The 72,089-nt window shown below is 35.3% G+C and overlaps 2 protein-coding genes and 1 non-coding gene across 3 annotated transcripts; 1 reads left to right on the top strand and 2 right to left on the bottom strand.

The window, feature by feature from the left end:
* The first annotated feature begins 4,268 nt into the window (after window positions 1-4,268).
* On the top strand, window positions 4,269-4,375 carry LOC133833529 (small nucleolar RNA R71). The gene has a single exon (XR_009892905.1). It is a non-coding gene; the product is annotated as a small nucleolar RNA R71 (small nucleolar RNA).
* A 56,363-nt stretch (window positions 4,376-60,738) lies between these two features.
* Window positions 60,739-61,434, bottom strand: LOC133832452 (protein FAR1-RELATED SEQUENCE 9-like). Its single transcript, XM_062262793.1, has one exon. The coding sequence runs from the start codon at window positions 61,432-61,434 to the stop codon at window positions 60,739-60,741; it is 696 nt and encodes a 231-aa protein (XP_062118777.1).
* Window positions 61,435-61,776: 342 nt separating this feature from the next.
* LOC133832451 (protein FAR-RED IMPAIRED RESPONSE 1-like) lies at window positions 61,777-62,664 on the bottom strand. Its single transcript, XM_062262792.1, has one exon. It carries the CDS (start codon window positions 62,662-62,664, stop codon window positions 61,777-61,779), a length of 888 nt encoding a protein of 295 aa, XP_062118776.1.
* Window positions 62,665-72,089: the final 9,425 nt, after the last annotated feature.

Below are 72,089 nucleotides of genomic sequence, written 5' to 3'. Positions count from 1 at the left end.
CAACCGATATGGTGACATACCAATCAGAGTCTTAAAAGTTGTGCGATATGCCCACAATGAATCATCAAGCTTTTTCGAAAAATCTTTCCTTGATGTGTTTACAGTTTTTTCTAAAATACTATTAATTTCCCGCTTTGACACTTCAGCTTGAACATTAGCAAGAGGATGATAAAATAGGGCCCTTCGGTGATGAACTCCATAATGAGCGCATAGAGCTATGAATGATTTATTATATAAATGACTGCCTCTGTCACTAATAATGGCTGAAATGACTGCCTTTGTCACTAATAATGGCTCTTGGAGTACCAAATCGAGTGAGAATATTCTTATGAAGAAATTTAAGTACCTCTTTACCATCACAAGTAGGAGTTGCCGTAGCTTCCACCCATTTAGAAACATAATCTACTGCCTGCAAAATGTACTTATTATTATAGGATGGTGGGAAAGGTCCCATAAAATCTATTCCCCACACATCAAACAGCTCAACTTCCAAAATTCTAGTCATTGGCATTTGATCTCTTCTGGATATGTTACCGGTCCTTTGGCAACGATCACAACTCTTAACAAAGGCATTAAAATCTTAAAATAGCATAGGTCAATAAAACCCACATTGTAAAACTTTTGCTGTTGTCCTTGTTCCCCCAAAGTGACCACCACAATGTAAAGTATGGCAGTGAGTAAGTATGGAAATCATTCCTTTTTTGGGACACATCTTCTGATCACTTGATTAGCACAATGACGAAAAAGAATGAACTCATGCCAATAATAATGCTTAACTTCTAAATAGAACTTTTTTAGTTGCTGTCTTGACATATCCGGCGGCACAACTTTAGCTACCTAATAGTTGACATAATCTGTAAACCATGGTAGCTTCTCTTCACATTCAATCGAAAATAATTGTTCATCCAGAAAATTATCATCGATTGGCTCCTCTTTTGCATTATGCTCTTCTTCTTTTCTAATCTAGATAAATGATCTGCAACTAGATTTTTTGTCCCCTTCTTATCACAAATTTCCATATCAAACTCTTTCAATAATAAGGCCCATCGAATCATGCGAGGTTTAGCATCCTTCTTGGTCATAAGGTACTTAATAGCTGAATGATCTGTGTAAACAATCACCTTATTACCAATTAAATATGGCCTGAACTTATCAAATGCAAAGACTATTGCAAGTAATTCCTTCTCAGTAGTTGCATAGTTTAATTGAGCATCATTCAAAGTTCGACTAGCATAATAAATCATTCAGAATACCTTGTCAACTCGCTGTCCAAGAGCCGCTCCTACTGCATAATCACTAGCATCACACATTAATTCAAAAGGAATTTCCCAATTCGGTGATACAACAATTGGATCGGATACCAATTTCTCCTTCATTGTGTTAAATTCCCTTAAACAATCAGAATCAAAGTTGAATACCATACCATTCATAAGTAAAGTAGATAAGGGCTTCAAATTTTTTGAAAAGTCCTTTATGAACCTCCTATAAAATCCAGCATGGCCCAAAAAACTACGAACCCCTTTAACAAACACTGGAGGAGGTAAATTTTCTATTGTCAATATCTTGGCAAAGTCTACCTCAATTCCATGGCGTGAAATCTTGTGGCCCAAGACTATTCCTTCTGTCACCATAAAGTGACATTTCTCCTAGTTTAATATTAAATTTGACTCCTCACATCTTTTCAGAACCCTTTCCAAATTAGCTAAACATCCATCAAAAGAGGGTCCAAAGACTGAAAAGTCATCCATAAAAATTTCAATACCTTTTTCCACCATGTCTGAAAAGATTGACATCATACAACTTTGAAAGGTGGCCGGAGCATTACATAACCCAAATGGCATCCTCCAAAAGGCAAATGTTCCATAAAGGCATGTGAAGGTAGTCTTTTCTTGATCGTCTAGTGCTATAGGAATATGGATGGCCTGCCAATCTATCTAGCATCTGATCTACAAAAGGTAAAGGGAAATGGTCTTTCTTGGTGGCCTTATTGAGCTTATGGTAATCAATACAAATTCTCCACCCCGTTACCGTACGAGTTGGAATAAGTTCATTATTATTATTTTTAACCACTGTCATGCCACCCTTCTTTGGAAATACCTGGATAGGACTAACCCAAGCATTGTCCGATATTGGGTAAATTACCCCTGCATCCAACCATTTAAAGATTTCTTTCCTTACCACTTCTTTGATTGAAGGATTGAGCCTTCTTTGAGCATCAATACTAGGCTTACTATCCTCCTTCATTAATATACGGTGCATCACTATTGAAGGACTAATACTCTTAATATCTGCCAAAGTCCATCCAATTGCTAGTTTGTGAGCCCTTAATACCCTAAGAAGCTTCTCTTCTTCAGTCACAGACAAAGAAGCTTAAATAATAACTGGGAGAGTGTCCTTCTTACCCAAATAAGCATACTTAAGATGATCAGGTATGGTTTTTAACTCAAGAGATGGTGGCTTCTCAATCGATGGGAGAGGTCTCTCAGGCACTTGCCCCAATTCCTCATATTTCTTTTTATAAATTTACCCTGATGAATTCAACCACTTAACATACTCACTGGCTTCTGTACCAGCACACTCTTTAGGACTTGCAATTAAACTCAACTCTAGTGGATCCTTAATAGACTGGACCCCTTTACTTGGTTCCTCCAAAACACTAACATAAAAACAATTGTCACTAGCTGAAGGATTTTTCAAAGCTTTGAAAACATTAAAAACAACCTCATCACCTTGTACTCTAAGCCTTAACTCTCCCTTCTGAACGTCTATCAACGCTTGCCCCGTGGCCAAAAATGGTTGTCCCAATATAATGGGTACGTCCTCATCTTCCTCCATATCTAATACAATGAAATTTGCTGGGAAAATGAACTTATCTACCTTTACTAGAACGTCCTCTATAATACCTCTGGGGTGTGTTAATGAACAATCAGTCAGTTGAAGAGTAACAGTAGTGGATCTAGCTTCCCCCAAACCAAGCCTTTTAAATACAGACAGTGGCATTAAATTTATGCTTGCACCCAAATCACATAAAGCTCTCTCACAATGAAAGTTCCCAATGGTGCAAAGTAAAACTGCCCGAATCTCTTAACTTTTGAGGAAGCTTCTTTTGAATAATTGCACTACATTCTTCAGTTAATGCAACAGTTTCATAATCCTCCATTTTTCTCTTATTACACAATATCTCTTTCATAAACTTCACATAACTAGGCATTTGTTCTAGAGCCTCAGCAAAATGAATGTTAATGTGAAGTTTCTTAAATACCTCAAGAAATTTGGAGAATTGTTTGTCAAGATTAGTCTTCTGAAACCGTTGAGGATATGGAATACTTGGTGTAGGCTTGGTGTATTTTTGTTTTTCTGTCTTTGGAAGGTCTTCAGTAACCTCCTCTTGTATTGGACTAGTAACATGTTGATCCTCTGTCTTCTTCCCCTTGTCATCCACTGTAGGTCCATAATACTTAATCCCGCTCCTCAAAGTGACAGCTTGACATTGCTCTTTAGGATTTACCTCTGTGGAACTAGGCAAATTCCCTTGTTGTCTATTAGAAAACATTTATGCCAATTGACCTATTTGTGTCTCCAAACTCCTGATTAAAGACCTTGTCTCTATCATGAATTGATTTAATTGGTCTGGCTGAATTGTTGGTGGGTTCATTTGAGGATGTGATGGTGGATGAGATGGGTGTGGGTTTGGATCATAATACGGTCTAGTATGTAGTTCATAAGTCACTTGATTAAGGGGTTGTTGAGGTGGATACTGTGGTTGTAACCCCTGATTATTTTCCCAAGACAAATTACGGTGATTTTTTCAAGCAAGAGTATAGGAATTGGAGTAAGTGTAGGGTGCAGGTCTTGAAAAGTTACCAATAACCTATGCCTATTCGAAAGGCATATTATTCACATCTGTTAAGCAACTAGTTGTGCTCGGGCATTGTTCATACGAATGTGGTCCCCCACAAATGTCATAATTCATGACATTCTGTACTTGCATTGCTTGTGCGACAAGATTAGTTTGCTGCCATTGCTTTGTTAGAGATGCCACTTAAGCGGTCAATAGTGCAATTGGATCAACTTCTAAGACTCCTGCTACTTTCTTATTCTCACGCTTAGTAGACCAATTATAGTTATTCATGGCCATCTCTTCCAATAATTCATATGCTTCATTAGCTCTTTTTCTCATAAACACTCCTCCTGATGCTGCATCTATTATTGTCCTTGTAGTGCCCCCCAAACCATTGAAAAATGTATGAACTAGTAGCCAGTTCTCTATTCCATGATGTGAGCATTTCCTTTACAACTCTTTAAATCGTTCCCATGCATCATATAAAGACTCCCCATCCAGCTGATGGAAATTAATTATCTATCCTCTTATTCTGGCTGACTTGGCAGGAGGAAAATATTTACCAAGGAATTTCTGAGCCAAATCTTCCCAAGTAACTATAGATTTGGCTTGTAATGAATTCAACCAACTCTTAGCTCTGTCCCTCATTGAAAATGGGTATAATCTCAATCTTACAGCATCGTTACTCTCCCCATTCATTTTGAATGTCGCACATAGCTCTTAAAAGTTTGTGATATGGAGATTTGGATCCTCATTTGGTAACCCCCCAAATTGTACACAATTTTGTGCCATCTGAATAATTGAGGGTTTTATCTCAAAATTATTTTCCTCAACAGTTAGAGGAGGAATGCTTGAATATATCCCCATAATAGTAGGGAGTACATAGTTTCTTAATGGTAGATCGACTTCAACTGCATTACCCATATTTGCATTGTTGTTGACAACGTTATTTGTGTTCTCAGCCATGACAAAGTCCAGACTTTTCTTTATCTTGCGATTTTCTCTGCACGTTCTCTCAATTTCAAGAACTATTGGTATGCGTGCCTTTTGTCTACTTCCCCGCATATACCAATAATTACTGAAACAAAAAACAACCTCGATCCAAATAAGTGTAAAACCATAAAAAAAAACAAATTAGAACAAACAACAATTAACTTTGATATTGGAAATTAAGTCCCTTGCAACGGTGCCAAAAACTTGATCATGAAAATATATACACTACAACATTTTTGACCAAATATCACATTGATATATGACAGATTTTAAGAAGCGTCATTAATACTTTATGGAAATAAAAAAAAGGCCCACATATTTTTGAGCAAATGAATTAATAGCGCCAAATACTTTCTTATTTTATTATTTCATTAATCTCATTCTCTAAAGTAACCTATCTCATTTTCTCTCTCAACTCTCTTCTCTCATCGCCGTACCCTTTTTCTTCTCAACGCTCTATCTCCCTCACATCTATTTAATTTCTAACCTCTCAACTCCATTTTTTCACATCCTCTCTTGCAGGTGGCTGGTGTGGGAAACTCGACGGAGGTGGTGACGGGGGCTTGACCGCACAGGAGCTTGACAATTTCTATCTCTGCTATAGTCATTTAATGTTCGCCAGTGTGCGGGGTCGAGCGTGGGACTAGGTTCGTTGGTGGAGAGCGAGACAGAGGAGGGAGACAAACAAAGAGAATGGAAATGTGAAGCAGAGATCGGCTTTGGAGGAAAAAGAAGCTCTAAGAGTAGAAGTCACAAATCATGGAACTAGAAAATGGAAGGATATTCAGAGACCCCAAATTCAATCCCTATCTTGTCAATTTTTCCAATATTGATCTCAAGGTCTGCATTTTTTTTTTCTTTTGCCTTTTCTTTTTGGGCATTGAATCCTTGACTATGATCTTGGAATTTATATACTCTGTAATTTTCATAATAGCTTTTGAGAAAGTCACTTTCGACTTAATTCTCTTTGAATTGGGAGAGGCATTTGGCATGAAGTTTGAGTTTCATTTAGGTTTTTCTTCTATTAAAATTTCTCTTTTGGTTGTGTACAAGTATTTTGAAAATGATGCGAGTTTGCAATAATATTAGTGCTATTTTGGTTGTGTACAGAAATATTCCAAGAGTCCAAGATTTTCGGTTTATGAAAGACAAAAAGCAAGAGGCATTCTCATCTTTCATGCACTGCAACTCTTATCTTTCATGCAAGGCACATAACCTCATGACACCAGGTCTTCATGGCAGCTCACCTCATTAGTCATGGCACCAATTCGAAAGGACACCTCAAAGCTTCACAAAAGCCAGATGGCAGCAAGCAGTAGGCACAACACCTCAGTATCTCACGGCATCAGGTCTTCATTTATTAAGATTTTTTTTAACAAATTTCTGAAGTCAACTCTATATTTGCTCAGGTATATACATGTAATACTGTCTATGAGATATACTTTTATATGTATAATATTTGCAAGATTTGATCTAAGATCTAGACAATATTCACTCTACAGAAGACACCAGGTGGGTCACGTGCCCCATCTGTTGTCTCATTCGCTTAAGAGTTTTATATATTTTCACTAAATGGCTTCTTAGAATAAATGGCTCGTTTGTTCAAACAAAATAATGGAAAATAGAAAGTGATTAGCAATTATATATGCAATTCACTAGTTGACAAAGGTGTCAATTTTCAGCTCCGCTTCACTTCATTCCTTGAATTGAGGATCACTTCATAAATTAAAATTTGTGGTCTTTTATTTAATCCTATTGTGTATTATGTTTATCCAATAGCATGGTAATTATATATAAATAAGTGCTAACACACTCTCTTTTCCGAAAAAAATAAAAATAAAAAATAAATGAAAGCTGGCACTCTTATATTATTATTGAGCCGTCGAAGATTAATATATCAAGTTATTGGGCACTTTTGTTGCTTTTTCTCAATTTCCTCCTCTTGCCCTTTCCATTGCTTTATTGTTTATTGATTGAATTTGTGGACTAGTCATGGTGTCTTTAAGTAATTGTTTCTTCACATCATAACTATAAAACCATTGTCATTGGTACAAGGGTACTCTAGTGATTACTTGCTTTCCCCAATTGAGTATATTAGGCCAATTCTATTGGCACTGGGTTCTATTTTTCATTTTTCATTTAGCATTAAATGCATATACAATACAAGAACTTTTTCATGTATGATTTTCAAGTGGTGGAGCTATTGTTTCTCTTTGATGTTTTTGATGTTTCCCTTCAACTCAGTGGCATTTTATCCTTTTGAGCTCTTGTATCTTTCATTTCATATGAGCATGCTTTTTTGGTAAAAAAATTTGTGAATGTTTAGACATATTACAACAATTTTGAGTCATCAGACCATTGATGGTTGAAGGATGATCACTTGAAGCACACCACGACACCCTTCCTTTTTCTTTCTCTCTGCCTCAGCCCTCAGGCGCCAAGCAAGAACAAGGGCCCATATGTGGTTCTCTCTTTTTCTCTATCTTCCTCTCCATGTGTGTCGCATTCTCAGGATGAGTTTTATTTTTATTTTTATATATATAAATTCGTTTGAATATACTGTGTATACATATGTTCGTTTGACTAATTAACCTTAGTTTTTGAACATAAATTTCAATGTTAAGGTCTACCGATTGAATGATGATGGAAAATGGGATGATCAAGGTTGGGCATGTCACTCTTGACAATTTGGAGGATTTTTCTTTTCCTTGATCCATCCTTATGCACATTTAGTGTTAAAGAATTTTACAAACCCTTTCAAATAAAATTTTTTGGTGGTTGCTATATATTGTTTGTATTATGACTGAATGTGAATATCATTTAGTCATTATTACACAACAAATAGAAGAGCTTGGTTTATTTGTTTGTGATGGCATAACTTTTGCATTGTATTAGTGTAGATGGCATTTTTTGAAAGCAAGAAGGTATTTGTGTGCTGGTCAGTGTGTTTTTTCTTCCTCTGTGATAACTTCCATTGCGCCAACATGAATTTGTATTTAATTATATGTTTGTTTCTCTTTTGTTTGGAAGATACAATCATCTCATGATGAGATCTAGAAATTTCTTCAGAGTTAGCACTTAGCTTTCAGAAGACAACTCACAACAAGCTACACTTACACATGGTAGCTATAATTCTTTGTTATTTTATCATTATTCTATACAGATTTTTTCCTTTGTTATCTTTTGTTTATTCTACTTTCTAATTTAATGCATATATATAAATATATAATATAGGTATATGTTATATATAAAGGTGTATGCTGGTTCTGTAGTTCCTGAATGGTTCTTGATTAAACTAAAAAATAAAACGATTGATAAAACTTTTTTTCCTAATTTCTTTACTTTAAAATGTGGTTTTATTTTATGAATAACATTGAACCTAGTAGCCATTGCTTGATTGTTCTATTGCTGTATATAATTATTGCTGCTTGTTGTGGAAGCACCACTCATATATTAAGTGATATTATGCAATAAGCACCACTCAGAAGCTTTGATCATGTTTTTTTATTTATTTTTATTTGTCATATGTCTACCAAGTTTTTTCCACTATTGATATATGTACAAGTGTACAAATTTGTAGAGTCCAAGAACTTTACTTAGCTAATTGTTTAGTAGTATTATAGTATGTTTAGTGTTATCATTGTTACTTTAGATTTTTGGTTCAGACCGGGAGTTATTTGGACACTCATAGTAGTACTTATAGATTTTCTAAGTTTAACCTATAGTTTAAGAATATTAAGTATAACCTAAGGTTTGATTAATGTGACTGATATTAAGGATTATATTATTATATTATAAGGTTTAGACATCAACCAATAGGATTTTAAGCACATGTTTTGAATGGTAATTAAGGATTAAGTATTTTTTAGGATTAAATTAAATAAGGGTAAAAGTTTGAATGTATAGGGTCAGTCAGCAGCTTTGAGCACGTTGAGGGCTTAGTCAAGGCTGTTTACTCCATTCAAACTCAGCTAAAAATGTGTAAATTCGTGTTTAAATATTCAGCGTATGCCGATATATCACAGCTATAGGGGGCGATATATCGCAGCACGTAGATACGGAAAACACGAATCGATGCACGGTCGCCTCGGGAACAAAGGTCCAGGCGATATATCGCCTATAGGGGGCGATATATCGCCTCCACCAGCAAGAATTCAAATACTTTTGAATTCTTTTCCCTTCAGCCATTCAAACTCCTTCAACAGTCCAGCATCTTCTGAACGAGTCTTCAGCCTCTGCTGAACGATTATTCAAATGATTTTCACTTAAAAAGCCATTATTTTTATTCAAGTAAAATCAAGATATTTTCATTCCCAAACTCTATAAATAGGACCTAGTACCCAGCCATTATTCACCATTTGCTCTAAGTTCAGAGGCTGCTAGTGTTAAGTGAGTGTGAGAGTGTAAACACTTGGTTTGGGGAAAAACTATAAGCTTAAACATCATAAGCTTATCAAACACTTGGGAAGTGAGTTCTATAGTATTTCGGTGGAGGTTAGATTGATCTTGCAATCTTTGAGGTAAACCCAAAACTCTAGTTCTTTTCTGTATTTTTATGTTATTTCCTTTCTCAAAACCTTCTACTCAGTCCCCTAACCTTATTCTTATTTTGGTTAGGGAATCCAAACTTTTAAGCATATAAGTCGGTAAGTATGTTTTCTATGGTTTAGTCTTTCCATCTCTTTCATTTCATCTCCTTTCTTTAGACTTACTCTTTCTTATGGTTTTAGGAGTGTTCCAACAATCCCAACTCAGTCCATAATCTCGGTAACTTTGGTAAGGAAATAGGCTAGAATCAACATGTTATGTGCTTATGTTATCTATATGTTTTATGTTATTAAAAGTGTTATGATATGTATATGTGTATGTTTGTAGGCTTGGGCATATGACCCATATGACTAACAAGACCCCAAATGGGTTATGGGCATATGACCTACTTAGCTAGTAGGACCCCACTAATCCCATGGGCATATGCTTGTTTAGTCTATGGGACCCCAAGTAATAATGGCCATTATAATAAGTGTATGTTATATGTATTATGTTAAGTCTTTATGTTTTCTTATGAAATTATGTATGTGACTTTGTGTTAGATTTTCCTTACTGGGCATTAGGCTCACTCCTTTCTGTTTATGTGCAGGAAAATAAGTTTAGAGGCGGAAAGATTCGTGACGCTTGGAGAATGTGTATCGATGATGAATGGAGTCAAGGGGCCGAGCGTTATTCGATTCGAGGATATAGTCTCCTTTTATGTTTTTATGGTTTTTATGTGTATTTTCCGCATTATTATGTAATGTCTTTTATTTTAAATCTTGTTTTGTTTTAAAGACAATGGGATCCCAAAATCCTTCTTAGTATTCTGTTTATGTGTAAATAACTCTTATTTTCAAGTTACTTAATAAATTATGGTATTTTTGTAAAAATGTAAGTTTTATGTATAGTTTCGATAATGGTCCAATTAGTCTAGATTAGTGGGTCATTACAGTTGGTATCAGAGACAAACGGTTCCTTCGCATGAAGTTCTCCTCGATACACATGCTCAAAGCTCCGAATCGGACCGCCAAGTAAGTGTTTAAGTTACAAGTTACAAGTTACTTTGTCTATGTGTATAGCTAACAACTTTAGTGTTTATGTTTCAGTTAAAAATGAATGGAGCTTTAACCTACCAAGATATCCGAGCCATTAAGGCCTTAAAAAGAATAAGGGAGCCAAGAAACACCGTAGGAGCCCTAGAAAGGATTACTCGAAGGTTGCTTTTGTTTCACCAAGCAATAGGTGGCCTTCAAGAGGCTAAACAAATAATGCTAAGATCAACGGAACAATATGTATTAGTGATTAGGTTGTTTAAAGATTTCCATCCTGTAATAGCAGCCTTAGAAGAAATATGGGAAGAAATGAATGATGAGGATGAATCACCATTAGCAATGAGATACTATTTCCTCTTAGTTAGGTTCACCGCAAAATTTGAATTTCAATTCACCAAGGAGCAAAAGAATAGGATTCTCACAAACCTTCCTAGAGGGCATTTTGATGCTCATGATAATGATGACTATGAGGCTATAGATGATGATATGTTAGATGACGGATCGGATGTAGAAGATCCCGATTTTTAGATTAGTAGTTTTTATTTGTTTTATTTACTTTTATGTTATGATTGTAATAAGTGAAATTGTTTTCCAAATGAATAAACATGCTATTTGAATATCATGTGTGAGTTTGAATTTTTTTTCACAATCATAATAAATACTAAATAAAATGAATAATGACTGAGTTCGGTGAGGGTGGATACAAATCAATGAACCTGGTTTCCTTATTGAGAGTTAGGGGGCCTTAGTAGTGGGAACGATTTTACTGATCCCAGCCCTCCCTCAATATGGTTAACTTTGGAACAAAGATAAGTTTCGAGCCTGAGAATTAAGTCATATAGGATGATTAGAAACACACTTAGAAAATAAAGATGACTTGTTTTTCTAAGTATAGAAACCCACTCTAATAATAAATAAAGACCTATATAATTTTTCATAAAAAGTCATAATAAATAGGTCCGAGATATGTTTGTTTTAGAATAAGTTTTTGCCTTAGAGCCTATTAGGAAAAAGTTCTAACATGTTTCTTTTAACTGTTAGAACTCTGCTACGATGTCTCTCTGAAGATCTGCTCGCACTAACGGGAACGCTTCCAACGATGTTCCAGCGACCAATGCGGTCCCTACCGTTCACCGAAGGGGAGTGCGTGCTACTGCTCGCCGCAATGCGCCGGCACAGCCAGCTGACAACACTGCAGAGATTGCCAGACTGCGACAACAAGTTGAGGAACTTCTGCAGCAACAACGCCAACAGGCTCAATCTCAGCCTCAGCCTCCTCCACAGCCGCAGTCGCAGCCGCAGCCACAGCCAATGGCCCCAGCACCCCAACAAGTTGGTCCGTATGCGGGATGGCCTATGACGAACTACGCTCCTTATCCTGTTCAGCACATGGAGCCAGTGTACGAAAGGTTCCGCAAGCAGCACGCTCCGAACTTCGAAGGGACTACGGACCCCTTTGAAGCAGAAGAATGGTTAAGGAATGTGGAGCCGATCCTAGCCCACATGAACCTTAATAATGCTGACCGCATATCCTGCGTCTCATCTTTACTCAAGAAAGATGCCAGGATATGGTGGGATTTGGTCCAGCAATCCCACGATGCTGCCACTATGACGTGGACCCGATTTGTGGAGCTCTTCCACAAGAAGTACTACAATTCAGCAGTGCTTGCTACGAGAGTTGAGGAGTTCACCAATCTGAAGCAAGAGAACTTAACAGTGGCGGAATATGCTCGTCAGTTCGATCGCTTAGCGAAGTTCGCAGTAGAGTTGGTTCCAACCGACTATCTAAGGGTGAACAAGTTTGTTAGAGGACTTCGCCCGAAGATCGAGATGGGGGTTAAACTAGCAAACCCGGGAAACACTTCATATGCCGACGTTCTTGAGACGGCAATTGAAGTAGAAAGGTTGCAAGCCAACGTGAGCAAAGAAGAAGCCAGCAAGCCGGAACCTAGGCAGCAGAGCCAACCTCAGGCCAGTCGGAACAACAATCAGTCCAGCAACAGTCAGTCCAACAACAACGGTAACGGACAGAAGAGAAGGCATCCTGACAACAAGCAAGCCGACAACAATAAAAGGGCACGACCAAGTAATGGGGGAAATAGGTCGGGCTACGTGGAATACCCGCCATGTGCCAAATGTCAGAAGAAGCACCCCGGAGAATGCCGTGCCAACACCAAGGAGTGTTTCAACTGTGGTCAAGAAGGGCATCGTAAAAGAGACTATCCTCAGCAAAAGCCGGAAGGAAAGAAGGACGAAAAGATGGTTCCTGCTCGGGTTTTTGCTTTAACCCAAGGAGAGGCGGATGCTAGCAACAAGGTGGTCACAGGTCAGGTTTCCATCCTCAATAAATTATGTCATGTATTATTTGATTCGGGAGCCACCCATTCGTATATTTCGTTAGGAATGATAGATAAACTAGACAAACCTAGTGAAAGATTTAAAACTAGGTTTGCAACCGAGTTGCCTTCGGGCAAAGTAGTTCTATCATCACGAATTGTACGAGGCGTACCAATCAAGATTGAGGACAAGGAACTAGAAGGAGACCTGATAGAGCTGGTGATCAAAGACTTCGACGTCATACTAGGCATGGATTGGCTAGCACGGCATGGCGCAACGATCGACTGCAGACGCAAGAAGGTGACATTCGATACTCCTGACGGCCAGAAACTGTGCTTCATGGGACAAGCTTCAGGACTACGCACACCGTTAGTATCATCTCTCAAAGCTCAGAGAATGATGGAGAAAGGATGTCAAGCATTCTTAGCCAACATCACGAATGTGGAGAAGGAGACATCACTCAAAGTTGGAGATGTTCGAGTCATACAAGAATTTCCAGAAGTATTTCCCGATGACTTGCCAGGATTGCCGCCAACTAGAGAAATAGACTTCACGATAGAATTAGTACCGGGCACTGAGCCTATCTCTAAGGAACCATACCAGATGGCACCTACGGAACTCAAGGAGTTAAAGACGCAGCTACAAGAACTCCTAGACTTGGGTTTCATTAGGCCAAGCCATTCACCATGGGGAGCTCCGGTACTATTCGTGAAAAAGAAGGACGGAAGTATGCGCATGTGCATAGACTACCGTGAGCTGAATAAAGTAACGATTAAGAACAAATACCCGCTACCTCGGATTGATGATTTGTTTGATCAACTCCGAGGCGCGACTGTATTCTCTAAGATCGATTTACGGTCCGGGTATCATCAGCTCAAGGTAAAGGGGGAAGATATTCCTAAGACAGCCTTTAGGACTCGTTATGGACATTACGAGTTCTTGGTTATGTCTTTTGGTCTTACTAACGCGCCAGCCGCGTTTATGGACTTAATGAATAGGGTCTTCAAGGACTACTTGGATAAATTCGTCGTTGTGTTCATCGACGACATTTTAATTTACTCCAAGGATGAAGTGGAGCACGAGGAACACTTGAGGATAATTTTGACGCGATTGAAGGAGCACCAACTCTACGCGAAGTTCAAGAAATGCGAGTTTTGGCTCTCACAAGTGGCGTTCCTCAGGCACATCATATCGAAAGACGGAGTCGCTGTGGATCCATCGAAGGTAGAGGCCGTGAAAGATTGGCCTAGACCAAAGAACGCGTCGGAAGTAAGAAGCTTCTTAGGGCTAGCAGGTTACTATAGAAAGTTTGTAGAGGGCTTTTCTAAAATAGCCACTCCACTCACCAACTTGACCCGGAAGCAACAAAAGTTTAACTGGAATGATAAGTGTGAGGAAAGCTTCCAGTTGCTTAAGGATAAGCTTTGCTCAACACCAGTACTTAGTGTCCCAACACCCAACGACAAGTTCGTTGTCTACTGTGATGCATCAAAGTTAGGATTGGGATGCGTACTGATGCAAAATGACAAGGTGATAGCCTACGCGTCACGTCAGTTAAAGGAGTATGAACAACGCTATCCAACTCACGATATGGAGTTGGCAGCGGTGGTCTTTGCATTAAAAATCTGGCGCCATTATCTTTACGGAGAACGGTGCGAGATTTATACGGACCACAAAAGTTTAAAATACTTCTTTACTCAGAAGGAGCTTAACATGAGGCAGCGCCGGTGGTTGGAATTAGTAAAGGATTACGACTGCGAAATCCTATACCACCCGGGGAAGGCAAACGTAGTTGCCGATGCACTTAGCCGAAAAAGTTATGGGAACTTAGCAGCCTTATCCGGAATAGAAAAGCCACTGCAACAGGAGCTTATCAGTGCTGGAATCGAAATGGTTGTAGGCAAGCTGGCTAACTTGTCTATCCAATCAAATCTGCTAGAAGACATACGGAATGGTCAGAGACATGATGACTCGCTAGCAACACACATGGATGCAGTCAGAGAAGGCAAGACTACAGATTTCTCAATATCCAGTCAAGGTTTATTGAGGTATAAGGATCGGGTATGCGTACCAGACGATCAAAGTATTAAGAAGACGATCCTAGAAGAAGCGCACAATACTCCGTACTCAGTTCATCCAGGGTCTACCAAGATGACTCATGACATCAAGGCAGCCTATTGGTGGCCAGGGATGAAGAAGGACATAGCGGAGTATGTATCTAAGTGTCTGGTATGCCAGCAAGTGAAGGCGGAGCATCAGCGGCCTGCAGGATTATTGCAACCGCTTAGCATACCGGAATGGAAGTGGGATGATATAGCCATGGACTTCGTGACGGGTCTGCCAAAGACAAATAAGCAGCATGATTCTGCTTGGATAGTCATAGATAGACTAACCAAGTCGGCTCATTTTCTGCCTGTTAAGACTTCTTATATGGCAGACCAATATGCAGACATCTACATCCAAGAGATTGTACGATTGCATGGAATCCCCAAGACGATAGTATCAGATAGAGGATCAGTGTTTACGTCAAGATTTTGGAGAAGCTTACAGCAAGCCATGGGTACTAAGTTAAGTCTTAGTACAGCTTTCCATCCTCAGACAGATGGGCAGTCCGAGCGTACGATTCAGATTTTAGAGAATATGCTACGCGCTTGTGTACTCGACTTCGGAGGATCGTGGAACAAGTACTTACCGCTGATCGAGTTCTCGTACAACAACAGCTACCAGTCGACGATCGAGATGGCACCTTATGAGTTGCTATATGGAAGAAGGTGCCGATCACCGTTGCACTGGGACGAGGTAGGAGAAAGGCAGCTTCTAGGGCCCGAAGCTGTTAGGCAAGCTCAAGAAGCAGTAACGCTTATTAGACAGCGTATGCTTGCTGCTCAAAGCCGACAGAAAAGCTATGCAGATACCAAGAGACGCGATGTGGAGTTCCAAGTTGGAGATCAAGTCTTCCTGAAGATATCTCCTATGAAGGGTGTCAAGCGGTTCGGGAAGAAAGGCAAGCTCAGTCCCCGATTCATAGGTCCTTTTGAGATACTGGACAAAGTGGGACCAGTTGCGTATAGACTAGCCCTACCGCCAGCACTAGCCGATAGTCACAACGTCTTCCACATCTCGATGTTACGCAAGTATGTGTCAGACCCATCTCACGTCCTCAAGTACGACACCATAGCGCTCCAGAAGGACTTAAGTTACGAGGAACGACCGGTTAGCATCCTAGATAGGGGGATGAAGCAGTTACGGTCCAAGAGCTTTCCTATAGTTAAAGTCCTATGGAGCAATAGTTCTGAACGCGAGGCAACGTGGGAGTTGGAAGAGGACATGCAGAGCCGGTATCCGGAATTATTTGGTAAGTAAATTTCGAGGACGAAATTCTTTTTAGTAGGGGAGAATTGTAGAGTCCAAGAACTTTACTTAGCTAATTGTTTAGTAGTATTATAGTATGTTTAGTGTTATCATTGTTACTTTAGATTTTTGGTTCAGACCGGGAGTTATTTGGACACTCATAGTAGTACTTATAGATTTTCTAAGTTTAACCTATAGTTTAAGAATATTAAGTATAACCTAAGGTTTGATTAATGTGACTGATATTAAGGATTATATTATTATATTATAAGGTTTAGACATCAACCAATAGGATTTTAAGCACATGTTTTGAATGGTAATTAAGGATTAAGTATTTTTGAGGATTAAATTAAATAAGGGTAAAAGTTTGAATGTATAGGGTCAGTCAGCAGCTTTGAGCACGTTGAGGGCTTAGTCAAGGCTGTTTACTCCATTCAAACTTAGCTAAAAATGTGTAAATTCGTGTTTAAATATTCAGCGTATGCCGATATATCGCAGCTATAGGGGGCGATATATCGCAGCACGTAGATACGGAAAACACGAATCGATGCACGGTCGCCTCGGGAACAAAGGTCCAGGCGATATATCGCCTATAGGGGGCGATATATCGCCTCCACCAGCATGAATTCAAATACTTTTGAATTCTTTTCCCTTCAGCCATTCAAACTCCTTCAACAGTCCAGCATCTTCTGAACGAGTCTTCAGCCTCTGCTGAACGATTATTCAAATGATTTTCACCTAAAAAGCCATTATTTTTATTCAAGTAAAATCAAGATATTTTCATTCCCAAACTCTATAAATAGGACCTAGTACCCAGCCATTATTCACCATTTGCTCTAAGTTCAGAGGCTGCTAGTGTTAAGTGAGTGTGAGAGTGTAAACACTTGGTTTGGGGAAAAACTATAAGCTTAAACATCATAAGCTTATCAAACACTTGGGAAGTGAGTTCTATAGTATTTCGGTGGAGGTTAGATTGATCTTGCAATCTTTGAGGTAAACCCAAAACTCTAGTTCTTTTCTGTATTTTTATGTTATTTCCTTTCTCAAAACCTTCTACTCAGTCCCCTAACCTTATTCTTATTTTGGTTAGGGAATCCAAACTTTTAAGCATATAAGTCGGTAAGTATGTTTTCTATGGTTTAGTCTTTCCATCTCTTTCATTTCATCTCCTTTCTTTAGACTTACTCTTTCTTATGGTTTTAGGAGTGTTCCAACAATCCCAACTCAGTCCATAATCTCGGTAACTTTGGTAAGGAAATAGGCTAGAATCAACATGTTATGTGCTTATGTTATCTATATGTTTTATGTTATTAAAAGTGTTATGATATGTATATGTGTATGTTTGTAGGCTTGGGCATATGACCCATATGACTAACAAGACCCCAAATGGGTTATGGGCATATGACCTACTTAGCTAGTAGGACCCCACTAATCCCATGGGCATATGCTTGTTTAGTCTATGGGACCCCAAGTAATAATGGCCATTATAATAAGTGTATGTTATATGTATTATGTTAAGTCTTTATGTTTTCTTATGAAATTATGTATGTGACTTTGTGTTAGATTTTCCTTACTGGGCATTAGGCTCACTCCTTTCTGTTTATGTGCAGGAAAATAAGTTTAGAGGCGGAAAGATTCGTGACGCTTGGAGAATGTGTATCGATGATGAATGGAGTCAAGGGGCCGAGCGTTATTCGATTCGAGGATATAGTCTCCTTTTATGTTTTTATGGTTTTTATGTGTATTTTCCGCATTATTATGTAATGTCTTTTATTTTAAATCTTGTTTTGTTTTAAAGACAATGGGATCCCAAAATCCTTCTTAGTATTCTGTTTATGTGTAAATAACTCTTATTTTCAAGTTACTTAATAAATTATGGTATTTTCGTAAAAATGTAAGTTTTATGTATAGTTTCGATAATGGTCCAATTAGTCTAGATTAGTGGGTCATTACAAAATTTGTAGGTCGAGTATGAGCTATCTAATAAAGAAGCAGTTATGTCAAAGATAAAATACAGTCTATTAGATTCACTAAACTAACATACATACAGTTTAAATATACAATGCAGCTAAAGCCAGTACAAGAAAGATGAGCTATCAATGAAATGATATTTCAGTATATGATTGCAATTGAGTATGCTGACTTGAGAAACTAAAACTATCTTTTGTTGGAATTTGATTATACTTATGTTGTCAATCTTCTTTATTCTCTTTCTATAATGGAGGCGTGATATCTTCATAAATAGCTATTTGTTGATCTGTTTATTAATTCTTCTATTAACTTTCATTCAATTTTTGGTCTCTTATTTATATGTCAGGAAATCAATAAAAGAGTCTGCCTTAATTCTCTCTAATGATGATGTTGAGGAGTCATCACTATTCATTCTGTAGCTTTAAATAGATTATATGGTAAAGCATTGCACTCTTATTCCTTAATGAAAAAACCATATGTATCTTGTTTTCAGTGTTTATTTTATATTTGTGATCCCAAACTCTGTATTTATTGTTATTTTAATAGATTGGATATGGTTTAGGTGATAGCTTTTAGGGTTTGGTGCCGACCTAGTCGGGATGCTTTTCTACTGGTTTGATGCTAGCTCCTTCGTTCTTATTTTTACTAAGAATATATATCTAGATTGATTTCCAACAGAATATAATATAAAAATTTAGAGTTTGATTTTTTTTTCTTAACACATTTTCTTACATTATCTCAATTACTTTGTGTATTGATGTTGATAGTTTATTAATTGGTATGTAATTTTTCTTTCATTTTACTGGCTTCATTGGATTTTAAATTGGAAGGAAACTTTATTTCCAACCGTTTGCAAGAGGTATCTTCTCTTACTTTTGTTTTTGTTATAATATTATGCAAATGTTAGAAGAGTTTGAATATCTTAGATATTCATCCATAGTGAAGTAGGTCCTGAGATTATTATTGTGTGTTGCGGTGATAACAGAAGGTTGAGAACTTGCGTGTCTTAGTGAAGTAGGATCTGATAAATTTGTGTGCTGCGGCGAGATAAGGAAGAAAACTTGTGTGTTGTTTGAATATTTTGAATTGATAATGGTAGATGGCTAGTTGATAATATGGGAGTAATGTTATCTGATTTTATGTAGAATTATCTATTATTATCTTATAATTAACTTGTGTTTGGTTATTGGTAGATTAATTAGATTGTTAAAAGCATACATTTGTATGTTTATTTATTTTGATTTTTCTTTTAATTTTTCATAGACACATAAGAAAAATTATGAATGTAATTCTAATTTTATTTTAGTGGCTCAATTAAATTTCAAATTGGAAGGAAACTTTATTTGAAATTGTTTGGAGTATGAGTAATTAATTTTCATTTATATTGATGGATTAATTTGATAATTCTTATTGTATACTAGCCATTTAACTTTACTTGAAAACTACCATGTAACTAAGATTTTGAAATTCCTATGTAAATCAACTTTCATATTTATCATCTTCTTCTTAGATCTCTTTCAAAATTGGAAGGGTATTCTGTAACTCTTGTTTTTGGTTTTTTGTTTGAATTTTTTTTTTCTATGTATAGGCTTGGCTGTTCTTTTTATAGTTTAGTTAGCATGAAAGTTAAAAAAAATGAAAATATTTATATATGTAATTTTCTACTATTGTTAATTGTGGTTTTTCCACATCCTTGTATTTTTTATAAATTAATACAAGGCATTTTGTTTTAAAAAATAATCTATAACACTTTTCGTAAAAAGTTAAACGTTGATGACTTGTATATACAAAAAAAAAATACTCTTGTAAATGGTTGAAAATATATCTAGACAACTTAATTATGCATAAAAAAAGTCTATGTCCATGTTCATTGGTTGTCTTGACAAATATAAATTCCAATTAAGACATTGCAAATTATATAAAGGCAGGTGTCTGAAACTTTTCAAGAGTAATTACTATGAATTAAGTGTAGTGAGATTATTATTTGGTTGCCATGACAGTGACTTTTCCATCCTTAGTGACTCTCAATGTTGTATTTTGCGATTTCTACTATCTTCTTTTTGGAGTCTATTTTTAAAATTTTGAATGTCTCATTATTTTTTAAGTTTAAAAATTAAAGAATATTATATTTTGTCATCTCTTTCTTTGTAACTATTCTAATATCAGCAAACCCCTAACTTACTGCTTGATGGCCTCACCTTCTTCTTCATATTTTTCTTCATTTTATCGTCTTTGAAGCTTATGTCTTATTGTAAACTCATTGATCTAATTTTTTTATAGCATTTTTATCTCTAAATATTATTTTTAATATTTGTGACTGCTTACTTGTTTAATGGTTATTTATATATATATATATTGTTTTTCATAGAAATTTAGGAATAGAAAGAAACAATCATTTGTTGGTACTCCAAAATAAGAGATAGTGATTGAAAGTATTATGGTTGAGTTAGTGTAGGTTGAATTGCAATTTCTTCTTTTAATTTTCATGTGGCTAAATTAGTGGTAAGGTTATGTTCATTCTTTAATTTTTTTGGGATATTTTTGTTACATCAGTGATTGAAAGTATTGTTTATTCTCTTCATATAATAATAGCTAAGATTCATGTTTAATTTTTAGGTTTGTCTTTACTTTTGTATTTTCTTCTTTTAATTTTGATGCGGAATTCATGTTTTGTTATCTTACTTATAAATAGAATACATCTGCTCAGAGTGAGGAGCAATCAAACAATGTTCAATCAAATTCTCATGTTCCTTCCCCTATGGTAATTATAATACTAATTACATGAAAATGATAAAATTTAGAATTTATATTATTCAATATAAAATCATTTACTTCTTACTGACGGTGAATTTGTTTTTATTGATATATTGTTAGAGTGTCAAGAATCACACATTTGGCTCCAAATGCAGAATATTAGATTGGATTGGATCTGGTGAAATTGTTGCAGAAGGCTATTTTGTTTCAAGTGACCCAAAGGATGAGGTTCACCATGTTCCTCTTGGGCCCGGTGCTATGAAAGTGGGGATAGATCTTGTAAGAAAGAATGATGCATTTCTGTGGAGGCCTTCAGGAGTTATGTCTACTATAGAAGATGTTATAGGTAGTATAATTGCATGGCCAGTTGATAAAGTCATAATTAGGTAATTAATATTTTTTTATGTACTCTTTTAGTTTACTATTAACTTTAAGTTTAAGCATTAATTATTTCAATTCTTATGTAGCTAAGCAAATGAAGCCACAACAAAGACAAGTGCACAATAGATGATGAATTGAAGGATGGGGAAAATTTCATGGTTTACTTTTTGTGTATCTTGCTATGTTTTTATTTTTCATTTTTGAAGTAAAAGATATTCAAGATTATATAACTTTATTATGTATGCTTTCAAACTTAAGTTAGAACTAAGATCTCATGAAGTAGCCACAGTCATGGTTTGAATTAGTTCTTGTTTAGTGTAATACTTATGGTTTATCAATTTATTTAATATTACATTTTGTGATTAATTTTGATTTTTTTTTATCCAAATACGATAATAAAAACCTTTTCATTTAAAAAAAAAACTTATAATTATCCTTACACAACACAATTAAAATTCTATTATCTAGACTAAAATAACAAATTTTATTAGTGGACCTTTAATATGACATTTATGGCTGTTTTTTATACATATTATAAGTGTAACAAAACGTTATGATTTATATAATATAACAAACTAAAAGCTATCAAAATAATCAATTATAACAGTTGAAAAATGTTATGCAAACAGTTTAAGATTAAACTTCAAATTTATAACTAATTACTCTAACTAAACGTTATTATTTTAATATGATAGCAACAAAACATGTTTTATTGAATACTTTAAGATAACATCGAACATAACATTCAAAAGTTGTTATGAAAAAGATGGGACTTTTAATAACAGGGGCTATGTTAGCGTTTTGAGAAGTGTTATGAATACTTCTGGTTAGCAGTTTTTAAGTGTTATGAATACTGTTTTTTCTTGTAGTGATATATATGCAAGTGGATGCAATCGATTCAAGTAATATAGATGATAAATAGAGTATCGTTCCCACGAAGACTATTTTCCAATTCCCAATAATTGTTCTTTTAATTTCTATTTTGCAACCAAAATTTAGATGAATGAATTTAATTTTAAAAAATTATAAATAACTATGAACAAAATTAACTAAAGATGAAAATCACTATTAAAAGGGCCTAGGGTGTTAATTTCGTCAACATTTCATTCTACTAATTTTATTAATCAGTTCTAAATTTTTTTCCTTCTATTCCAATAGCAGGTTAACATAAATCGATTCCTCTTCTTTTTCAAGATATAAGATCTCATCCTATATGCAGGTTTTCTACATCTCTATGATAAACTTAAACATATAGTAGACATTACGCATGATAACCTAATTACTACACAAGTCATATAGGTACTTTCATCCAATATGCAACCTATTTTTATATAATGATAGCATATTCAATTCTCATCTTTTGAATTTTGAATCAAAATCATAAATCAAGCAAATATTGATCAATTATTTACTAGCATTAAGCACACATTATATAGATTAGAATAGAGAAGAAAAATCAATAGAACATCATAATTAAATTAGATAGAAATCCAAGTGACTACATTAAACCCTAGATAAAAATGTTTAGTTCATATCAGACATGACTAAATCAACAAAATAATAATTCATAAACATAAGATTCACAAACATAAAGAAGAAAAGAAAATATAAAAAATGCAGAACACTAGTCTAAGAATCAAAATTAGTCTCTAAAAAGCGTAATTAAAAATTGACCTAATGAACTAATTAAACCTTAAGTATGAATTTATAGTAAAAAAATTCAAAGGCTGTGTTTTTCATATGCGGGCCGCGACTCAAACATCTTAAGTCGTGGTCCGTGTCCAGAATGTCCCCTTTCCTTAGCCTCTGACTTTGCCTTGCGTCGCGACTTATAAGGTCAAGTTGCGGCACTAATTACCTCCAGCAGCCATGTGTTTCTGACTTGCCTAGAGTCGCGACTTATAAGCTCAAGTCGTGGCTCTAATTCCATTTTTTCTCAAATTAGGTCTTTCAACTCGTCTCTTCATCAAAAACTTACTTTTAATCGTCCTTAACATCATTTTGAGTCCAACAACCACCAAGAGCATCATTTTCCCACCATTTTCTCTTCTTTTTACATTTTTCTCATGATTAACCACACCAACCTACAACAAAGACGAACAAAATTGCAATCTTGCAAAAAACACACATAAAGACTCAATATTACCACAAAAATACATTCTAAAAAGGCACTAAAATGAAGTTATCAACTGCCTTAGGCAACAAATTATCTTAACACCACGAACAGGCTGCTCAAGTGTTTTAGTTACAAAATAGAATGAAATTAATATCTACTAGGCAAGTGCAAGAGGGTCTTGATGGGGCTGCTGGTCGACAGCTACTCCGACCTCCTCTTCTCCTTCATCGATGCCCGTGGTCAAGGAATCTTAGGGGATGCAGGGGTATTTTTCTCCTCCTCCGGTCAAGTGGCGCATCGAGCAAGCTCAGTTTCTCTTATCTATCTGGTAAGATAATCAAAGTCTGCACCTTGATTGTTCTTCTAGAACATGTAGAAGCAGGTGAAGATTGCACCTTGAAACCTTTCCAAGTTGCTCACATTAATCTCCTCGAGCTGCTTCGCCTTCTCCTCTAGCTCATTGGCCTCATTCTGACTAGTTACCAGATCATCCTAAAGCTTGATCGCATCATCGTGGTTGGCCTTGGACGCAGCCTTGTATTTCCCTTTTAAGATTACAGATTTGTCCATAACCTCCTTAGTCTATTTTAGCTCCTCGTTACGGGCCTTAAGCTCCTCGTCCCAAGCCTTAAGTTGGTCCTTTGCTGCTTTTAGCTCCTGAATGAATTTGGAGTCATCCTCTTCAGCGCGACACCACCCATTATTCAGGGTCAGGAGAGCCTACGAACAACATAAAAGTGATGTTAGTGAAATAAAAAATATTGTTGTCAACCAAAAATTACAAGATAGAAAAGACTTATGGCGATTAGTTCGTTGAAACTACAACCAATAACCTGGTCGGTTTTCAACGAAGAAAGAGAGCCAAAGGCCTTTTTGCTGAGTCGATGTTTGGCCACTTTTTGCAGCTTTTCAATGGTGGAGCAAGAGGTATTGGTCAGCATCTCGTTCAGTGCAGGATCTCCCACCTACTCGGTGGAAGATTCATGTTGAGAGGATGGAGGAGGAGTAGTTGACCCGGTGGGAAGAGGAGTCTCTGTTGATCGAGTCTTCTTGTTCGGGAGTTCCCCACTGGTACCATCAACTTCTCTCTTGCTTGACTTCTTCAAGCCGATGGTCTTGCTTCCCGAGGCATAAATGTCAAGGGCATTGTTTGCCTGCATGATTGAAAAAGAGATAAATAAAGTTATTTAATGTGTCCACAAGGGTTTATAGAGATCGACAAGAGAAAATTCTAAGTATTATACCTGAACTAAAGCTACTGGTCACTACTTTATCTAAGTTATTACTACTGGTCCACAAGGGTTTATAGAGATCGATCAGGAAGGTGTGAGCAGATTCCTAATGGTAGAAGTGGAAGAATCCTGTGTTATTCTTGTTAGGGTTGGACTTTAAATCGAACATATAGTTGATTTCAAGACAAGTGGGTACGGGCCATTTTTTGTGGTGGTAAGGAATATAGAGTGTTGATAACACTCTATACTCTTTTGGCGTAGTTTGGAATGGAGAAATGTCGAAGTAGTTTGCCACTCCTCGGAAATAATCATGTGGAGTCAGAGTAGCCCCTGCCTCGATATGATACCTTGACCAGACACTATAAGCGCCTCTAGGCACGTTTTCCCTCTGGTCAGGGGTCGACTTGAATAGTGTAATCCTAGGGAGGCCGTATTTCTTGGGATATTTTGCCACCATCCTGCTCGATATAATGTTGAGAGGCACGATGTACCAAGGTGTGTCCTTTTTCGTGACCTCTTTCACAAAGGCGTGGGGAAAAATGATCTCTGGAGGCTGCTCGGTTGCTGTAGGTCAGTTAGTAGTAGACAGTCTTTCAGCATTGGCCGCGTACTGGCTGATGTGAGGGTCAGGGATTTTCTTCCTCCTATGAGCAACATGTTTAACTCGCGCCATGGATGGGTTTGAAACGAGATGGCTGGTCGATGGTGTTTGTTTTGTTGTAATTAGTGGAATGGGTAAAGTAGGTGGTTCGGTGTCTTCACACAGTAGATTTAGAAGCTCTTCGTCTATTGGCCTCTCACTCCCCCAGGGATTGTGCTTGAATATCTGAGAAGAGCAAGGGGAAGTAAGAATCTATGACCAATAGAGAAAGAAAAAAAAAGGAAAGGATAACGCTATTCGTGGATAAAACTTAAGCTTTTATCCGACAAGCAGCATCCTAGTAAAAACACAAAAATCCTATGAGCAGGTTGAAAAAAACGCATTAAAAAGTGAAATTGAAAAGTTATTTTTAGAAAAAATTGTCAACTTCAAAATTAGGCAGGAAAACTCAGTTTTTCTTAAATACAAAAATCAAAATTTCACTTCGATTTTGGACCCAAAATTGGTGCTAATAAACCCAAATACTTCTCCTAAACATTGTCATGTGCAATAAATTATCTAAAATACCTAATTTAGCATAGTATTTCTATGTATTTTTTTTCCTAAAACCGATCTACTCTGAAACTCGCCAAGAACGTCGAAAAATAGTTACAAACATAGAAGAATCGCAGCCAAAATGCAAGTAAATTGCTACAAAATCCGAAGGGTTTGTTCAAAAACTTACTTGATGTGAAGATTGTTCAAGAAATTGCATAAATATTGCTTTATATTTGCTCCAAAGGCATCAGATTTCACTGAGAAACAGTTGAAGGATTTCAGGAGAGTTTTGAGAGTTCTTGAAGAGACAGAAAGTTTGGGTAATAATGAGAATGAGTGAGGAGACTCGTATTTATACTTATATGGGTATTATTGATGAGTAATGATGAAAATTGGGTTTCTATGTATTGGAAACTGCTATAACCATCAAATCGTTCCTAGGAAATTGAAAATGTCATGATTACTTACTTTTTCGAGAAGTAAGTACAATCAGATGTGATAGGTCAGCATGTTGCTGAGTGAGTAACTTTATTAAATGTGTTTCGCATTAAAATAAACTTGGGGGCAAATGATTACCCAAATATTTTCATGATGATGTGGCATGTTAAAGAGGCATGTGAATAGCACGTGATTGATTATTAATGAAGGACTGGTTGACCGACGACCAGAATATTAGAAGAAATTGAGCTGCTCAATAAACGCAAGGAATATGCTGAGAAGCAGGAAAAGAAGGTGAACAAAAGCATACGACCAGATCTGCTCGTAGGACCGAGACAAATGCTTAGAAACGGTTATAAGTTAGATATTTCAGGGATATTTGTTAATTCAAGTGTAATCGATGTAATTTATATTCTTATTTTATTATGCTTGTAGGGCAAGTTAAGGATGACCCATATGTATATTCGTGATCCTATAAATAGGACTCGTAGGGTTCATTTAGGGGACATGTAATAATTGGTATTTAGAGAAAAATAGTGATTTTATACATAGTATGTGTATTTATCTTCAAGACTTGTGAAACTCGGTGAACCCTTGTTTGCTGATCGCAGGTGTTGGAGTTCTTATATATTAATAAAACACTAAGTGGACGTAGGTCATTACCAATCCCTTGGGCCAAACCACTATATAATCATGGTGTCGTATACATCCTTGAATTCAATTTTCTTACTCATATCGTTTTTGGGACTCTGTGTTGTTGAACATATCGAGGGTCAACAACTAAAATTTTATACATTCTAGCTATAATAATTATAATTATCTAATTTATAATTATTTCTGAGTCATAAGATCATGCCTTAAAATAAAGAATTAAACCTAAAGCAATCTTTTAATTTCCACCACTCAAGTCATAATTATAAACTAATAAAACTTAACCTAAGGTCATATTTAAGGAGCTTATAAGAAAAATAATAACCTTGGTTATTACAATCTTCCCCCCTTAAAAAGTTTCGTCCTCAAAATTTTTACTTACCAAATACCTTGGGATACCGCTCCCTCATATCTTCCTCCAATTATCATGCTGCCTCTCTTTTAGTGCTATTCCTCCACTAGATTTTGACTACAGGGACACTATTGGACCTCAACTCACTACTACAAAAAAGGGCAATTGTGTCAGTCAAACGCGTCAGTCAACGCAGACTGACGCTATTGACCAAGAATTAGCATTTGTGGCAGTTGGGCACTGCCACAAATGAGGGTCCAATTGCGTCATAACGTACATTGACGATGTTTAATGGGACTGTTTGCGTCAGTGCCCCACTGACGCAAACGCCCATTACCGTCAATGGGCCACTAATGCAACTGGGCCACCTTTTCACCAAAACCCTCATCGTCCCAACCGAGACCCCATTTCCCTCAAAAAATTTCAGAAACGATTCCTTCACAAACCAGCGGCGCCCCAACCAACTTGTACTCATTTAGGTACGTTTTTATCCTTTATTTTTTTTTTTCAATTTTAATGTCAAAATAGTGATTTATATATGTTTATGAAACTTAAATATAGTTTTTTTTTTGAATTTTTTGTATAGATTTTGTTTTTTGATGATTATAGTTTGAAAACCCATAATCTTTATTGGTTTTTTGGGGTTTTCTACTTCAAGAACCCACATTGCTCAATTACCACAAGTAAGTGTAATTTTATTAATTTTTATGATTTAAATTTAATTTTTGTGATTTTTTTTTATAAATTGACTATATTTCAGATTTTTAAATTTTAGATAGTTTTATATTAATGATTATGAAATTGTTTTAGGTTTAAACTTTGCATTTTAATATTTAATTTTTTTAGAATTTTTTTATTATAATTTATTTATTTTTTATTAACTTCTTTTTAAAATTTAATTTAATTTCGAATTTACTTATGTAAATGAGTATATATATATTAATGTATATATTTTGTATAAGTTTCCTTTTATTAATTGTTTAGTTTGATTATTATTAGTAAATTTTTGTTTATATTTTGTTAACTTTTTAAATTTTGGGTTTAATTGGTTAAATAGGTATATATTAAAATTGTTTGTTTTTTAAGTTATATTTTATTATTGATTTAGTTAGGATATTTATAGTCGATTTTTATTTATGTGATTTGTTAACTTTTTTTTTTTTTAAAAAAATTATTTCGGGTTTAAGTATATAAATGAGTACAAATAACAAATTTTTTTTTTCTTTAAGCACTTTATTGTTTATTGAGTTACAATATAGCTTTAATATATTTTTCTTTATATTTTGTTAACTTTTTTATTATTTTTCTGTTTATTGTTATATTTGAGTAGGTATTTTGTTGACAACTTTGTTGGTGAGATCAAGCTTTGGAGGATTTTATATTAGAGGCAATATTTTAAACCTTAATGTATAATTAATATATTGAACTTAGTAGCATGTACGAATTATAAAATAGTGGGGATAGGATCTGGGACTGTGTCCTGCAGTGATATAAGGCTGTAATTGTGCATGTTTGATTGATTACTTGATTTGTTGTATTTATGTGATGAATATAAGTTTATTTAAATTTTGGGAAATATGATAGAAATAGGGGAAATGCTGTCCAATTTTTTTGTATGATTTAGTAATTTGAGAATTATGCATGTTTGATTGATTAATTGGTTTGTTGTATTTATGTGAAGAATATAGGTTTATTTAAATTTTGGGAAATATGATAGAAATAGGGGAAATGCTATCCAATTTTTTTTAAGATTTAGTAATTTGGGAATTATGCATGTTTGATTGATTAATTGGTTTGTTGTGTTTATGTGATGAATATATGTTTATTTAAATTTTGGGAAATATGATAGAAACAAGGGAAATGCTAGCCAATTTTTTTTAGGATTTAGTAATTTGAGAATTATGCATGTTTGATTGATTAGTTAGATATTTTTGTGTATACCATGTGCTGTATAAATGCATATTTTAAATTTGGGAAATGTGATAGAAATAGGGGAAATGCTGCCCAATTTTTTTTGGACATATTGTTTCCTTTATTTACTTGTTAATTAAGTAATCCACGAACTTAATTGTTAATATTTGTTGCTTTGTTTGTTTGTTTTTTTGTTGTTGTGTGAAGTTTAACAATGGATAGAGATTGGATGTCAGCAGATAGGTTATCCATAAAATATAGGAATGGAGTTGAGTTTTTCTTGGAATTTTGTGCAAGAAATACTCAATCTCCTAATAGTATTCCTTGTCTATGTGTTAAGTGTAGGATGCCAATTTTTAAAATAAAAGGCCACTTATTTAGGAATGGAATAGACAAAAGTTATAAAGTATGGTTTTTGCACGGAGAAAGAATGAAAGTCACTGATGAGGGACCATCTAAGAATAATAAGTATTTTGATGTTGATTACGAAGTTGATTATATTGCAGAGATGATTGATGATGCACAATATGAATCACATGTGGATCCAATTAAATTTCAGTCAATCTTAGAAGATTTTGAGAAACCTATTATCCCTAATTGTACAAGGTTCACTAAATTATCAGCACTGCTTAGGTTGTATAACTTAAAATCCAAACATGGTTGGAGTGATAAGGGAATGACAGAGTTGTTAACATTTTTAGGAGAATTATTACCCGAAGGTAATGAAATGTCGTCTTCATTTTATGAAGCGAAGAAGACATTGTGTTCATTAGGCATGCAATATGAAAAAATACATGTTTGTCCTAACGATTGCATCTTATATCGAAAGAGATTTGTTGATGCAATTGCATGTCTGACATGTGGCTAGTCTAGATGGCAAAAGAAAAAAAATTCAGATGCAGTTAGAAAAGGTGTCCCTGCAAAGGTTTTATGGTATCTACCACCGATACCTCGTTTGGTTAGGTTGTACTGAAATGATGATCATGTTAAAAATTTAATTTGGCATGCTAAAGATAGAGTAAAGGATGGCAAGCTGAGACATCCACCTGACTCGCCAGCTTGGAAAACAGTAGATGTTAAATGGGCGGAATTTGGGAATGAACCGAGGAATATTCGTTTGGGTCTTTCTGCTGACGGAATTAATCCACACAATTCCCTTAGTAGTAAATATAGTTGTTGGCCTGTAATGCTAGTCATCTATAATCTACTGCCATGGTTGTGTATGAAGAGAAAGTTTACCATGTTGACATTGTTGATATCTGTTCCTAAACAACCTGGAAATGATATTGATGTATACCTAGCTCCTTTAATTGATGATTTGAGCACATTGTGGTATGAGGGGGTTAATGCTTACGATGCTTATAAGAAAGAAAATTTTAATCTTAAAATAGTGTTGTTGTGGACTATTAATGATTTTCCAGCCTTAGGTAATCTTTCTGGATTTAGTGTGAAAGGGTACAAGGCATGTCCTATTTGTGAAGAAGGGACTCATTCTGAATATTTAAATGTAGTGCACCAAATTTTTTTTTAGATTATTTAAATTTTGTGCTTTATTTGATTTAAATGTTAAGTGTGATAAATTGTTTTATTTAAGTGTTGTTATTTTATTTAATTGTTTATTTGTTTTATTTGATTGTTTGTTATTTTATTTAATTGTTAGAAATGTTTTGGTTAATTAATTTAATAAGTGATCAATTGTGTAACATGTTATTTTACTATTAGTGTTACATTTTATTTAAGTATGACAAATGAGGTAATTATGTGAGCTATGGTGGAATGCACTAAGGTGCATGATAGATAATAATGCACCCTAGTGATTTAGTGTGTGCTAGTGCATGGTAGCATGGTGCACATGTGTAGATTTTCTACACATTTTATGTTTCCTTATTTTAGATTTATTTGGGTAATTTATTTATAAAAAAAAGAAGAAGAGGGAAATAGGAAGTGGGCGTGTAACCTAGTGGGAAAGGAATACTTTCCTTAAGATGGTAAAAATCAAAACTTGAAGACCATGATCATTTGGGGATAGGCATGATCACATTTTATTCCCTTGTATCTTTTTGAAATAAAGAGAAATTAAGAAAAATAAAAGAGAAATGGAAACTTACCTTATTATTGTTTGGGGAGACTTTATGGGAGGATTTGTGATAAAGGGGCTATGAAAGGAGAGAAGAGCCATTGCTCTTGTGTGTGTGTGTGGCTGCTGTGACCTAGAGAGAGAGAGTGGCGTGTAGAGAGAGAGAGAGAGAGAGAGGAAGAAAGAAAGAAAGGAAGAAGGAAGGAGAAAGTGAAGAGGAACCCCCTAGAGTATGTCTTCTTGTTTTTCTCTTTGCATAATCTTTTTTTGATAATATGATTTTGATTTGTGTTATTTTCTTGTGTGTGTTTGGGTTCTTCCTCCTCCTCATGGTGGCTTTCCCATAAAAAAACCCTAGGCTTGAACAAGGGTGTGGAGTTTGGGGTATTGATCTTTTGTGTTCTTGATTTTTACAATCAAGAGAGGTAATGGTCTTTTCCTTAGCCTTATATTGTTTTTGGTGGGTTGTATATGAGGTTTTGCTAATGGTGCTAATGGTTGATTTTGGTAGGATTGATGTATAGGATTTGGATTTTGTGAGAGTATGATTTGTGTTTAAGGGTTGTGATGTTGATTTTGCTATGCATAAAAAAATTGTAATAATCTATGAATACTTGTATGGTGATTTCGGCCTAGGTACACCCAAGGGTGTTCTTGATATGTTGTGTGATTTTACAATATATTTGATCCATGTTTTAGGACCTATGATATATGGGTAAGAGAATAAGTGGTAATCTTGATATGTTGATCATGAAATTTTGTTAGATGCATGTTATATTTTGAATGATTAAATTATAAGATGCATGAAAATAATGATAGAAACATGTTAGGTTAATATAAGGCATATGTGAATATGGTGCTTATAAATTACTATATGTTATTTCATTGATAGTGTTTTGTTGGTTTTCATGGAATTGCAACAAATGGTTTTTAAAAGGATTCATGTGAATATGTTAGTGATATTAGAATCATGCATATTATAAGAGCATAATGAGATTTTAGGCATGAACGATTTTATGTAATTTTTAAGACAAAAGTTGAGTTTTACAAAGAATTAAGCTTGCTGTTTTTTCAAAATAATTGGGTAAAAGTTGATAAAAAGATGAGTTGCATGCATAAATAATGTTCTTGATGAATGTGTTAATTTTTATGAAATTAAAAGAGGATTTTAAGTCTCATGTTATGATATTTTACCCAATTAATTTCCTACAGAATTTTTATTGAATTTTGAGAAAAAAATGAGTTTATAAAATTGAATATGGTGATTTTAATGATAAAAAAATGGTTGCTGGAATTTTGTAATAAAATATGAAGTAAGTTTCACTAAAAAATGAATTTGATTAATTTTTGGAATATATTATTTTTCCTAAGTTATGGTAATATTGAAAAATGATATTTTAATGGTATGAATGCATATTTTGATAAATAATGATTTTTCTTTATTTTGATTGAGAAAAATATTTAGACTCTATTTATTTGTGATTTTTGAATAAAATAAATAGTGGCTAAAAATTTGTTTTAAAAAGGTTAACAATTGTTATTAAATTGTCACATATGGGTTTTTACTACTTAAAAACTAAGTCTTAAATAAATTAAATCAAAATGTATTTTTCCACACTTAAAATATATTTTTCACATCATTTTTGTAACACAATGATAAAATATATTTTTCTAAAGAAACATATTAAAATAGGTATTTTAATTAAATCCAAGCTTGTTGGGTAATTCTTGATAAATTATTATTTATTTAATGAAAATGTCACATATTTTATTTTGAGCTAAAATAAAATAAATTTATAAAATAAAATAAAGTTTTTGAGAAATTTAATCAACTTAGAACTTTTAAGAAAATGAAGCATATAATATGTCTATTGATTTTAAAATAATAAAAGAAATGTAGAATTATCGTTTTTGAAAACGTCTTTATTACGCAACATTCCCACGTATGCATGTTACATGCAAATCAACTTTTACGTCCAAAATCATGATTATTATTCAACTATGTGATTTTTATAAAACAATCATGTTAGTAAAATGGGTAGAACGAGCATTATTCTTTTTGGCGATAATTGCATGTTTAGTGTAACTGTTATCATGAGTGCATGGCCCATGCACACATGAGTTGTATGGAAGGGCAAAATAATAATTTTATGAACCTAAGAAACGTTATTTTGATTATGATATAGGCTCGTTGAAAAGATTGTGAAATTCTTAGCTTGGACCTGAGGTAAGGAAGTTAGATAGATTTTATGATTTTATGCTATGAATGGTAAGGCTGTTATATGAATGAACTGTTATGAAATTATGAATGCCTTAATGTGATGATCTGTTGAATGTGATATGTGTATGGATGTTAGATACATCAAACAGAATGCGATGTTAGATACATCAAACAGATTTCGATGTCAGATACATCGAATGAGTTACTAAGGACATTGAGACGTGACTCCTAGGGCGGACGCGCCGAGGTTATTCAAGGACCAGTGATCTCCTGTTTACCTCATAGGGTGACATGGACAACTAGCGTTCCATGCTCATCATGTATGCTGTATGATTGTGATATGATGATATGTCACATTTATGTTATGATATGTTGATATGTCACATTTATGTTATGATATGTTGATATGTCACATTTATGTTATGATATGATGATATGTCACATTTATGTTATGATATGTTGATATGTCACATTTATGTTATGATATGTTGATATGTCACATTTATGTTATGATATGTTGATATGTCACATTTATGTTATGATATGATGAAATGTTACGATTATGTTATGATGTACCATGATGTTTTTAGATGAACGTTAGTGTTTGGTTGTTTGTTGTTTTTCTTACTTGCTTATTTGCTTGTACTTCCTTACTGGGCTTTTAGCTCACCCCCTTACTTTCCTTCCAGGTAGCAAATAGGATTTCTCTATGGCACGCGTGGTGACGTGAGGAGTTCTTTCATCATGGAGTGTATGGCGTGGGGCAATCCTATGGACGATAAAACGAACAACGTAGAACGCCATTTAAATTATGTTTTGTTTTAAGGGACTTTTTCCTAAATTATCAGTGGGACTCTGTTATTTAACTTAATTGGTTTTTCTTTGAACTTTGCATAAAAACCTATGTTTTATTTTAAACTTATGGCGCCAACTTGCATGATTTTAAATAAGTCCCCCTGAGACTTTAATAATGGATGGTATTCTTTTATAAATTATGTTATGCGAATGTTTTGTAAGTATTAGTCTAGGGCGTTCTTTACATTAAAACATTCTAGAAAGATTGGTTATATGGGACACCGAAAGTTCTTATCCGAAAAACATAAATTTTGAAGTTTGACAGATGCCTTTAATGGTAAACCTGAATTTGGAAAGACTCCACCACCTTTACTTGGAGGACAATTGTTAACAAAGTTGAACAAAGTCCAATGCAAGTTCGGAAAACCTAGAAATTTGACAAATAAGAGAAAAAATGTTAGACATGAAAAAACAAAGGAGGTTGTAGATGGTGCGACAGGTTGTTGGAAGAAGAAATCTATTTTTTTTAGCTTGAGTATTGGGAGCATTTGGTTTTGCAGCACAACTTGGATGTAATGCACATTGAGAAAAATGTGTCGGATAGCTTAATTAGTACATTGCTGAATATTCCTGGTCGGAGTAAGGATGGAATCAAAGCTTGGCTGGATTTAAAAGTAATGGGTATACACAGTAAGTTACAACCAGAGGTTGGTGAGAGACGAACCTATTTACCACATGCGTGTTATACCCTGTCTAAAGAAGAAAAATGAATTATATGTCATTCTTTGTCGAATGTGAAAGTACCGAAAGGTTATTCTTCAAATATTTCCTCTCTGGTAGACATGAAAAATTTGAATTTAGTTGGAATGAAGTCTCATGAACATCATACACTACTTGAACATCTTCTACCGGTAGCTATCCGTTCTGTGTTACCCAAAAAAGTTTGATATGCAATTACCAAACTATACTTTTTTTTAAATCTATTTGTTGTAAAGTGGTAGATGTGTCGAAGTTGGACAATCTTCAAATAAATATCGTGATAACTATGTGTGAGTTGGAGCAATATTTCCCACCTTCATTTTTTGACATAATGGTTCATTTAATATTTCATTTGGTGAGATAAGTAAAACTGTGTGGACCAGTATAATTGAGATGAATCCCGCTTTAGTGTCCACTAATGCAGGAACCAATGAAATACGTGCTAAAAATCTCTTTGATCGGTTTCTACAGTTGGAGCTAGAGACACAGTTTCTAATTTGTCCTTGGAACAGCAAGTAAGTCAACTTAATTTTATATTCATATATTTTGTTTATTGATAAATATCTTACACAAGTTTTTTTATTGTAGCTTTCATTGGATGTTAGTATTAATTCAGCCGCACAGTCATTTGGAAATCAAGGAGATAATTATCATGTAAGTTTTTCATATTACTTAAATAATTTATGATTTCATTTCAAACTCATATATGGGTCAATATTAATATTGTGTGCAGGGTATTGGATCAATTTGATAGACACTGAAGACTAAGAGAGTCAATCAATCTAAAAGCTTGTGTTTTTAAGGTAAGTAAATTATATTACTTATTGTATTAAAGTTTTTGACATATTTTTATTATAATAACTTGTTAAGTATAATACTTAAATTTGGATAACTATGTTGTAATAGTGTTGAAACCAGACTGGGCCAACCGAGTGTGGCTTTTACATTATGAAATTTGCTAGAGACTTGATTTCACAGCCTAGACCGAAGGCCTACTTGAAAAATGAGGTATTGTTTTACTTTTTAATTTTCATTTAAACTATCGTTCATGATTTTATTTGGATGATTTCTAACTTATTATTTTAAATATTTTCTAATTAGTTTACGAATACGAGTCCATATTCGGCTGACGAAATCAACGAGATATGGGATGAGTGGATTGAATCAATTATGGCGTATCTCAATTAGCAAATGAGCAAGTTGGTGAGGAAATTTTAGTTTAAGTAGGTTTAATACTTAGAAATTTAGAACACACAAGAGTACATATATTAACTTTGATATCTGAATTACTTTTATAGTTTTGATCACAAATGTTAACTCTAGATAAATGTTTAAAAAAATTTATATTGTTGTTTTTCTGTTCATACTGCTATTTTTCAGTTCATACTGCTGTGTTTTCTGTTTCTGGTGCTGATTTTTTTTTTTATCAAAATAGGCCAGGGAAATTGGCATAAACATTTGCAATTTCCCTGGTTAATACTTTATGTGACAGTGCCCAACTGACGCAAAAAATACTCATTTTTAACATTTGTGGCAGTGCCCCACTGATGCAAACCCGAGTGTCATTTGCGTTAGTGGGGCACTGTCACAAACTGGTATTTGTGGCAGTGCCCCACTGACGCAAATGACACTCTGGTTTACATCATGGGAAATCGCATCACATATCAAAATGACGCAAAAAATCAATTGTGGCAGTTATAAACTAACGCAAATGGCCTTTTTTGTTGTAGTGACTCCTTAGTTCCCCGCTCTAGAATGCGTAGGGGCCATTCTTCATAGCTAAATTCTTGCTTCAACTCTAGAGCCTCATAATTGAGCACATGGGATGGATTTGATACATACTTTATCAACATACATATATGGAAAACATTATGTGTTTCAGCTAATGATGGCAGTAAGGTCAATCGATATGCTACTTGCCCTACTTTGTCCAATATCTCAAAAGGACCTATAAACCTCTGGCTTAACTTTCCTTTCTTTTTGAAATGAATAATCCCCTTCATCAGAGATACTTTGAGAAAGACTTGATTGCCTACTAAAAACTCATTGTCTCGCCTCTTAGCGTTGGCGTAGCTCTTCTAGCGACTTTTAGCGGCAATCATTCTTTATCTTATATTTTCTATTGCTTTTGTTCCTTCTCTTATAGCTTCAAATCCTAAATATTGTCTTTCCCCAACCTCGTCCCAATGAAGTAGTGATCGACACTTCCGTCCATAAAGCATCTCATAAGGTTCCATGCCTATCATAGCCTGATAACTATTGTTGTAAGAGAATTCTATTAACGGTAGATAATTGCTCCATGATTCCGAGAAGTCTAATGCACACGCCCTCAGCATATCTTCTAAAATTTGGGTGGTGCATTCTGACTGAACATCAGTTTGAGGGTGAAATGCAGTACTTAGCTTCAACTTAGTGTCCATGGCACGCTATATACTTTCCCAAAACTTTGAGGTAAAACTGATCCTCTATTAGAGACTATCGTCTTTGGCACTCCATGTAATCTCACTATCTCTAACACGTAATGCTCTGTGTATTGCTCTGCATTGTAAACCGTTCTTACTTGTAAGAAGTGAGCAGATTTTGTAAGTCTGTCTATAATCACCCACATAGAGTCATGCTGCTTGGTGGTCCTTGGTAATCCTGTCACGATGTCCATCACTATATCTTTTCATTTCCATTCGAGAATCTCTAATGATTGCAATGTTCCAGCAGTTCTCTGATTTTCGGCCTTATCTTGTTAACATGTAAGGCATTTTGCTACAAATTCTGCTATGTCCTTCATTCCCAACCACCAGTACATTGTCTTGACATCGTTGTACATCTTGGTCGACCCCGGATTCACGGAGTGGTGTGTGCTTCATGCATAATACTATTTCTTAATTCACCTTTGTCTGGCACACACACTCGGTTTCTATATCGTAGTATGCCTTCCTTTGTCATTGAAAAGTCAGCATTTTCCGAGATATAGCTAGCAACAAAGTTTGAATAAAATAATGAGAGTGTTTAAGTATGCATACATGAGAAAATAAATGACTCAATTGGAATCATTTCTACATCTCAAGGGATGGGACTCAGACTCTATAAAGTGATTCATGGTGTATTGTAACCTATCTTAATTGTAGTAACAAAACTAGTATTAGGTTCAATAGGTAATAACAAGTCAATCAAGTGAATAGTAATAGCATTCAAATTTCTCCCCATCTGAGATATGAGTACTAGAGTGTTACCAAATTGAGGGTTAAAATCGAAAGGTTTTTTTAATAGAACCCAATCTGGAAAAGATAAGTATTCTAGGGTAACAAAATATTGTAAGAGTTCTACCTATATTGACCTATGGGTGGTACTGCCCCTCTTGAGAATTGGGATTCATTCTCATGAAAATTCTATGAATGGAATGTGCACGTGGCCATTAATGGTCAAAAAGTGAGATATTGAGGTCTCAAGTGAACATAGCAAATGTGTGTGTGTTATCACCGGTCTGTTATCAAGGGATAATGGCTCAATGCTTTGGCAACAAAAATTTCAACAAACTTTGTGAAAATTACACCAATGTAAAATTCAACAAACTTTGTGAAAATTACACCAATGTAAAATTCAACTCGAAATACATTTTACTTTATGCACCAACGCAAATGTTTCTATAGAGAGTAATTATAATAAAATGGGGGACTATAACATTTTAATATAATGTTTGATTGATTAAATAGGTGTTGCAAAAAGTGATTATTTAATCTAGTGGGGGAATGTTTTACTATTTCATATAATATAATATTCAATTAGATAATGTGAAAAAATGTGATTTGTCACACCTTGTAACATATAATTGAGAGTTACAAAATTAGACACATATGTTTGCCCAAATGTTACATATTTTGGAGTTACAAAATTAGTTACAGATTTGTAACTCCCAAATATCATTCAATAATGTGTAGATTTTATGTTACACATTTTTTATTTGAATTGATCAAAGTCGTTTGGAAAAATGCACAAAACTGATATGTTGAAAAGTGGGTGGTCGTGACCACTAGTGTCCCTGGTCGTGTCCTGGTGGACAGATGCACACGGCCGCAGCTAGGAATGCTGGTGGTCGCGGCCAGAGACATGTGCATCCAATTTTATACTTCTTTTTCTACTTTGAACTATTCTAACAACTCATGCAACTCCCAAAACTCCTTTTTAATTCTATAAACATCCAGTTAAACATTGTTAACGGCCACGGGGGTTGGTGGAATTTGAAATTCAAAGGGTGTCTCAACACTCTATAAATAGGAGCCTATTGGTCACTTATAAGACAACACTATTTTTTATCCACTAGAGCACTTGGATAGAAATACACCAAAAATGCTTGATTATTCTAGAGAGCTATTTCCAATATTGAGAGAAACCCTTAGTGCTTGAGATAGGGGAAATAAGCTTTTGGTCAAAGGTTGTAAACCTTGTTCAAGTTGGTGATCTCTAATGCTCTTCACTTTGTTGTGTGAGTGAGAGAGTTTCGCTTATTGTTCTTGTTATTTCTTATTTCTACTACTGCTTTTATCTTCTCTTCTTCTATTTTCTATTTACATATTTATTTTTATATTTTTTTGAGTTGTAGTTCTTATAATTCTCTTCTTCCTCTCATTTCTACATTTACTTGTGTTTTTGTTATTGAGTTATAATCTTATTTAATCAATAATCTTGTATTTGCATTATTTTACTTAGAGTTGTAAGAGTCTTGCTATTTTCCATTGAGGGAATATATATATATAAATATATATATCTAACACACATGCCGCATGCAAATTTAGTTTTATGTTCAAATATACGCCATTTGATTAAGTGCATGATTCTTGTTTTGCAAGCATTAAGGATTCAATACTAGACTTGAGATTATTCTTTTATAAATTTATGTGAAATTATTGGATGTTTATTGTGTGGTGCAACATGTGCCACGTGTGCTTGGCCCATGCACACATGGGGAATGTTTGTTAGGCATGTGTAATCTTACTTGATATTAAGACGAACCTCTGACTGTAATTCTAGGCTCGTTGTGAAGTGCCTCGCACTTTATTTTTGCTTGGACTTGAGGTAAGGAAGTTAGCTAGAATTTTCTATGAATTATGTTATGAAAAATATGAGCTAATGTGTTGCAAGAGTTATTGTGTTATAAAATTATGAGTTATGGTAAGCTATTATGTTATGAAAAGTATGAGCTACTATGTTATGATATGAGTTGTTGTATATCTACTAGTGTGTTGTATAAAAAGCAGTAGGTTGTTAGCATGCTGAACGTGATACAACAAAGGAGTTACTAAGGATATGACGTAACTCATAGGGTGTACACGCCGAGATTATTCGAGGACCAGAGTTCATGTTTACTTTATAGAGGAGGTTTTATCGATTTATGTTTTTCCACTGGTTACCTCATGATGTGATATGGACAATAGGGGTGCCATGATCACGTGATGTATAATTATTTTTATGCTTATGAATTCTTATGATTATGATATGATTATGATTTATTATGATGTGCCATGAGTTTATGATATGTACATAAATTGCTTTGTTTTTCTTGTAAGTTGTTGTATTTTGTTTGTACTTCCTTATTGGGATTTTAGCTCACCACCCTCACTTTTCCCCTTTCAGGTAGGCAATAGGGTTTCTTCTTGGCATGCACTATGATGTGGGAAGTTCCAATGTCATGGCATGTATGACGCGGGGTGTCCATGAGCAATAAACGATCTAGTTGAATGCCAAGAAAGTTTATGATATGAACTTTTATGTTATGGTTTATGCTTTCATTACGTCATAGTGGGACTTTATATATTTATTTTATTTTCAAGATTGCATAAAGACACTATATTTTTTATTTTAAACTATTGGGCCCAAATCATATGTTTTGATAAGGCCCCACTGAAAATTTTCTCTAAAATTGTATTTTTCTAATAAATATGAACTGAGCGACGTTTTACAAAGTAAATAGTATATGATGTTCTTAGATAGGGAGATATATATATATATATATACTAGGTAGAAACTACGTGCAATGCACGTTATATTTTGTATTTTTTTAAGGATGATATGATATTCAAAAAATTATTTAAATAATTATTTAAATAATTATTTTATAATATTATTTTTTAAATAAGTAAACTCCATAACAGATATTAGAATATGAGAAATCATTAAAATGTATAACATAATTTAATAAGAAAGTTTGTTATTGCACTATGTGAAAAAATATACTTTGAGCTAATTTATAATCTAAGATGAAGATCCAACATCCTCAGCTTGCACTTCTTCAATAGAGTAGACATTGAAGTTTCTTATATTTTTTCTCCTTCCATTTCTCTGGATCAACGTAAATTTGTATTATCCAATATTTTATTGATAATTCTCGAGCAACACTTTCAATGTATACTTTCTTTTCTTGAACAATACTTTTTTAATAAGTTTATATTAGTGCTTAAAAATGGAATTACTACAATATTTTTACTATAACAAACATAATTTGTTTTTTTAATGAATCTACATGTAGAGAATGTTCTATAAATTGTACTATAGAACAACCCAATGCCTCTTCTGCTATGTCACCAAACATAATTACAAATATGTTCATAGTGTTGTCATTGAGTTGAGTATATGCCTTAACACTGAAACAGATTTGAGAATAGTTTTTTGTAATGTGAATAATAGTAAATTTTAAGATTAAAATTTTAAAATATAATTCAAAGATATATTAATTTTTAAAATTTTAAATTATTAAATACATATCAAGTTGTACAGATTGATTCACTTCGACATTTATAAATAACTTTTTCATTGTATTTTTTTTTTAAGAACATATGGTACATGTAGGACATGACATGTATTAAAATATTTATACCAACTTTGTGAATTATTCTTGTTTGTATCCAAAGTTTAGCAATCTACATCAAGGTATATGGAATTGTTAGAAATAATGTTGAGGTAAATTTAATTTACCTCCATTGGTTGCAAGATTTTCATCAAATGTGCAATATTCACAACCTTAACAATTTTTCTGAATCTTGACTGATTATAGGGAGGCATATAGATATGTACAAAATCTCGCAATAATACTTCTTAGTATTAATTTATTTTGGTTTGCCCTGAAAAATGATATATAACGAATAAAGTTAGAAAAAGTTATGATGCAATTAAGTTTTACAATTAACTGATAAGTAGTGAAGAACTATCATTCTGTCATTGCTGTTGCTTGTGGAGGACTATGATTGATTGTGAAGTTACTTATTGAAGTTGTCGACAAAGTTAAACCTTTGTAGAAAAGAAATGTTAATGAGTATAGTTGCAAATTTTATAAATTTTAAAGGCTGTGAATTATAATAATTACCTTTGTATAATTTCAAAGATATATTTATTGCAAGATGATGGGTTTTTCATCGATAATTTCAAATATCTTTTGACCTTCATTATTGACAAATCGACTCCACATGGTCAAGCGAATTGGGTTGAAGTTGCAAATGTCAAATATTTTAAATAATTAATACTTTTTTGAAAGAAAAAAATATTCTTATTTAATTAAATAAATGAAATATTATTTTTGGCTTGTTGCTTACCTCTCATCAATAAGATATATTTCTTGGATTCTTCTTAATCCAAACATTATTGTGACATCTTTAGATATGTTCATTTTTTTATTGCAATTGCTAATATATATGTATTTTGCAATTTAGAATGTTAGGGATTTGATAATGAATTTGCAATGAAATACAAGTGAAATTTTTAATATAAAATTTAAATTACATCACCTATGCTTTCATAAGATATTTTGTAAGTCTCCAAATCTTTGAAGTTGACTGATTTATATATTGGTTGTTGTATGTGGTCTTCATATTCTGTCATTTATTATATTTTTATCTTGGAGATACTTATCCATTGACAGGGATGGTATCTAATTTTGAACTGAGGATGTGCTTGTGTAACACGTACATTGCTGGTGTAATATGATTGGAAAACATTTGAAGGGTCTTCCTAAGTGTGGATATCAGATTCAAAAATTGTAACTTATGATTTTTCTTTTAATGAAGAATCGAAAAGAAATAATATTTTTCTCAAGATAAGTCAATTAAAAAAATACTTTACTTCTTTATCAATCAATGTCAGCCTTTAATATTTTTTTGGATTATGCATGTTTATTTGTACAAATGACTTTTCAGCAACTATTATCTTGATTGTCTAGTCACTTATAAATGGATTAATATCTTTTATTGATGTTTGCATCTTGTGTTTTTTTTTCTTCTCCTTTTTAAGATACACAAGTTTTAGATTTTTAAGAATATCAAGTGTCAATTTAAATTAATAAAATTTCAGCACATTTAAGGATTATATTTTATTAAATAATTAGATATTGTCAATATTAAAATTTATAATAATAGAGGAATAATTGAAACTAAGTAATTGAATGTAGATACATGCAATGCATTGATTTAATCTCGACAATGTTAGTAATTATGTAGATACAATATTTTTGTGTAGTTTTTTCCATGTTGTTTAGTGGACACTGGTCGTATTAGAATTCATTATATATATTGTTTTTGCTCTTGATAAAGCCACATATAATTGACCGTGTGAAAAAACTAGCTGAGGCAAATAAATCCCAAAATAATCTTATGTATGTCCTTATGACTTATATATAGTCATTTGAATGGGAAGTCGTTATTTTCATCAACATTTAGTAAGAATAGGATAGAATTATTATTATCGACTAATATAATAACAAACATTATTCTATGATCATAACCATTAACTAAAGTGCCTATTAATTACCAATAACCATAATGAGATGGTTCATACCTACTAATTGCGTTAGAGGCACATGGTGGCACCCTAATGGCTATGTGTTGCCCATTAAACTATAGTTTATCACTTCATAATATAATGAGCCCCAATTAGCCCACTAATACCTCTTAAGGTATGAGAGCATAATATATATGTTGTATGGGTGGCAATTGGGGGCATAGTGGTATTGTGGTAAGGGTTGGCTATCCATAAGCTTCCTCTTTCATTTTTACACTTGATCTTGTGTGTGATTTTGGCAGATTGTGAAGTGAGGAAATGGCTCAAGATGGGATGAGCAACATGGGAGGTATGTTCTCTACATTCCCAAACTAATGCCCTAAATAAAATGTGATCTTGGTTGTTGCATGAGCATTTAATGTTGTTGCTCAATTTGATTTATAGATATAATGCTCATAATATTGTGTTTACAATCTAACATAGGATCCTAGATATGAACACTCTTTTTTCGATATAATGTCCACTGCAATTTCTGAATCTATGATATTTCAATCGAAAGCTCAAAAAATTAAGTGTGTTCCATTGCATAAGCATTATGAATAATTCATGTTTTTAAGGAGCATGATTGGAAATTTTTCCTTAAGTAATAATTCAGGGGGTATTTCATTTAGAGTTAGATTATTTAAGAAATCTTCTATTACTAATTATTCAGATGTATCTATTGTTTCATCGAAAATGTAATATCGTTGTACTCCGCCATAGAATCTATGAATTGATAATGTGTTTATTTTATCCATAAATTTATTCTTTGGTGTTAATATGACTCGTTTTATCACACTTGAAATATATTTCGAAAAAATCGCGAAAGTTGTGTAAAACATTTACAATCAAATGATCTAAAGATATTTTGTCATCTACATATGGAACAAGCACTACAGGAAAACTGCATTTTACATTCGCATTTATTACATCCATATATTTATTGGTAGGTAAATTAGACTCTTACCTACAAATATTTATTTGTAAGGATTATTGGTAGGTAGTCGGTCAATAGCATAATATTTAAGAATTACTTTACTACTAATAAAAATGGATAGGTATAGAGGATTACCTACAAATATTTTGGAGGAAAAATGAGCGCCAAATCCTAAAAAATTTTCCTCTATTTTTATTTTATTATGAAAAAAATTATTAAAATAAATGATAATGCGTGTGTTGAAATTACAAAAAATGTCTCACGTGTTAGTATATGTGTAAATAGTTATTTTATGTGTCAATAACATTGCCACATAAATTGATGACATGTCATCCATTTTTCATGCCATGTGCCTGTCATGTGTCTTATATTATTATTATATATATTTTTTAGATACACATGTTATAACTTATATCTTTATATATTATAAATGTGAGTTTAACATAAATTGTTCTTCTCTGTTAGATTTAACACTTTTTTTTTATTGTTTTCTACTTTTAAAGTTACCTAAATAATAAGGTAAATAATTTTTTAAAAAAATAAAAATTAATAAAGTCATCTAAATAAAGTAAATAAATTGAAAAAAATCATCTAAATAAGGTTAATAAATTGAAAAAAAAGTAATAAATCAATTATATTTTCAAAACTATAATCGAAAACTATTTATGTGCTTAAATTTAATATTTATTCTTGTATTAATTATTTATTTTGTCATTTAACTTATTTTGTTTATCCAAACATATATGTGATAGTATAATAATACATAAATATACATATTTTCTTATTTTGCTCTTTAGTTTTTTTAATGAGAAATTACTTATTTTAGTTCCTCTAGCCATTAATTAAATAATATATATTTATACATAGTTTTTTGTTGGCTTTAAAATTTTTTAAATTAAATAATTAAATTTTGAAGCAATAAATTTTTTAAATTCATAGTTTTAATTTAGAACTTTTTAATATTTTATTATATTGAAATTCATAGATATTTTTTCTAAAACAAAATTAGAAAAAAAATATTTAATTGAAAAACTAGAATGCACCATAGCTTTATACATAAAAATTGTGTATCTAATGGATTCTTGGTTTAACAATTTTTTATATTTTATATTTTTCAAAAATTATTTATTTTTATTTTTTTAAAACTATAAAAAATGTTTTGGTTTTTTTTTAAATATGTTTATGTCATTCTTGTATAATATGTGAGATTGTTTATTTATTTAAAATTCATCTGACAATTAAAAAATATAATAAAAAAAAATTAATATATTTTTTTAAATAAAATTAAATAAACATACATTGCACGTTTTTTTTTACCTAGTACATATTATATATATTAGTTTTCTTAGAAGGGCCTACGATACTAATATAAGGAAGTTCTATAGTAGTCAGTTTAGCCTTTATCGGTGTTTACCCAAAATGGCTGCGGATGACGTGGCAAGAATTTTGTACACGATGGTAACACGTGTCAGCGTCATTAAGAAGGGGTGTTGTTCGTCCGTCGACCAGCTCCTCGATGCTTCATCAAAGCTTAGCTATTAGATACGACCAGGCTGGTCGTATGATTCGGTTTATTTCCTTTAACAGTCATAATCTTGTAATAACTACGCTGATTGTTTCCTCTTTATTACCTTGATACACATTTATTAAGGAAAGTTAAGGCCCAATGGCCCAGGTAACCCCCCTTGAGCCTTTAAATATACATGAAATAGCTCAAGGAAGGGACTTTTTGATCGCTAAATCTTTTTATGAGTATTGAGAGAGGAAGCTATAGTGTGATTATCCATCGTTTTATTGGAATTCTCCCAAGGTTTGTGAAACTCAAGAACCCTAGTTCTTTGATCACGGCTTTGAGATTCAATATTAATAATAACACTAAGTGGATGTAGGTCATTACCATTCTTTTGGGCCGAACCACTATAAATCGTTGGTGTTTTCGTCTTTTCCATTAGATTAAACTCTTAATTGTCGTCTCATTCTCTGTCGTATATTTGACTCCGTGTCGTTGACCAAATCGAGGGTCAACATTCTAGTGCTTTCATTGAGAGATTGATAAAAACTGTAAGAAAATCTAATGGCGAAGACATCCAAGAAGGCTGGACAGACCGTTGGCGCTGCACCATCCCAACCTCTTCCCCCAAATGTGGTTGAGAATGAACCTCATTTGGAGTTTGAAGAGGAGTTAGATTCCGAAACACTGAGGGCAACACTGGGAGTGTTGCAGGACGAGTTGGCTAATCTGAGGGCCAATCAGGAGAATGCTACGGAGACAATGGTAATGTAGCAGAGGGAAATTGAACGCTAGCGCCAGGAGCTGAATAAGCGGCAGGTAGACATGGACCGTTGGCAGAGGGATTCCATGGCCGCTCTTGAAGCAGCCATCCAATTTCCTCGAAGTCAGGTTGCACCAGCCTTTAAGCCAGATCAGCCCCCGAGTGCGCCGCCTTAGAGGGCTCCCAATCCTAGTCCTCCCCTCCAGCCAGCAAGCCCTCAAAGGCTAGAGCAACCGCCTATGGCTCAGGATGATGTCCCACCTAGGGATCCTGAGCAGCAGCCTCCATCTCAGGCTAGTCAAGGCAATCCCCAGCGCCCGAGGCAGAATAGGGCCGGGTAGCCGCCCGTAGCCCTAGACGCCCAGGGGACGAAGAGCCAAATCCACCGAGCAGGGGGCAACGTCCTTCTTCCAACAGGAGGAACATCGAGTTAGGCTCTGCGGTCAGGGGCCCCCCACGGCATAACAATGCACGGGGATCCAACGACCAGTGCAGGCCTCCCCCTGACGCTTGGGAAATGCCAGCCCAAGGAGGAAATAGCGTGTCACGCCGTAGTCAGCCACATTTTAGAGATGGCTATGACTATAATGAAGCCGATTCCGGCAGAGGAAATACTGGTCAAAGGAATGGGGGCAGAAGCCTCCCGCCTAGAGAAAACAAGCCAGCTAACCATAACGCTGGAGGGCAACCTAGGCAGTAGAACGTCTTTGATCGGCTAGGAGTTAGCGAGCAGAGATGTAGGGACGATGATTTAAGGGACGTACTTAACGACCGCCACGAGAGGAACGCCGAGTACGCTCCCCCAGCACCGGTTGCCCCAGCAGTCCCAGAAGTGGTTCAGGCTCAAATTAATGCTCTGAACCAGGCAGTACAATAGCTGGTTGGGGGACAAACGTCCCATATATAGTACGATAGGAGGAGGGGCACTCCCTTTGTACAAAGGATTGCTGCGGCTGAAACCCCCAGTAAATTCAAGATGCCAACACTGCCGAACTATGATGGGTATGGAGACTCAGTATCTCATGTTAATAAGTTTGAGATACAAATGGATATACAAAAAGTGTCGGAAGATGCCCGCTGCCGGATCTTCCCAGCGACACTATCTGACACCGCCCAGGAGTGGTTCTTTAAGTTCCCTCCTACTAGTATAGTGTCTTGGGAGATGTTCGTAAAGGAATTTTATGGACAATTCTACGCGGGTCGCGTACACCCCACAGAGGCCAATCAGCTGGTCGAGATACGCCAGAAGGAGGGAGAGCCCTTAAAAGAATATTTCCAATGCTTCATGCGAGCAGCAGCTGGAGCCAAGACAGTGGGTGATGAAGGTAAGATGATGGCTCTAACTGCTTGGGTTAAGCGTCATTCACCCCTCTGGAGTAGCCTCAGAAAGAATGGGGTAAGAAGTACCCAGGAATTTTTGGATCGGGCTGATCGACATATCAAGCTCAAGGACGCGATTGCCAATGAGGGGATATCGCCATCAAAAGACAAGGGGCCTAAGGAAGAACCCTCCAAGGCTGCCAACGGGTCAGAAAAGCCCAATGGCAACGGCAAGGATAACGAGAATGGCAATGGTAGGAATGGTGGAAAACGGGCGAACAATGAACCCTTAGCTTCTGAGAATAAACGCCCCAAAGGCAATCGATACGAGCCGAGATTCACCAACTACACGACACTTGTCGAAAGCCGAGCAGAAGTCTACCTGGTGACCAGCTCAAGCATGCCTTACAAATGACCCGCACGTATATCTCTAAGAGAGATACGGCAAAGTTCTGTCGTTTTCACAACACCTACGGGCACGACACCAATGAATGTAACCAGTTGAAAGATGAGATTGAGTTCCTGATTAGGTAGGGACATCTAAGGAGATATGTGCGAGCCACAGGAGGGTCTCAGCAAGAGGCTCAAGGTGGCAACGAGCAGGTGCCTGCACGCTAACGCTTACCACCCCTACAGCCAGCTCCTGTGGCAGGCACTTTACTCACCATCTGCGGAGGCCCACATTTTGTAGGGGAAAGTGGGAAGGCAAGGGAACGATACGCTCGAACCCTACGCCATGACCAGGACATCGAGATGATGAGTGTGGAGGATCGAGCACCAAAAAAGGCTCGAACAGAGGAGGAGTTGATAACCTTCTTTGAAGACGATGCCCAGCACGTACGATTCCCACACTCCGATCTGCTAGTCGTAGACGTACAAATTGCCAACATGATGGTGAAGAGGGTGTTGGTCGACACAGGAAGTTCGATCAATATCCTATACAAGTCTTCACTGGAGAGAATGAAGCTGTCCGTCAAGGACCTGGAGCCATGCAACCAAACCATCTATGGTTTTTCCAACAAAGGGCTCGCCCCAACTGGGTCAATTAGGCTTCCAGTTACAGCAGGTACTGCACCTGCTAACAGGACATTACTCACTACTTTCATAGTAGTTGATTGTCCTTCGGCATACAATGCTGTAATTGGGAGACCAATTCTGGTCGACCTACGGGCCGTAACTTCAATATGGCACCTTGCCATGAAATTCCCAACAAACGTAGGGGTAGGATGCGTATTGGGAAATCAGCGAGAAGCAAGGGAGTGCTACAACGCCTCGATTACCAAGGCAAAGAAAGGTGTGCCGAGAGATGTTCGCGGAAAAGAGTTGCAAATGGCAATTGATGCTCAGGCTCAGTCAGGTGATAATGTCACCAAATAGGGAGTTGCCCAAAGTTAGGATAGAGACTTGGATCCTCGCTTTGGGGATTTCGAGGAAGAAGTAGGACCCATTGAGGACCTTGAAGAGGTCCAACTCAATGAAGAAAATCTGACCAGGGTTGTGAAAGTTGGTAAAAACTTAGAGACAACAACAAAACAAGAACTGGTGGAGTTTTTGAGGAGGAACCAGGAAGTCTTCGCCTGGTCGCAAAAAGATATGGTTGGGATAGACCCTGCAGTCATCAGCCATGTCCTGAACATTGACAAGAGTTTTCCACCGGTGCAACAAAAAAGAAGGCTGCTCGACAAAGATAGATCAAAGGCCTTAAAAGAAGAAGTTGAGAAGCTAAAGGAGAATGAGTTCATCAGGGTGGCGTTTTATCCATCATGGGTTTCTAATCCCGTACTAGTTCCCAAGCTGAATGGAAAATGGCGAACATGCATGGATTTCACAGACCTTAATAAAGCCTACCCCAAAGATTGTTTCCCACTTCCAAGAATCGACCAACTGGTCGATGCCACTGCAGGGCACGAGATTCTCTCATTCATGGATGCATACTCCGGGTATAATCAGATTAGTATGCATCCTCCTGATGAGGATCACACTAGCTTTCGGACTAATACAGGGCTTTACTGTTACAAAGTAATGCCCTTCGGTTTGAAAAACGCTGGTGCGACTTACCAGCGACTAGTCAACCACATGTTTAAGGAGCTGATCGGGACAAACATGAAGGTATACGTTGACGACATGATGGTTAAGTCAAAGAAGGTAGAATGGCATATAGAGGATTTCCAGGAGTGCTTCAACGTATTGAACAAATATCAAATGAAGTTGAATCCCCTCAAATGCTCCTTCGGAGTAGGATTAGGGAAGTTCTTGGGATTTATAGTTAACTTGAGAGGAATTGAAGCCAATCCTGAGAAAATCAAAGCCCTGATCGATATGAAATTGCCAGCAAAGATTAAGGATGTTCAAAGTTTGACCGGAAGGATTGCCGCTCTCAGTAGATTTATTTCAAAATCAACGGACAAGTGCGTTCCATTTTTTAATTTACTTAGAGGCAACAAAAAATTTGAGTGGACGGAGGAGTGCGAGCAGGCATTCCAAGCATTAAAGACTCACATGGTGCAACCACCCATCCTATCAAAGCCAGTCGATGAGGAGACTTTGTTTGTCTACTTGGTGATTACGGAATATGCTGCTAGTGCTATCTTTGTAAGGGAAGAAGAAGGCGTGTAAAAGGCTGTTTATTATGTAAGCAAGAGGCTAATTGGAGCAGAAAATTAGCCTATTTCTTAATTTTGGCCTCGGGGAAGCTGCGGCCTTACTTTCAAGCTCACCCAATCACAGTTTTGACCGACCAACCTCTACGGCAAGTTCTGCAAATGCTAAAGGCTGCGAGAAGATTGTTGAAATGGGCAGTCGAACTTGGGCAATTCGATATCTCTTACTTGCCACGAGCAGCGATAAAAGGGCAAGCCCTGGCTGACTTCATTATAGAGTTCACTGGACTCATAGATAGCGAGCAGACCGAAGAGCCTGAAGAGCCTGTGTCTCAAAACCAACATCTCTCTTGGAAGTTATTTACAGACAGCTCTTCCAATGAGCATAATGCCGGCGTGGGAGTGATCCTGATTATGCCTGAAGGGCATCGATTTCACTGTGCAATCAGGTTTGACTTCACTGCTTCAAACAACGAGGCTGAGTATGATGCGTTGCTCACTGGGTTACGATTGGCCAGGGACATGATTATAAAGATACTTGACATCTACAATGACTCTCAGCTTGTGGTAAATCAAGTCATGGGAGAGTACCAAGCCCGAGGTTTAAAGATGGTTGCCTATTTAAACAAAACAAAGGATCTATTAGCACAGTTTGACAAGTACACCCTTCAGCAGGTACCTCGCGACACGAATTCAAACGCAGATGCTTTGGCCAAACTAGCAAGTGCGAAGGATGCTGATAGTCTGAACATAGTGCCAGTTAAACAGTTATCTGTGCCAAGCATCCAAGCAGAGGAGACCACTTTGGTGATCCAAATGGTAGATACATGGATGGCACCATATGTAGAGTATCTGATGCAAGGTGTGTTACCAACGGACAGAAACAAAGCCAGGACCCTTCAACGATAGTGCTAGGTATATCCTGGTCGATGGAATCTTGTACCAAAGGGGATACTCAATGCCACTCCTCAGATGTGTTTCGAAAGAGAAAGCCAAAGAATTGATGAAAGAGGTACACGAAGGCTTCTGCGGAGACCACGTTGGGGGGCAAAGTTTGTCAAAAAAGATCCAGAGGCAAGGGTATTTCTGGCAAACAATGAATGAAGACTCGATGGAATTCGTACGGAGGTGTGACAAGTGCCAGAGGTTCTCAAAAATCCCGCGAGCAACCCCTAATGAACTGAAACAGATGCAAAGTTCGTGGCCATTTGCAGTGTGGGGTATAGATTTAATCAGATCTTTACCCACAGGAAAGAGTGACGTCAAGTATGCTATGGTTGCCATCGATTATTTCACTAAATGGGCCGAAGCTGAGCCACTCACAACCATAACGACCAAGAAGGTGCTGGATTATGTGGTCAAAAACATCATTTGTCGCTATGGATCGCCAAGGAAAATCGTCTCAGATAACGACATAAAGTTTGATAGTGATTTATTCACGGACTTTTGCGAATGACATGGGATTATCAAGAGATTTTCTTCAGTTGCTAATCCCTAAGCAAATGGACAAGTCGAAGCAGTCAATAAAACGCTAAAGGATACCCTGAAGAAAAGACTGGAAGAAGCTAAGGGTGCATGGCCAGAGCAATTGCCTGAAGTCCTTTGGTTGTACAGAACTTCCCACCGAACAGCAACAGGCCATACTCCATTCTCTTTGGCTTATGGGTATGAGGCTATGTTGCCTGTTGAGTTAGACCCACCCTCGTATCACATGATAACGTACGATCAAGGCTCTAACAGCCAACTATTGATGGAATCCTTGAACTTGATCGATGAGAAACATGAACAAGCCCAACTTCGAGTAGCTGCGTACCAGCAAAAAGTCGCCCTGTATTTCAACTCTAAAGTACGTGAAAGAAAGTTCAACGTCGAAGACTTGGTACTTCAAAGAGTTTTCCTAAATACCCGCGACCAGGCTACTGGAGTACTCAGACCTAATTGGGAAGGACCATACCAGATTGAAGAAGTCCTCCATCCAGGCACCTCCAAACTTGCTCGCTTCAATGGAGATCTCATTCCTCGCTATTGGAATGGAGAACACCTGCGCAAGTACTATCAATAAACAATTTTTCTTAAAGAATTGGCTTGTATTAATTTTACTTTTTACAAGTTATGAAGAAGGGTTGGTCATTTTATATGACTAATCGCTTATAAGTGTAAGATCTTATTGATCACTCGTACAGACACGTTTTGTCCATTTATTACGAGAAATATAAGGGACTGTGCGCAGCCAGTCATTCTTGCCAATTATTGTATTTATTACAAGTATTTGCTCATTACGTGTGTTGTTTTGTTGTATTATCATTTTAATTATTTGCTCCGAGCAGTAATGTTCGAACATGTTTGGGTCAAGGAAAGTGACTAAGGACCTAAAGCTCCTCAATCTCTTGGGGGGCATATAAGGAATCTAGTAAGCAAGGCATATCGAAAGGTATGTAAACACATGAGCAAAATAAGTGAAAGAATGCTAGGGTACTTAGAGTATTTTTCAAAATTTTATAGTTTGTTAAATCAAACCAAAGTACTATGCTAAGTTCGGTCATTCGAACAGATGTTATAATAAAATGAAAATATTATAATATCTTAAGGAAACCTTTTACACCGCGAGCAGTTACTGCTCGGATGTAATTGTTTGATAAAAGGAAAAAGTAGCTGCCCGCGCAGCAATAAAAAAATAGTCTCTACATCACAACCTGAAGGTTGGGTATTTAAAAGATAAAAGAATAAAAGAAAAATAGCAGACTACGAGGCAGGAGGATCTTGAGGGGTGTCCTGGTCGACGACAATTGTAGCTTCATTGTCCACCCCTTCCACGCCAGTGGCCAAAGAGATTTCAGGCGAGGTAGGTATCTTTGCTCCCTCTTCTTTCGCCAGGCAAGCAACGCAGCGGGCTATCTCAGCATGCCTCGTGCGCTCGGGAAGATAACTGATGTTGGCCTCCTGGTTGTGTTTCCAGAAGTCATAGAAACACTTAACCTTGGAATTCTTGTACCTCTCCAAATTGCTGGCATTGGATTTTTCAAGTTCCTCGATCCAACCTTCCAGCGTTGTAGTCTCCTGTCTGCTCGCAATTAGGTCCTGCTCGAGCTTTTTAGCCTCGCGGTAGTTGATGCAGTTAGTCTCCTTGAACTGATCTCTTAACTCGATGGCCTTGTACAGAGTAGTCTGCTTCTCCCTTAACTCCTCAGCCAGCTTGTTCTTCTCCTCGAGCAGTGCTGCATTTGTCTTCTGAGCCGCCTAAAGTTGTTCAACATATTTTTCCTTGGCAGCTTTGAGTTCTTTAGCGTGCCATTGCTCGGAAGCCTTGGACTGTTCGGTGATGGCTCCCGAGCAGAGACGGCCAGCAGTCACGGTTAGCATTGCCTGCGATTAGCACAAAAGTTAAATTAACTATAATAAATAAAAGGATTTAGTCTCCATAGAAAAAAGACAACTTCAACTTGCGAGCTAGTTCAGAGCACGGGTTAAGATCTGGTCGACTTCCATCGTCCCTGTCCCTGCCATCGCTTCTCAGAAACGTTCGTGCCTCAAAATTTTTGCCATCCTGTCCTTGGCTGATCTTAGGGCACGACTCGATATGTCACCCCCTGTGGAAGCAGGGGTAGCCTGCTGAGTCTGGTCAGCTGGAGCCGGCGGGGAAGGTTTTGACCCGACTGGAGCAGGCAGAGTTTGCTGCTCGAGGGGAGAAGGAGGTGGTGTTGCATTTGTTGAAGGTACATCTACTGGAGGGTCTGCAGTACGAGTTTTCTTGGCCAGAGGTACTTTACTGCTTTCGCCGTGATGCCGCCTGCTCGCTTTCTTCTTGCTCGCAGGAGCTCAGGAGCCTCGGGAGCACAGTACATATCAAACACATTTTCGGATTCCATGTCTACAAGAAAGCAAATACATGAACAGTGAGATAGTACAAGCGACTGAGTATGTTATGTCAGGAAAAGAAACAAAGAAAATCGTAAGTAAAATACCCGAGCTATCATTACTGGTCGCTACATTATATACTCTACTAGTGTTACACTCACTCTCTGGCATGAAGAAGTCTGAATCTAAATTGGGAGCGTACTTAAAATTGCCTTCCCCACCAAACAAGTGATAGGGAATTGGCAAACTATCTAAGAGAGAGAGATCAGTACCGTTCTCATCCGAAGATTCATCGAGAGGCTTGAGAGGTTCGGTAGCTTTCTTTTTTCCCTTTCCCAGTGGGGCGGGGGGAGCAGCAGCTCGCGGGGTGCTGGAGGGTTCCCTGATTGTCACTCCAGTTGTCCTCCTCCTTTGAGGTTGTGACACATCTGGGTGCTGCTCGGGAATCTCCTTGCCAGTGGCACTTCCCGCTGTTGACTCCCTCACATCCTTGTGAGGTGCCAAAAGCTCGACCAGCCTCAGGTTAGCCTCTGTGACCAGATGCATAACGCTCTTCTCTACGTTAGTCAGGCTGGGCAGGAGGGCTGATCAAACCTCCATGTCTGGAGTAGGGTCTGGTCGCAACCATGGGCCTGAAAGGCGCTAAAAATCTAAGGGAAATGCAGTAAAAATTAAAGAAAAATAAACGACCAGGGGTGCAAAGACTTTACCTCCTTGTGTGAAGGCCAAGTTGTTCGCGACCATGTCAGTAGTTAGAAAGTACTCCAGATGGTATTTCCCCACATTCGAGATAAAAGTAGTGTTAGTCAGGAAAGTGCGACCTATTTCCTGGTGGCAGAAATGGAAGAACCCCATGTTTTCCTGGTTTGGGTTGGATTTTAGGTCGAACAAGTAGTTGACCTCATGTGGCGTGGGGACAGGCCATTTCTTATGGCTATAGAGGATATAGATTGCAGAAAGCATTCTATATCCGTTAGGGGTTATTTGAAAAGGAGCGACCCCGAAATAATTGGCCACTCCCTGGAAGAAAGGATGAAGAGGCAGGATTGCTCCTGCCTCGATGTGATACCTCAACCAGGCACTGTATGCGCCTCCAGGCAGATTCACCCTTTGGTCTCTAGTGGGTTGGACTAGGGTCACCCCAGGAAGTCCGTATTTTTTAATGTAATTGTCAATCATCCTAATCGTTACTCGGCTAGGAGGGGCGATGTACCATTCAACATCTGGTTGAATGGCGTTTCGAAGTTGAGCACGAGTTTGAATGCTGGGGTCGGGGATATTTCTTTCTCGACCGCTGGCCAAGGGAATTTCAGCCTGAGGAGCAGGCTGATTTGAAGGGTTGGAAGGTTTCTTTTTCTGGGCTTTAGACTTAACACGACCCATATTTTGGTGCGGGGATGATGAAATGTTTGGGGTAGCTCGAGAAAAAGGAATTTCTGGTATCAACAGTGACGGTTGCTCCTCGTCCTCAAGCAATTGGGCTAGGAAGTCATCATCGATAGGCCTCTCACCTCCCCACGGATCTTGCATGAAAAGCTGCGAATAGAGAAAGGGGGACATGAGAACGTAAAGCCTAAAAATATGTGTTGAGAGTTGGAATAACATTTATCGCGTATAAAAGTTAAGCTTTTATACGGCCAGCAACATTCTAACAAAAACACTAAGTTTTATACAAATAGTTTGAGAAATGGATTAAAAAGTGGAAGTAAATTTTTTTTCAGAAAAAGCTTTTTCTACTCCGAAAGGGCGGAAAAAACCCAGTTTTTAAACTAGCTAAAAAATAAATATTTTACTTCGATTTTACGCCCCTAAATCTACAATCTCAACTATCAAACTGACTCCTAAGTCCTATGAAACATTGTTTCACTACCCTATCCAGCATCGATCAACATGCTGATTTACCCCAAGACAGTTTCGGTCAACAACAGCAAAGAACTCAAATACAAAACAATTTTGCATGGCAACTCAAACATCTAAGGGGTTCGTGAAACTTACTTAGATGAAAGGTGGAGTTTGAACACGAAAGCTTTGAGCGTCCGAATGGAAGTTCCTTGGATCAGCGATGAAAGTTCCTGGGATTTCTAGGCTCTAAAGGCCGAAGTTCTTTGGAGTTCTTGAAAAGGAGATGGCGAGTGAAAAGTAAAAACTGAAAATGTGGATTTGAGGTATTATAGTGACTGCGACATGATAAAAGAAGTAATCATTAATTACTTTTTTCAAAGTATGGGGAAGTGTAATAACCGTCAGACAAGTTTTTGGGAAATGGAAAAGACTTGATTGGACATGATTGATCACTTTTTACAAGAAAGCACAGGCGGCTCTGACATATTTGGTGGGGTAAGCGAAGAGTTAGTTTCCTAAGTTTACTTTATGCTGGTCGCAGTAAAATAAACTTGGGGGCAAATGTTTACCCAAAATGGCTGCGGATGACATGGCAGGAATTTTGTACACGAGGGTAACACGTGTCAGCGTCATTAAGAAGAGGTGCTGTTCGTCTGTCGACCAGCTCCTCGATGCTTTATCAAAGCTTAGCTATTAGATACGATCAGGCTGGTCATATGATTCAGTTTATTTCCTTTAACAGTCATAATCTTGTATTAACTACATTGATTATTTCCTTTTTATTACCTTGATATGCATTTATTAAGGAAAGTTAAGGCCCAATGGCCCATGTAACCCCCCTTGAGCCTATAAATATACATGAAATAGCTCAAGGAAGGGACTTTTTGATCACTAAATCTTTTTCTGAGTATTGAGAGAGGAAGCTATAGTGTGATTATCCATCATTTTATTGGAATTCTCCCAAGGTTTATGAAACTCAAGAACCCTAGTTCTTTGATCACGGCTTTGAGATTCAATATTAATAATAGCACTAGGTGGACGTAGGTCATTACCATTCTTTGGAGCCGAACCACTATAAATCGTTGGTGTTTTCGTATTTTCCATTAGATTAAACTCTTAATTGTCGTCTCATTCTCTGTCGTATATTTGACTCCGTGTCGTTGGCCAAATCGAGGGTCAACAATCGGTATGACGGTGTATAATGTAGTTATAGTAGGTATTACACTAGCATTCAAAAGATTTTGAATATTTTACAATGTCGAAAATAAGAGTTCAAAATGGTTAGTTGCACGCGTATATAAAAAAAAAGTATGCGTGCAATTGATTGTTTAAACTCTGTATTGGGCATCGTAAATTATTTAGAATTTCCTAAAAATTGATGAGATACCTACTATAACTACAATGTACAACGTCATTTAAAAAAAATTGGGTCATAATTTCTCTATGTTTAAAAAAAGAGATACCCCCACGTGTAGGGGCTAAACTAGTACTCTTATTATAGAATTTCCCTATAAATATATATATACTTTAAAAAAGAATAAAATAATTCACTAACTATAGTATGCAATTATATTTAAAATTTCAATTATAATTTTAATAATTAAAAAAAAAAGTAATAAACATAAAAATTAATAAAAAAAATATTTCTTTAAAATTATTCCTACAATACATAAAGGTATTATGAAAAAAAAAAATTCATTAGTCAATATTCATGTAAAGTAAATATATTGAAGTGTATTACATTTATTACATAATTTTCAGTAAAAAAATATGCTATGTTAAATGCAATAACAATTTACATTTAATATTATTGACTCTTAGAAAGAACAAATATGCATTATTCAATTTTAAAATAATTTGATAGGGTATAAACGATCACACATAACGCATAAACATAAATATATAAGATCAAGACAATTTACAATAGTTTCTCGACCTGAGAACAGTTTTCAACGCGTTTTTTTATGACCATATATATTGTAGCTATTTAGAGCATCCTGCAAACTTTTAGAAAATTCCGAATAGTTTACAGTACCGAAAACTAGGTTCAAACATGTTGCTTTCCATGCACATAAAAAAAATTAGTCATGCGTGCAACAACATGTTTGAACCTAGTTTTCGGTAATGTAAACTATTCATAATTTTTTGAAAAATTTGCAGGATGCTCTAGATAGCTACAATATACACGGTCAAAAAAAATATCGAGCCGAAAACTGTCCACGGGTCGAGAACACTGAGAGCCTCACCGGTAGGGCTTAAAGTGAAGCCCCTATAGAGGGGAACCTATAGGGGCTTCAGTTTAAGCCCTACCGGTGAGGCTCTCAGTGTTCTCGACCCGTGGACAGTTTTCGGCGCGATATTTTTTATGACCGTGTATATTGTAGCTATTTAGAGCATCCTGCAAATTTTCAGAAAATTTCGACTAGTTTACATACCGAAAACTAATTTCAAACATGTTGTTGCATGCGGAAAACAACATGTTTGAACCTAGTTTTCGGTACTGTAAACTATTCGGAATATTCTGAAAATTTGCAGGATGCTCTAAATAGCTACAATATACACGGTCATAAAAAAAATTGTGCCGAAAACTGTTCAAAGGCCGAGAAATACTGAGAGCACCACCGGTAGGGCTTAAAGTGAAGCCCATATAGGAGAATTGTCCTATATATATATATGGCCTTGGATTATATTCCGTTCACGGAACGGTTCAGTCAGAAAATAGTCAAAGGGGGCCCCAATTTGTACTACTATTGAACTGACATTGTAACACTATTTCTGATAAAAAGTGAGGCTAAATAGTGTAGTTTGTCCCATCGCACATTTAATGCAACTGTGCAAGCCACCGGAGATAACTGGTTTTATAATATTTAATGTGAATAGTTACACGTTGGGGGTGGTTTTCTGGTAATTGTACTTCTTGAACTTTTGGTCTTTTGGTAATTTGTAGCTTCATAACATATTTGTTGTTTTTTTACATTGACTGTACATTTAGTACATTGTTCTTACTATTTTGCACATTGTTTATGATTTCGCAACACATACTGTTTAACACAGGTAGATGGGCCAGTCCGAGTCCATGAGCACAGCCCAAACGAAAAGGTCTATTACAGTGAAATAAACTTTAAAATTGAGATTTTTTTTTATTAGGCCCAAAGTTATGAATAGGGCACGTAAGATAAATTTTTGTAATGAAGATGTTTTATTTAATATATCTTCCCCTTTTGTTATGTTACCAGCAGACAAAGTAGTGATCAATTAATATATCAGAAGACGTAGTATTGAATATTGTAGTGAAAAGTTAGTAAAACAATGAGGACTGCTAAAATCAAAACTAATTAACACTTTTTTTTTAATCCTAATTAACGATAAAGATAACAATATTATTAGTTTACTTAATAGAATAATATTGGTAAATTTGTAATAGTAATAAACAAGTTTGGTGAGTTGCATTAACAATGATTTTTTGTTTTTGTTTTTTTATCCTAATTAATTACCTAATTCATATTAATATTATGCTTTAAACATGGTTTTAATGATTTTGGTGAGAAGCATATATACTTTAAGCAATCAATTAAAAAAGGTAACAAAGTTACTTACTATTAAAATCTCGCAAGTATAGATAATAGGCTCAAATCTACACGATATGATTAAGTAAGTGTAATTATGTCATATTTTGTAATCCTTCATTTTAATTGTGAAGATGAATATTTTTACTAATTTACTCTTTAATGTAAAATTAATGAAATTTCAATAATAGTGATACGCATGGTATATAATGAAGAGAAAGAAAAGAAACGATTACATTCAATTTGTTATCTAATTTTATCAATTAGAGTGAAGCGTCACTAAAAAAGGAACGTATATATAGGATTGGTCATTTGATTATCATTAATCTACCTTTCTAAAACATTACAAATATGATTGAACTGCCATAATCAATAATTTTTTACCATTGAAACAAATCTACTATTTAGCTACAATTTGAATTCACTTACATTAATGCAATTGTTATACTAATTCAGCCACCTAAACCATTACAAAATACTTTAATTGTTAAGTAGGGTAGAAAGCCTACGAAAATAGACACTTAGTCAATTTGCAGTATCATTCTGTCATAAAGTTCGGTGGTCATCTAGATTCGTCGTATTTAACCGAATGCTAAGCTCTCTTACTTGGTGAGGGTTGTTGACTATGAGGAAGCGGTAGACCGACCAGCTAAGGGCATGTTCTTCGATTGTGGTCTGCAGAATAACAGTTCGAACACTTCCTTTTAGTTTTAACGGCTCCATCCGACATATCTATTGTAACATTGTCCCTATTGTTTCTTGCATAGGCAGATCCTTTAGTTCTACAAGGTGTTGGGTCCCTGGTAATGTTTTCATTTTCTTGATAGGTTTGATATCGTCCCGAGTCGTTGTCACCGGTGTTTGATTCCAATGGAACTGCATCCTTGAACATTGCAGTTAGTGTTTCCACTTCTTGTTTCTCTTTGGTGTAAGATTGCTCAGACTTGGAAGTGTAATAGCTCAACAAGTTTGTATCCAAAGCGAGGGATGCATGCCTAGCCATTTCAAATAACGGTTGCTTTTCTATGGAGTGTTGCTTTAGTTCGAGGGGGAGGTCTACTTTTGCATTCTTACTCCACTGTTTCAGCAGGAGAGACTGTGGTACTATCTTCATATGACGGTATTTCATTACGGCCCAAATATGTCTACACGGATAGCCGTCTTTCTCAAAAAGCAAGCAGTGACAGGTGAATGTCTCCTCTTGTGGGTGGTAATGAACGTTGTACACTCTATGCTCGTGTTGGAACTTTGACAAACTGTAGGAGAATGATTCACCATTGTCTTCACAATTGTTGACAAAGTACGCATGTTCCGCTTTGATTTGATCAGCCACTTTATAGTACATATTTCTAGTGTATAATTTGGCACACTACTCATGGTACGTCTTAAGAGCATTTTTGGGACCTGGTATTGGAGGACTACTGTGTCGACTATTGTAATCATCTTCTCTCTCGACGTGCCTCAACTTTGTCATAGCAACGTCAATCGAGGTAACGAATTCACGGAGACTATAACTTGCATGTAGGATTTTTTTAATACTTGAATTCATGGACTCACATCTTTGGTTGGTCCGCATTCCGGCGACAAATTTCCCTCTTAGGTATGTCTCTGCCCATGAACGACGACTGTGATAAGTGTTGGTGCACCATTGGCTAGAATGGAGGTCAAAATTGTGTATTAATTCCCCCTATTTTTGCATGAATTCCTCTATTGTATAATAGTTGTACATGACATCTTGAAATTCTTGTAAGAATCGGGGGTCTCTTGAAATTTTTAAAGCGTTGGTACACAGGTGCCATGCACACAACCAATGAGTTGCATTTGGGAAGTACTTCAAGACAGCATTTTTGATAGCTCCATCTCCATCTGTCACCACAACCTTTGGTGTTACATGATTGTGGCATTCAATAAATTTGTCAAGCAACCAAAAGTAAGTTTGCTCATCCTCAGAGTTAAGTAGTGCCATTCCAATTATGCAGGTCTTGAAATGATGATTGACGCCCAAAATAATTGTCAGGGGTTTATTATATTTGTTTGTCATATATGTTGTGTCAAATCCAATAACCTCACCGAATGCGACGAAATCCCGTCGAGAATATCCGTCCACCCAGAATAGGTTCCCCAATCTGTTGTCCACGTCACATTGATATTGAATGAAGAAATTTGGATCCCTCTTTGACAGACAATCCAAATATCCCAAAGCACCATCTGAATCTGTACATCTTTTCTCTTTTCTTTTGACATGGGCGACCTTGTTGTAAACGTCTCGTAGCTGGCAAGGCATCCTTTCGTACCCACCAGACTGCATTGCCAAGTGGGAGATGATGTGTGAAGTTCTTATCCCAACTTGGTTCATTGACCTCACTTGAGCAACTAGGGTTTCTGACACGGAACGGTTTGATCTCAGAAATCGCAACTCATCTAATGCTGCCTTGTCATGGTTGTGCAGAGGTTGGAATTCCTTGCAAATCCACGGACCCTCATCGCCCATCATTACGACTCGAAAACTAGCTTGGCAACCAGTCCTAGTAATAGATGTTTTTCGTTTGCTCCCACCGGCCTTGTCAATTTCCATGTGTTTGCGGAAACCTTCTTTTGAACATACTCATTTTCTCATGGTGATGTTCCCATTTTTTTTCCGTACATCTGCTTTGCGGACACTGAAGCCTACCCACAAAGAGTATGTGTAATAAAAATCCTCCCACTCTTCAAGGGACTCCAAGACCTTTCCCTGGACATCCTCCCTCTCAATATCATTTGCGAGTTTCTCAATCCTCAAAGATTGTAGTATATTTTCCCAATTTGATGTTTCTTGCAAACTTCCTACCTCGTCCATATTTAAGTTAAATCTGGGATAGAAAAACCAAGTTTTAGGAAATATATTATGAATAGAGTTATTGTATGTTTTACATAGCCCATTATACATACAATTTGACCTGTAAACTCAGTCGATATTGGTGAAAAGCTTGATATTGCAAAGGTGTGTAAAAACATGGCACAAATGTGAAACTAGATTTTCAAAATAGAAGAAAATTCCTATTATTATAATTTTTCCTTATTTGGTTCCCATAGAAAATGGGAGACATACCCAAATTAAAGGAAATGTGAACGTAAATAATAAAGGCCAATGCATTTTCAAGTGTAAGATTTATTTGGGCCTTCCATTGATATTGAGGAGATTAAACAATAGGCCCAGTAAAATGAGCTAGTCAATATATTGGAAGAATTTCTAATGATGAGGGAATGTGGCCATTAATAGACTTAAGACAAGTGTCCTTTGAAAATAAAAAATAATTTAAATTAATAATAAAACGATTTTTTTAACTAAATTAAAATTTGACATCTAAACTAAGTGATTGTTTATGACAACCTTGAAAGTTACATATGTGCATGTGACAAACTTTGAGTCATGAAATTGCTGTTAAAAAATATGGACAGTTTCTATTACTTTAATTATAGCCCCTATTTGGTTCCCACATAAAATAGGAGACATACTCAAATTAAAATAGTGTCAACATAAATTTAGTTTGATTGAGGAGAATAAAATAAAGATTATGCTCAACTTGTTCAAGGAGATTCGTGCATTGAAACTTTTGAAGGTGAACTTGGCATATCCTCCAGATTTTGTTATATTCTATTCAATTGTGAACACAAAATGTGCTGTTGGTTAAATTTTAAAGTTGGGGGATACAGGTTTTTATCCAAGCAAGTTATTAGGTAGACATATTTATTGGGACATTTAATGTTGAATAAAGTGTACACCTTTTTTAACGAGGCCCAGTTGATGTTTTGGGCCACCTGAAATATATGTTTTTAATGAAAATATTTTATTAAACAATTGACCCTTATTTTGTCATGTATGTTTATCCTCTAATTTTGGTTGTTACTTGATTTAATTTGTAAACTTTGTGTTGTCGACTAGTGGCTTCTTGTGACTTACAATAATTAAAACAATAAATCCATTCAACATATTTTATAATGTAAAATAGTCAACATTTACTAAAATCTAGAAACTAACCACATCACCACAAAGTTTGTCATAATGACATTTTCGTACAAGTACACACAATCATTTAATATCCATACTACATGGTATTTTTAATTCAACCACAACATATTGAAACACTAAATAACCTAAGAGACCAAGTAAGGTTATCTGAGTTAAGACTCCAACAAATACAAATTAAAAATACTTTACATAGTGAAAATGGGTTGATGTGGGCTTCATTGTCTGGTTATAGTTGTCGGATCAATCAACATTGTCCAAGTTCAAACATGCGGCCATACTCAATTGATTGTTCATATTATTGACCACCGTTTCAATACCTTTCATGTGCTCATTTGCAAGATTGGTTGTCTTTGGTAATTTGTAGATCAAATCTGACAAATCAAGCAGGAGGTCTCTTGCTTCCTTAGAAAGTCTATAGGCCTTATTCCTCGGCCTCCTCTCTTCATACAACTTATCCTTAAGAGTAGTGCAATTAGAACAATTAACACACTTAACAGAAACACGTTTGGATTTAGTCGAGATTGATGAAGCCTTCATCCTTGACAATCCCGGGCTCCCACAATGCATCGGGCATGCACTGTTTGGAGTACCACATTCTCCGGATGACATAATTAATTTCAGGGGGAAAAGTTGCCTTCTTGGTGGTTTATGCATAAATCTTTAACCAATAAATGCACTATACCAACCATCCATTATATAGGTGTTCATTTCGTGTAGTCTAATTTTTATTAGTCACCAAGTATTATTCACATACTATTTGACCCATACTTTCAATAGTAAAATGTGTCTATGCCATGCCACATTAAATTAAGTGGACCCTAAAAATGTAAGGCCACGGCATGGGAAGTACTGTTCACATACTATTCTGCCAATAATTTCAATAGTAAATTAGGTGGCATGACAGTCCATTGTACATTGAATTCTGTGGACCCACCAAATATAAGAACCACCAAACTAAAAGATTTTGTCCTCATTCATTGACATGACAATCTGAATTAACATTTTATTTTTAGATACATTCATAACAAATTTTAATAAAAATAATTATTTTCTATTGTGGTCCTTATTATTCACTACTAATAATTAAAAATTATTTTATAACGGCTAAAATTTTGATATATTCTAATTTATAAAAAATAATTTTTAGTCACATTTTCAATAAATTAAACGATATATTTATTGCCAAAGAGTTATTAAATATTTATGCTTAATTATATATTCAATCACTAATTATTTTTTCCTATGATGGTATTATTGTTGAAATTAACAATTATATAAATGTTTAACTATAATTTAGAAGTTTATGCAATCTTATTTGTAACCTGTTGCAAGGACCAATGAGAAGGAAGGAGGTGTTGCCCCTTGAATGAGCTAAGCCGATTTGGTAGGGCCATGATTTTATTTTTCTATAGTGGGATTGGGATTGTGATTTTGAGTGAGACCGGAGGCAAAGCAAGAAGCAATCAGAAGAGGAAGAAGATAAGGTGCTGGGGCAGTGGATCCCACCATACGTATACGCAGTGATCTTGGGTCGTTGGCCCCACCTCGTCACCCAACTTTAGGGTAGGCGACAGACATAAATGGGCCACTACCAATGTAAATGGGAGAAGTCATACTTTTATAATATGTTACAATTTATGTGTCTTTCCCACAACTGGTACACCTTAAAAGTACACATATCGTGTCTAGTACAACCCAAAAAAATTTTGTTTAATCATCGTTTATGTATTTTAAGAAGTGTCCAATGTACACGTGGAAATTTTTCACAAAAAAAAAAATTCAATACAAAACTCTTAATATTATTTTAATTTTTTTAGGTCCATTAATATGATTGCTTCATGGAACTATTATACATTCTAAAAAGGTGAAATAGTAGGATCACACGGATAACCAACAAATGAGGTTAAGAAGTAAATATCATTAAGAAACAAAATATGTAAATAGTAACTACTACAGTACCGTTAGAAATAGCATTTAATATTTTAAAAATGATCTAATAGTTACAATAGAGATTGTCATCCACCTGGATAGTACAAACATTATAAACATATTGAAATATAGTTAATAATAACCATACTATTAAAAGTGGTGTAGCACCAACTTAAAATTGTACTTGTTCGAATAACATTAATAAAGTTTTGTATACTTAAAAACTAATTATATATGGAATAGTAAAAAATCAAGTCAAGGCATTGCACACTGCCTTGGCGGCACTCCTCTCAGCCAGTTTTTTGGAGCATTCTTCCACTCCTTCAAATATTCTACCTTCTACCTCCACACGTGAGATAAATGTAGGACAATGATCCGGGCCAGATTTTTTTTGTATAATATCTTGGCAAGCTCCAATTCATTTTTTGGAGACGCTCTTGCAAGATATTTTTCCACGACACGTCTTTTTCAAAAGACGTGTAAGGGGACCTACTACCATGGGAACTTGATGATGACCCTTAGTTTAATAAAGTGGGATTTAAACATTAGGGTTGAGAAGTAAATAATATGAAAAACATAATAATTGTTTAAAGAAAAAATATATTTGACCCTTTATATATTTAAAAGTGAGTACCTCCATTAAATCCTGAAGGCAGAAAGTTGGCTTTCTCAATAGAGAGGAATCCATATGCAATCCTTGCTACATCATTCATAGCTTCCTTCTTCGTGTTAAATGTTGCGGGAACACGAAATGCTTCATCATTGACTGTGACGGAGGCAGAAAACATGGCTTTGTTAGTGAACCCATGATTTGTGCATACGTACAAGGGAGATGGTAAGTGATTTTTTTGACAAAATTCATTCAATTTTGTTTTATAGGCCATGTTGAATGAAGGTAATAAGTTTATGAGTTTTGAGAGGTACTACTTCTAACACACTTCCCACTACCACTTATGAAGTATTATTTTGGCAATGGTGGTCTAAACCATTTCGGTTGGAATAATTTCTATATATAGGTAGGAAAAAATATTAAAATATCATGTCTTTCATGCAAAAGTTGACCAGATATACGTGCTATATTGTCTGTATGTGCACTTTTTTAATGGGACTATTTTTCTACACATGTATAATTAGTGAGATCACCCAAAAGGCATGAAGTAATTTTGAAGTTCCAACTCACAATTATATTTTAAAATAATTGTGAATTACCCTTGCATTGTTCCAACAATCTACATCACTGGATTATAAAAATATGATAAACAAAATTATTACCTTTCTACCCTCCTAGAAAGAACAATTTTCTTATTTGTTAAGTGAACATTAATTGTGGTAGTTATTTAATATATTCCAATATTTTTGTAACACTGTAACTTTTTAACTATATAAGAAATAAGTTCATGTAGAACAACTTTTATTTTTCCCACAATCTTCAAATTCCACTAAACAAAACATAAAAATAACCCAAAAAAAAAAACAAAGTTCAGAAAATATAAATAAAGCTTGAAACATCTACAATTTAAAAGTCTAAAACATATTATAAAAACAACTAAACATAATGAAGGAATGATTGTCTAGTTCATCCCCTAAATAGTTGTGACAATAATTCCACCAAAGTGTGAATATTTGTCTCCATGTCACGGAGCCTTTTCTCTAGCTTCTTCACAATTAACTTAACATCTTTGTATTGGGCCTCCATATCTAAATCGCAGCCCGAGACTGTGCTTGCTAAGACGGATACTGTATCATTGACCATGACAACTTCCTCATATTGCTTGGCCACTTGCTGGGATACTCCACATAGAGGGCAGTTATGGGAAGGGGCGGGTAGGGCATGGTAGTGTGGCTGGTTTGGACAATTTTCAGTGCAATTATGGTCCATTGGTTGAATATTAAAACAATTGTCTTCTTCGTTTGTTTGAGAGATTTCTCTAGACTCTTGGAAAATATGAGTTGAAAATGGCTAATGAATGCTCCATTTATAGGCCTTACCTCATTTGGGAAGGAAATGTGACATTGCAGATTACAAAAGTTTTGGAGTAGGTATGCTTTTCCAGAAAATTAAAATAAATCAAAACACATGTCAACTCATTGTAATTATTACCAACACATGTGAACTCATTTTGATTACACGGCATGCATACATTGAAACTTGACCACTCATACTTGTAAATAATCACATTTTATATTTTGACAAGTAGTCTACCCCTCCAAATCATCTTTATAATACAACATCGATTTAGAGCAGTCCCAATAGAGAACCGGTCAAAAAAAGAGCTCCATCACATAAATGTTTTAACCTTGCTACAGTACTACACTACATTTATAACATACTGTTCATACTCTAAATTATTTTTTTATTAATTTCTCATACTTTCTCTCTCTCCTTGTCTCCTTCAAGCTCTACTTCCATTTTTTTTTATTTAAATGTATTTCTTTAGTTATTTTATATTAATTGAAACTAGCAACACAACCAAAAATTAGTTATGATTAATTTATTTAAATTGTAATTATTTTTTTTCTTTTTTTATATATATACTCTAATATATATATATTCTCTCTACCATATATTTTTGTATAACAAATCTTTCAATATCTTTAGTTATATAAATATTTGAAATAAATATTAATGTAAATATGAAGATATATAATAATATTATTAATAATTATATAAATATTTGAAATCAATAAAAAATAAAATATTTAAATGTTGTAAGAAAAATATATTTTAGGTTATTTTATAAATTTGGATTAATTGAAAATAAAAATTATTATATTTGACATTATGCATAAATAAATATTGCAAGTATTAAAAGATATATAAATATTATTGTAAGAAATAGAGATATTATTGAAAGTGATAGAAAATAATTAAAATTAATAAAATCTTAAAATTAATAATATATAAATAATATAGAGAAAAAAATAGAGAATCTGATGTATGGTGTAATGTAAAACTTAGAGGTAAAATAGAAAAAAATGTGTTTTGAGGAGGTATTTTAAAGGATAGAGTAGAGCACTCATTGGGAGTGCTCTTAGAGAGGTGAATTTAAAGTGTGTGAATTTAAAAATATCTTAATTCGTCCATATTTACAAACAAGTTTATTTCTAAGTAAACACATATAATATCAAGTTATAAAAGTTATCAGGTTCCCTTCCCAACTCATTCACGTGTACCCTCCCACAACAAAAAAATATATTAAAAAAGGTCAAAATGCACACTATAAGACGCCACGCCGGACCCCACCCTATAAAGGACAAATAATTATATAACTACCCTCCTTGAATTGTCACTTCGAGTATAAGAAATCTATTAAAAAATTCAATGATTTTATTTTTTTTGAAAGGTCACTTCAAATGTAACATTTTGCTACCCACTTTCGTCTTGGTTATGTTTAATAGTCAAATTCTTCAGGCGGTTATGGTTATGTTTAATATTTGTTTTAGGTTTGAAACAACTATCTAGACAATGATTAACACACTACCCTCAGAAATGGGTATTAATTTCATTTCTACGTTTAGAACAGAAAAACTTATTCTGCCCCATTTATCGATTAATTTCCCTTTAATTCAATGTTCAACAAAATAACATAAATATCAGACATCAATAAAAACCATTATGCATTTTGAATGTCACACGTTAAATTAAAAAAAATATAACAGCAGTTTACAATACAACAATTAAAAATAAAATTACAAACATAACATCGAAGGTGCTTGAACATTAAAAACTAAAGCAGAAAGACATCTAATTGAAGGAACATAAGTGGAACTACCTGAGTACAGGTATCACCCTTCCAGTGTATTATTGATAGCCTCTACAATACGAGCGAGTGCGTCGAGCTTCCTCTCCATCACATGAATGGCGGCTGATAAGGTGGTCATCTCGTTTGTTGCAGCATTATATTTTTCTACCACTTGTTTTCCCAATTTGATGATTTTGTGCCAAATGTTGTTGGATTCGTTGATCCCCTCAATTGACGGGCCGCATTTTTCACAAGGATTCGAGAGTATTGGATCATCAAACTCATCCTCCCCATTTTCGGACCCAGAATAACTCTCTGAACCCCTTCCACCTATGAAGACAAACATTTCATCATTAGTAGAGGGGTTATTTGGGCTCCTCATTTTTCAATTTTCTTGGCTAACAATTTCAAACAAATTGAGACAATATGAGGACGGTATTGTTTTTTATATAGTCTTTGAAATTTCCCAAAAAAAATTCTAAACCTCTCAAATATTCCCTCCACAAGGTAAAACACGTTTTCTTCTTGCGAAAATGTGACCGTTGATGTTATAAATAATAAATAAATTTTTTTGGGCAGTGGGATTTCGTGGTGCGCGTAAATGACACATGATGAAATATTGTTTTATTTAAAAAAATAAAAAGATAATACAACACATTTTTATCATATTATAATATTGTATTTATAAAATAGTAATGCGAACCCTTCTGGATTGATTTGATGGGACAAGTCAATCTTTTCACAATTTGACCCAATGTCACAATTATTGAGGTAATGGGTCCTCTACTCTATCATTAAACTATATCATTACTATTTGAACTTCAAGTATACTGTTAATAATATTATAATTTATAATACAAATTAATTTCCTCTAAAACATTATATTTTCACTAAAAAAATCAGTTAATAAATAATTATTTCATGGTCTTAAAACATATAAAAAAAACCCACAATTCTATTTTTAATTTAGTACATAACATTTTACTTATATATTCTAAATTGACCATTTGTAAAATACTATAGGTCTTGTAACATTTAACAAATGTGCAACATGTTCGTGTGTGGTCACATCTCCCAACTAGTTATGTCACTGGCATATTTAATTTTGAACATTTTTCCTACCATTCAATTCAAAGCTTTCCTCCAATATAGACTAGTCGAATTAGTACATATATAACTATTCATAACCAACTTCATTTATAAAACCAAAAAGTAGGTGTTCTACATTTTGCCAAAAAGTAGGTTTTACATTACTTTTCGTTGCGTAAAAACTAATTTATAGCCCTTATTTAGCCAGAATTGTCCTAAGTTGGTACATTTATGGTATGTTGATAGTATGGACAAAAAATAATATTAATTGTGTCTATTTTTACTAGTATTTTAATATAAATTATATTTTCGTTGTTGAAAATTTTTTATTGACCCAAATTAAGAACTCAAGCAATGAAAGGCACAATTAAAAATATACACCAATTATCTTCACTTTCAATAACTTATAATTTTAACTGCGAAACCCATACAAGTCATGTGACGTTCATGATGAAGCAAGCTGCTAATTAATTAAAACTTAACCAATTTGTTAGAATAACTGGTCCAACTTATAGTAAGACAAGTTTACATGTAACTTGACACATTGTTCTAACTTAATAACAACACATGGTAGGAGAACCAATACAAAATATTGCAGGTGAATTGTTACGGAGAGGAGGTTACTAATAAATTTGTCGTACTCTCAAAAGGGCTTGTCGGGTTTGTGGCAGGATTTCAAAGCAGGAATTCAGTCTACAGGAGTAATACTCTCCACCAAGGATGATGGGTTATTTAGTAGGTCTGCAATCTTCTCAACAACTTCATCAACACTCCTCATTTGCTCTCTTGCCAAGCTGGAAGTCTTCAATAGTTTGAATATTATTTCATTCAATTCAAACAAAAGGTCCCTAGCTTCAACACATTGTCAGTTAGCCTTTCTCCTCAGTCGCATCTCCTCCTCCAACTCATCTTCCAAAATGGGGCATCTCCTACACTTAACAACTTTATGAGCTAACTTGTGTTGACTCGAAATTGATGAACCCTTTTTCCTTGACGAACCAGGAGTCCCGAAAACCATGGGAGAAGCACTTTTTGGTGTACCGAATTCTCCGGAAGACATTGTGTTACACTTTGTTTTTTAGTGTGTTGGGTCTATGAATGTTTCTAATAAGTTTATATTTTTTGGACTGTATTCTTTCAAGTAGAATTAAACGAAATGCCTTTTAAATAGGTGTGCTTTAAGAAATATAAATAAAACTTATACTCATACAGACAACAATAATAGAATAC

The sequence above is a fragment of the Humulus lupulus genome, chromosome 4, assembly GCF_963169125.1.
Source record: "Humulus lupulus chromosome 4, drHumLupu1.1, whole genome shotgun sequence".
In the NCBI taxonomy this organism is placed as follows: Eukaryota; Viridiplantae; Streptophyta; class Magnoliopsida; order Rosales; family Cannabaceae; genus Humulus; species Humulus lupulus.
Note: the sequence above shows the minus strand (reverse complement) of the source record. Positions and strands in the feature narration are given on the sequence as shown.

Excerpts from the sequence above, each read along its gene's own strand:
- LOC133832452 (XM_062262793.1), bottom strand. The coding sequence starts at position 61,434 with ATGTACTATAAAGTGGCTGATCAAATCAAAGCGGAACATGCGTACTTT.
- LOC133832451 (XM_062262792.1), bottom strand. The coding sequence starts at position 62,664 with ATGGAAATTGACAAGGCCGGTGGGAGCAAACGAAAAACATCTATTACT.